General features: G+C 50.4%; 1 protein-coding gene across 1 annotated transcript; it reads left to right on the forward strand.

The window, feature by feature from the left end:
* The first annotated feature begins 32,937 nt into the window (after window positions 1–32,937).
* CDC37 (cell division cycle 37) lies at window positions 32,938–60,203 on the forward strand. The gene is made up of 10 exons (XM_015414963.1): window positions 32,938–33,144; window positions 37,710–37,718; window positions 37,891–37,894; window positions 43,824–44,105; window positions 45,325–45,433; window positions 48,931–49,046; window positions 54,745–54,867; window positions 56,694–56,876; window positions 57,808–57,879; window positions 59,636–60,203. Exons 1-10 carry the CDS (start codon window positions 33,056–33,058, stop codon window positions 59,786–59,788), a joined length of 1,140 nt encoding a protein of 379 aa, XP_015270449.1. The 5' UTR covers window positions 32,938–33,055; the 3' UTR covers window positions 59,789–60,203.
* The last annotated feature ends 6,600 nt before the right edge of the window (window positions 60,204–66,803 follow it).

Here is a 66,803-nt window from a genome sequence, read left to right on the forward strand (position 1 = left end):
CCTGGGGGGCCCAGGCTGGACTGATCTTGTTAGAAATTGGAAGCTAAGCAGCGTCAGCCCTGCTTAGTACTTGGATGGGAGACCACCAAGGAAGTCCAGGGTCGCTACGCAGAGGCAGGCAAGGGCAAACCACCTCTCAATGTCTCTTGAAAACCCTATTGGTTCTCTGTAAGCCAGCTGCAACTTGACTAATGCCAGCTGCAACTTGACTAATGCCCCCTCTAAGGTGCGGAGTCTTGTGAGCAAGAATTCTACTATGTGAGCAACTGGCATTAAAGTTGTGAGCGAGCGATTTGGCTACTGCATAAAGTAGTGTGCTCTGGAGCCACCCTCCCTGAGCCGAGACAAAAATGGGTGAGCCGGAGGCTAAAGAACTGTGAGCTAGCTCACACTAACTCAGCTTAGAGGGAACACTGGTTGCTGGCATCAAAGCGGTGAGCGAGCAATCTGGCTCCCGCACAAATTAGTTTGCTCTGGAGCCCTCCTTCCTGTGCGGAGACAAGAATGGGTGAGCCGGAGGGTAGGAAACTGTGAGCTAGCTCACACTAGCTCAGCTTAGAGGGAACACTGCCTCCACCACCGTTCCCAACTTCCTGTGCACAGAATTCCCTCCCTGACAGTGGTGCTTCTCTCTTCTTTCAGATCCCATAGATTTCATTTCCCCCTAGAGACTGGGCTTCACCCATTAATCCTCATACCCGTTTTTAACTTTTTGCAGCCAGATTTGCTTCCATGCCAAACTCTGCCTCTCTGTCTTCCGCCTTCTTTCGTTTGGATTGTGGGCTCCTTGCCTGCGGGCATTTATCCGTCTCCTGCCAGCAGATCTCTGTAACGTGTTAATGCGCACTGCTGGTGCGATCGGAGACATTCAGTGAGAGACCGCGTGTACTTTTCTACATGCAGAGACTTCTTGGAGGGAAGCATTGAACTATGTCGTTTGGCCCAATTCTGCGGCTTGGAATGGTACAGAACGGGGTGGAAGGGTTTACTGCAGGTCTCCCCAACCTTCTTGAGCCTCAGTTTGGTGTCGTGGTTAAGTGCGCGGACTCTAATCTGGGAGAACCGGGTTTGATTCCCCACTCCTCCACATGCAGCTGCTGGATGACCTTGGGCAAGCTATAGTTCTGTCAGAGCTGTTCTCTCAAGGACAGTTCTGGAAAGAGCTCCCTCAGCCCCACCTACCTTACAGGGTGTCTGCTGTGGGGAGGGGAAGGGAAAAGAGATTGTAAGCCAGTCTGAGATTCCAAGTGAAGGGCGGGGTATAAATCCAATCTCTTCTCTTCTTCTCTCTTCTTCTTTGGAATTCCGGCATGGTGTGGTGTGCGAGGCCCCAAAATGGCTGCTGCAGGAGGTGGAGGCAGCTACATAATACTTGCCCTAGCTTACCTTCAGCCACACAGTGAAGATCTGCACAGCCGATCAAATTCCCAGGGGTCAATCAGAAGCCTTGCTGGGCCCTTGCCCCACCCACTTTCTAAAAACACTTGGCACCCACGGGCACCAGTTTGGTGTAGTGGTGAAGTGGGCAGACTCTAATCTGGGAGAACCGGGTTTGATTCCCCACTCCTCCACTTGCACCTGCTGGATGACCCTGGGCAAGCTGTAGTTCTGACAAGAGCTGTTCTTGAAAAAGAGCCGTTTCTGTCTCTCAGCCCCACCTACCTCACAGGGTGTCTGTTGTGGGGAGGGGAAGGGAAAGGAGTTTGTAAGCCGCCCTGAGACTCCTTTGGGTAGTGAAGGGTGGGGTATAAATCCAATCTCCTCCTCCTCTTCTTCTCTCAGCCCCACCTCCCTCACGGGGTGTCTGTTGTGGGGAGGGGAAGGGAAAGGAGTTTGTAAGCCGCGCTGAGACTCCTTTGGGTAGTGAAGGGCGGGGTATAAATCCAATCTCTTCTCTTCTTCTTCTTCTACCTCACGGGGTGTCTGTTGTGGGGAGGGGAAGGGAAAGGAGTTTGTAAGCCGCTCTGAGACTCCTTTGGGTAGTGAAGGGTGGGGTATAAATCCAATCTCTTCTTCTTCTTCTTTTACCTCACAGGGCTTCTGTTGTGGGGAGGGGAAGGGAGAGGAGTTTGTCAGCCGCTCTGAGACTCCTTTGGGGAGTGAAGGGCGGGGTATAAATCCAATCTCCTCCTCCTCCACGTTGGGGACTCCTGCATTCAGGGGTCATTTCATAGAAAAAGAGCTAGGGGAACTCATTAGCATAACTCATTAGCATATGCCACACCCCCTGACATCAGGGGCCCGGCGGTGGACCTGCAAGGCCAGCGGGAGTGCGAGGAAGCCCCGCGAAGGCCCTCCCTGGCCCCAGGCAGGCAGGGGTGGGGAGAGGGGGGGAGGAAGCAACTTACCCTCCCTCTTCTCCTGCCTCCTCCTGGCTGAATGAGGGCCGGAAGCGGGGCGGCCAGAAGCAGGGGGCGGGGCTTCGTCATGTGCCCCGCCCCCTGCACCTCACCCGGGGGAACTGCGTTCCCCCGCGGTCCCCCCCAAAATGACCTCTGCCTGCATTACCACTTGCCTCCCTGCTGATCGCATAGACTGGTTCCATGGGGCCGATGTAGTTTTAACTTTTTGTGTCCTCCTGTTCCGTCACACAACTTTCGTACCCTCAAGCAGTGAAAATGCAGAGCGTCTGTGAGCTCTCCGGAAGGGAGCAACTGACTCACACAGCCCAGTTGCAATCAGTATTCCCTCTAAGCTGAGCTAGTGTGAGCCAGCTCACAGTTTTTTTAGCCTCTGGCTCACACTTTTTTGTCTCTGCTCAGGAAGGATGTGGCTCCAGAGCAAACTGATTGATGCAGGAGCCAAATCGCTCGCTCACAACTTTAATGCCAGGAGCTCACAAAGCAGACGTTTTGCTCACAAGGCTCCACAGCTTAGAGGGAGCATTGGTTGCAATCAAGGCCTTTTTTGTAGAAAAAGCCCAGCAGGAACTCATTAGCATAACAGGCCACACCCAACAGCAGGAACTCATTAGCATATTAGGCCACACCCCTGACAACACAGCTCATTAGCATACTAGGCCGCACCCCCATGTTACCAGAAGTGTGGTTATCCAGCCACACCCACCTTTTGCTTCTTATTCTGTTGACCTTGTTTGTTGTCAACACCCAGGGCCTTTTTTTGTAGCGGGAACTCCTTTGCATGTTAGGCCACACACCCCTAAAGTAGCCAGTCCTAATGAGTTCCTGCTGTTGAGCGTGGCCTATTATGCTAATGAGTTCCTGCTGGGCGTGGCCAATTTAGGAGCCAGCCGGAACTCCGCTCCTGTGCGTTCCTGCCCAAAAATAGCCCTGGTTGTAATCACTCTTGGGAGAGATGAGGAAACTCAGGGAGCGCACAGTTCTAAATATGGTGCGAAAGGTGGGCTGTCGCTTGCTGGAAAGGATGAGATCTGCAGAATTAGACATGGGTTAGCTGGCAGACCACGGCCACTCGTTAGATTCCCAGGCCAGCCACTGCACACCACGAAGGGCTGACACGTGGTACTCCCTGCCCCAAGATATGGTGATTAGCAGGGCCAGCTCCAGCTTATTTTGCACCCTAGGTGAGGATCCCTTATCCCCCCCCTGTGCGCCCACCAATTTTCAAAAATAAATGCATTTTAGGAAGAATGAAAAACACAATCAAGAAACTCCCAGAGTACGGGACCGGGTGCAGTTTGGTGCCCCTAAGGGCCATCCCGCTCTAGGCGATCGCCTAGTTCGCCTAGTGAGTGAGCCAGCCCTGGTGATTAGAGATGTTCCAGTGCCCATCAGTTTGGCTCACGTCCTGTTCACTGGGCTCAAGCAGGGAGCTCATTTTTCCTTGATTGGTTTGGCCTGTTTGTGGCTGTTCAACAGGTTCCTAGCCGTGAGGCACAGCGTCATCTGTCTTTTGTGCTTAAGAGTGTCGGACTAGTATCTGGGAGGGCCGGGTTTGAATCCCCACTTGCGCCATGAAAGCTCACTGGATGACCTTCAGCCGGTCACACCTTCTCAGCCTAACCTGCCTCACAGGGCTGTTGTGCAGATAAAACGAAGGAGAGGAGCAGGGTGTAAGCCGCTTCAGGTTCCCACTGGGGGAGAAAGGCGGAATACACTCAGCTGGCAATTGTTTCAGTCCGTCAGAAAGCATATAAATAAGTGCCGCGTTTTGATAAAATCCTACCTTTCGTTGTTCCGAAGAGACGGTAACAGCTGCCGACGATCTGTTTGAATCCGGCAGCGTCTTCCCACATTATCAGGTCTGCCAAAACTCTGACGCCAACCTGTTCAGCGGGCATTCGCAGCTGTTTGGCACAAACTGAGTGGGCGCAGCGATCGGCTAACATCTAACCGACATCTTTGAATGCAGTGTTTGGCCACTGAACGCATTCATGACGGAATCTGCAGCTTCCCTAGTGGTGATAACCAGTGTTCCCTCTAAGCCGAGTCAGTGTGAGCTAGCTCACAGTTTTTTAGCCTCCGGCTTACCCATTTTTGTCTCACGGGACTCCACAGCTTAGAGGGAGCATTGGACCACTGGCTGCGGAAGCCATTTCTCAGATCTCGGAAGCTAAGCAGGGCAGGGCCCGGGTAGTATTTGGATGGGCGACCTCCAAGGAATACCAGGGGCGTGACACAGAGGCAGGAAATGGCAAACCGCCTCTGAAACGTCTCTTGCCTGAAAAATAAGTCTAGCTCGCCACCTAGTGGTGCATAACAGTAAAAGAGCTAGAACTTCTGACTGCCAGACAATCTTCGGATCTCCTGGCTATACTACACACCCTGCCATATGATAATTAGTATGTGGCTGGTTTCACCTCCTGCAGCAGCTATTTCGTGGCGGCTATTTGGTGCCCAGGTCCGCCTGTTGTGGTGACCATGGGGGTTAAAAGGCTTATAAATGGATGCTATTGGATTTTGCAAACGATCATGGTTCCAAGGAATAGACCCGTATGTAGGTTGGGGGTTTTTTTGTGCCCCCCATAGGAGATTTTTTAATTTGCATTTTCTATACACTACAGACTATTAAAACCTACAACAAAATTAGGGAAGGGAACTACATACTATGGGAGAAAGTAAAGTATGGTTTTAACACATAATAGGGCAGGAAGGTTACAAGGGATGAGATAAGACATAAAGGGAAGTTCCATCAAGTTTATATAATAGCTCTTGCAGATATTCCGTCTTAATTCTTTGTTTGTTTCCAGATCTCTTTTGTTTCTATATTTACTAAAGTTAGAGACGCTTAATCAGATCGCTAACATCTTCTGTAATGGTTCCTGGGGAAAAGACAGGTTCTTTACAGTTCAGGTTAGAGTTTCTCCAAGTTTATAACCGTTAGTTTCATTATTCCCTATCTCTTTCAGGTGTACAGACGATTGCAGTTTTTTACATTGTTATTTCGGCCCCCAAAGCCCCCTTTCAATATTATGTCTCCCATCACTTGATCTAGAAGAAGAAGAGGAGGAGATTGGATTTATACCCTGCCCTTCACTACCCAAAGGTGTCTCAGAGCGGCTTACAAACTCCTTTCCCTTCCCCTCCCGACAACAGACACCCTGTGAGGTAGGTGGGGCTGAGAGAGATCTAACAGAAACTGCTCTTTTTCAAGAACAGCTCTTATCAGAACTACGGCTTGTCCAAGGTCAACCAGCAGGTGCGAGTGGAGGAGTGGGGAATCAAACCCGGTTCTCCCAGATTGGAGTCCGCGCACTTAACCACTACACCAAACTGGTTCTAAAGGTTTCCGTTCCTTGAAAGCTAGTCGAATCCGACTCTAGGGATGTGGTGCTCATCTCCGTTTCCAAGCCGAAGAGCCAGCGCTGTCCGAAGATGTTTCCGTGGTCATGTGGCCAGTGTGACTAAACCCTGAGGTGCACGGAACGCTGTTACCTTCCCACCGAAGCAGTACCTATTTATCTACTTGCAGTTTCTTGCTTTCGAACTGCTAGATTGGCAGGAGCTGGGGCCAGAGACGGGAGCTCACTCCGTCACACGGCACACTCAGGTCTCGAACTGCCGACCTACAGACCTTCTGGTCTGCAGCTCAGCGTCTTCACCTCTGAGCTACCGTGTCCCTTCATGCGGTCTAAAAAGTAAAGTAAAGGTTCCCTTGCTCGAAAGCCAGTCGAATCCAACTCTTGCGGTGCTCATCTCCGTTTCAAAGCCGAAGAGCCAGCACTTTCCAAAGATGTTTCCGTGCTCATGTGGCCGGCATGACTAAACACCAAGGCGCACGGAACGCTGTTACCTTCCCACCAAAGGGGTACCTATTTATCTACTTGCAATGTCTTGCTTTCGAACTGCTAGGTTGGCAGGAGCTGGAACTAGAGACGGGAGCTCACTCCGTCATGCGGCGCACTTGGGTCTGAAATTGCTGAACTACCGACCTTCCACAGCCTGAAGTTCAGCGTCTTAACCACTTGAGCCACCGCAGTGGTTTAGACCCATGCAAATTCATTTTTGCACCATCATCTCTTTCCTTGGTCTGCATTTTCCCTGCGAAATTTGCGGAAGGGCCTCGGCTTTACATGTGGAAGATCCCAGATTCCATCTGAGCTGGCAATACAGACCTGGACGGACCAAAGGGTCTGATTCAGTACCGGCTGGCTTCATGTGGGCATGCGTCCCAAGAACTGTGGCCTTTCAGATATGGGGAGGGCTTCGTAAGCAAACACATGGGCCTGAATTCTGCCCAGAAGCTAATAGGCAACCAATTAAGACATGACTTTAACAGATGTTTCACATTGAAGAGGCCAGCTCTCAACCGACAACGCAGCTGCAGTTTGCACAGATCAGACAAGAGCTTCCAGACCACGCCTGAGAACGGCCCCACGTAGAATATGCACCAATAACAGGGAACATATGCTCGTCCTGAGCGTGGAGCCCATCCTTATGTTGCCGGAGGGGTGCGATGATCTCTTCCCACTCCTCTCTGGCTGCGTGAGGCTGGCGTGGGAAGTAGCCGTGCCGTCTGCATCTCCCACACGGTACCAACACGCTGCCAGTGTGGTGTGGGAAGCGCCCATTGAGCCACATGCTCCGGGAACGTCACAAGGAACCCGGAATACTCCCAAAGCCGTTCCTGAAGCGCCGCAGAGAAGTTGTCAGGAAGGACGCGTCTTCCAATCTGCACCTCATTCGCTTGCGATTAAACCCGGAGCCGCATGGCTGGAGCGCTGTGCATGGCCCACAGCATGCATTTGATGGAGAACGTCGCAGCCAGGGTTCCCTCTAAGCTGAGAGAGTGTGAGCTAGCTCACCGTTTTTTAGCCTCCGGCTCACACATTTTTGTCTCGGCTCAGGAAGGACAGCTCCAGAGCAAACGAATGTACGCAGCAGCCCAATCGCTCGCTCACAACGTTTAATGCCAGCAGCTCACAAGGTAGGGTTTTTGCTCACAAGACTCCACAGCTTAGAGGGAGCACGGCTGTCCGTGAACACCGGGGACACACCATCACAGAGATGCAGAAACGCCATGGGTCTCTTTCTCCGCAGGTGTCTGCAGTGAACATGCACTTCTGTTAGCAGGTCTATCCAGGGCTTTTTTTGTAGAAAAAGCCCAGCAGGAACTTATTAGCACAATAGGCCACACCCAACAGCAGGAACTCATTAGCATATTAGGCCACACCCCTGACAGCACAGCTCATTGGCATATGAGGCCACACCCCCATGTTACCAGAAGTGTGCTCATCCAGCCACACCCACCTTTTGCTTCTTATTCTGTTTACCCTGTTTGTTGTCAAAACCCAGGGCTTTTTTGTAGCAGGAACCCCTTTGCATGTTAGGCCACACACCCCTAACGTAGCCAATCCTAATGAGTTTATTTATTTTCTAAAACATTCTATAGCAATACCAATAAAATCCTAAGGTTACACGACAATACAATTTATACATGGCGGCGACCATATAGATGCTATAATGGTTAGTCTGGGCCATTAAACGCTTGGCGGAACAGCTCCGTCTTTACCACTCTGCGGAATTGGTGGAGATCCCGGAGAGCGCGAATTTCATGTGGGAGCTGATTCCACCATATTGGTGCAGCCAAAGAGAACGCCCTAGTTCTTGTAGTTTCTGCTGTTGGGTGTGGCCTATTATGCTAATGAGTTCCTGCTGGGTGTGGCCAACTTGGGAGCCAGCCGGAACTCCGTTCCTGTGTGTTCCCACCCAAAAATAGCCCTGGGTCTATCCTTTCTATAGCTGAGAGTTGGGTACGTTCTGGCATTTCCGGATCAAGTGCAATACAACTGGTTGCAGATGGCCAGTCAGTACCGGGGGGGGGGGGGAAGCCTATACTGGCCGAGGCCAGCCGGATCTCATCAGATCTTGGAAGCGAAGCAGGGCTTGTCCTGGTTAGTCCTTGGAGGGGAGACCACCAAGGAAGCCCAGGGTTGCTACGCAGAGGCAGCCAATGACCAACCACCTCTGTTTGTCACTGTTTTGACCTGGATGGCCCAGGCTAGCCTGATTTCCAGATCTCAGAAGCTAAGTAGGGTCAGTCCTGGTAGGTACTTGGATGGGAGACCACCAAGGAAGTCCAGAGTCATGACGCAGAGGCAGGCAAGGGCAAACTCGCCTCTATTCATCTCTTGCCTTTACCTGGATGGCTCAGTCTAGCCTAATGTCGGAAACTAAGCAAGGTCAGCCCTGCTTAGTACTTGGATGGGAGACCACCAAGGAAGTCCAGAGTCATGACGCAGAGGCAGGCAAGGGCAAACTCGCCTCTATTCATCTCTTGCCTTTACCTGGATGGCTCAGTCTAGCCTAATGTCGGAAACTAAGCAAGGTCAGCCCTGCTTAGTACTTGGATGGGAGACCACCAAGGAAGTCCAGGGTTGCTACGCAGAGGCAGGCAAAGGCAGACCACCTCCGTCCGTCTCTTACCCTGAACTGGATGGTCCTGGCATGTCTGATTTCATCAGATCTCGGAAGCGAAGCAGGGGTCAGCTCTGGGAAAGCACAGAGGGATACTAGGGTTTGGGATGCAGAGGCAGGCAGGGACAAACCACCGCTGAACATCTCTTCCCTTGAAAAATCCTATGGAGTCACCAGAAGTCATCCGGGAAAGACAGGACAGGCAGCTCAGCGGATGGGAATGGAGACGGGGAGCTAGAAGGCTTCTCAGGGGCTGAGGACCCAGATTAAAAGGAAAACCATGCCCAACTGGGTTGCTAAAAGACAGGTCAGCCCAGAGTCTCTAGCACGCTTCTGATATGGACGTATGGAAAGTGCCATCAAGTGACAGCCAACTGCTGGTGACCCCTTAGGGTTTTCGAGGCAAGAGACGAACAGAGGTCATTCGCCATGGCCTGCCTCTACAAAGCAAACCCAAGACTTCCTTTGTTATCTCCCATCCAAGTACTATCTAGAGCCGACTCTATTTAGCTTTTGAGATCTGACAAGATCGGGCAAGCCTGGGCTATCCAGGTCAGGGCAAGAGACGAGCAGAGGTGGTTTCCCATTGCCTGCCTCTGCGTAGCAACCCTGGACCTCCTTTGTTATCTCCCATCCAAGTACTATCTAGAGCCGACTCTATTTAGCTTCCACGATCCGATGAGATCAGGCAGGCCTGGGCCATCCAGGTCAAGGCAAGAAATGAACAGAGGTGGTTAGCCCTTGCCTGCCTCTGCATAGCAACCCTGGTGGTCTCCCATCGAAGTACTAACTGCGGCTGACCCTGCTCAGCTTCTGGGATCTGATGAGATCGGGCTTGCCTGGGCTATCCAGGTCAGGACAAGAGACGAACAGAGGTGGTTTGCCATTGCCTGCCTCTGCATAGCAACCCTGGGCTTCCTTGGCGGTCTCCAATCCCAGTCGCGACCAGGGCTGACCCTGCTTAGCTTCCAAGATCTGATGCGATTGGTTGCGTCTGCTAGCCAAGATCTTGACGTTCAGCATACCCGCAAAGAAGAGAGGCCCGCCCTTCGGAAAATCACACCCGGCGATTTAAACCCACTGAGTTCTAGGAATTCAGCTTGATCTCGAAATATGTATTTCCCCAAATGCATAAGTGGGGGTTTACGTCTCTTGCAAGGGGTTTGACCAACGCCGCACTCCCACGGGGCTTGAAACCCGTCGCTTCTAGCTGCAGGCCTCCCGTCCCCCCACCACCACGGCTCTTCTGGACAGACGCTTGCGCTCACAACAGGAGGCTTTGTGGCTGGGAAACATTTAGCCGACTGATCCAAACAGCACCCCCAACCCCCAATCTGCTCTTCGAATCCAAAGAGAAATTTGGCAGAGGATGCTTTTGAGGCAGGGGGAGAAACGATAGCCGGACAAATGGACTGTTCCGTGTGATTGACAAAGTGGGAATCTTCCCAAACGCCCGCCTCTGACTCTGAGCAACTTGGGCTGCAGAGAACAACTCAATCAATCCCCCCACCTCTCCCCACCCCGCCCCGTCCTCAGCCTTTTGCAACGGGGCGAAAGCAATTCTGTGAGCACGAGCGCATCAAAGCGATCCTGTGATTGTGCGCGCATCAAAGCAATGCTGTAAGCGTGTGCACATCCAGCTGCCCATCTGGAGAGATTCAATGTGGGGACCAGTGATGCTCTTTGATCTGGACTGGAAGAAGAAAAGACTTTCATACCTTGCTCTTCTCTGCCTTGCTGGTGGAAAGGGCCGTCAAATCAAAGCTGACTAATCGCAACCCTATAGGGCAGGGGTGTCAAACATGTGGCCCGGGGGCCAGATTCGGCCCCCAGAGAGCTTCTCTCAGGCCCGCAGTGGAACTGGCTGTCTTCTGCTTCTTCTTCCAGTTCTGTGGCTGCTGCGTCGCCATAGGTTTGCAGCTTACAGATACACACCCTAACAGCATACTCAAGACTGCAACAGCACAGACATTTTGATACAGTAATTCAGAGCAAGAGGTGTCAGTCATCGGACACTGTTAAATAAACAGAATACTGCAAGAGTGCTGATGTTTTAAGCATTTTTTTATTTTAAGTAAAAAACCTTTTGTGTTTGTGTCCTTTATAAAGTTTATCTCTCCGCTACCTGGCATTACATTTTGTGACACACCTGGCCCGGCCCGACAAGGTCTCATTTATGTCAGATCCGGCCCTCATAACAAATTAGTTCAACACCCCTGCTACAGGGTTTTCAGAGCAAGAGATACTCAGAGGTAGTTTGCCATTCCCTGCCTCCACATCACGACTCAGGTATTTTTTGGAGGTCTCCCATCCAAGTACTAACCAGGGCCAACACCGCTTAACTTCTGAGATCTGATGAGATCGGTCTAGCCTGGGCCATCCAGGTATGCCCTTTCTCTACCATAAGGAGTCTCATTATTATTATTGTTATCGTTGTTATTGTTGTTGTTGTTTTTGTTGTTGTTACATTTTTAATCATATATCCCCCCAAGGAAAAAATACAGCATTAACATATCGGAAAAGGGGAGAAAAAGGAGAGTCTTACTTATATCTCTCTAAACTCCAGAAAGATTTGTAAAAGGTCTGGACAACAATAAAAAAATAATAATGGGTAACTTTAGAAAAGAGATTTTGAGGTGTGCAACGTCGATGTGAATCATGTCATACCACAATCTATATGCATTTTACAATTGCAGGCACGAAACATTGCAAGTCAAACACAAAAACACAGTTTTCCATAAGGAGTCTCAAAGGGGCTGACCTTTCCCTTCCTCTCCCCACCACAGGCACTTTGTGGGGCAGGTGGGGCTGAGAGAGCTCTGGGAGAACTCTGGCTGGCCCAAAGTCACCTGTGGTGAAACCAGGGGTCATTTCATAGAAAAAGAGGTGCAGGAGCTCATTAGCATAACTCATTAGCATAACTTATTTGCATATGCCACGCCCCCTGATGTCACCGGACGTGTGTCAGAAGGCAACACCCACCGCTCAGGCTCTACTGTACTGTTTTCGGTTGCTAGCTATTGTGGGGTGTGTGTGCAGATCTGTCCTCATAGAGGAGGGAGAGCTTATACCTAAATAAAACTTGATCTTAAAGGTGTCACTGGACTGTTTTGGACCGGGGGGCCGAGGGGGGGAGGCTCTGCAGCTTACCTGGCTGCTTTTTGCTCTGACTGAGGGCTGCTGGGAGCAGGGGGCAGGGCTTGTTGCATGTGCCCGCCCCCTGGGCTCTTTACTGCTGGAGCTCTGCTCCTGTGCGCTCCTGCAGGAAATGACCCCTGGGTGGAACGGTCCTGTTCCACCCTGCCTCTTGGGTTTTCTCAAAACCCGGAGGGACTTTTCTCTCTCTCCGTTCATTCGCTGCCACCACCTGACCAGCGTTTCCTCTAAGATGAGTTGGTGTGAGCTAGCTCACAGTATCTTAGACGCCAGCTCACACATTTTCGTCTTAGCTCAGGCAGGATGGCTCCAGAGCAAACTAATTTATGCAGTAGCCACATCACCTCCTCACAACTTTAATCCCGATAGCTCACAAAGTAGAATTTTTGCTCAAGAGACCCCATAGCTTAGAGGGAGCATTGTACCTGACCTTTGTGGGATTTGCCCACCGGGAGGCTCAAGACTTCCAGTTTGGTGTCATGGTTAAGTGTGCGGACTCTAATCTCGGAGAACCAGGTTTGATTCCCCACTCCTCCACTCGCAGTTGCTGGATGACCTTGGGCAAGCCATAGTTCTGTCAGAGCTGTTCTCTCAAGGACAGTTCTGGAAAGAGCTCTCTCAGCCCCGCCTACCTCCCAGGGTGTCTGTTGTGGGGAGGGGGAGGGAAAGGAATTTGTAAGCTGCTCTGAGACTCCGAGTGAAGGGTAGGGCATAAATCCAATCTCTTCTCTCTCTTCTTCTTCTTCCCTTCCACGTTCTGAGGCCTCACCTCTGTGTCTCCCACTACCCAGTGCCTGGTTACTATGGGGACAGCTTGCTGCCTTGTGCACTTATGGGGGAGTGGCCACTTGCCAAATGACTGCCCTCCCCTTCCTCCTGGCACTTCTTTTAAAACAGTGTGTCCAAGACGGAGGAAGTCTACGTGGCACAGAGAACCACCACCGGCATCAAAAGTTCCAAAGCATTTATTAGAAAGGAAGTGTTCACAAGCAACACTTTTAGCACAGCACCAGACTGAGCAAGGGGTTCACCAGGGTGTTCCAGGTGGGACAAGAGACTCCTTCCGCTCAGCACTTTCCCAAGATCACGTCCTGATATTTCCTTTCTTTCTTCCTCTGCCTTGTGTCAGGCTTTGTGGCCATCAACATTTCCATTTAAAAATAACCGACCCACCCCCTTGGCATCTCCAGTTGAAAGGGCCAGGCAGTAGGTGATGTGAAAGACCTCAGCCGGAGACCCTGGAGAGCGGCTGCCAGTCTGAGCAGACAATCCTGACCTTGATGGACCAAGGGTCTGAGTCAGTAGAAGGCATCGTCATATGTTGAGAAGGGGCTGGGACTCAGTGGCAGAGCCTCCGCTTGACGTGCAGAAGGTCCCAGGTTCAGTCCCCGCCATCTCCAGTTACAAGGACCAGGCAGGAGGGGATGGGAGAGACCTCAGCTGGAGACCCCGGAGAGCTGCAGCCAGTCTGAAGAGGCAATACTGACCTTGATGGACTGATTGTTTGATTCAGTATAAGACAAATTCATACGTAAACAGTGGGGAAGGGCTGTGGCTCAGTGGCAGAGCATCTGCTTGGCATGCCGAAGGTCCCAGGTTCAATCCCCGGCATCTCCAATTAAAGGAACTGGCAGGAGATGATGTGAAAGACCTCAGCCTGAGACCCTGGAGAGCTGTAAAGAGGGGCTGTGGCTCAGTGGCAGAGCATCTGCTTGGCATGCCGAAGGTCCCAGGTTCAATCCCCGGCATCTCCAATTAAAGGAACTGGCAGGAGATGATGTGAAAGACCTCAGCCTGAGACCCTGGAGAGCTGCTGCCAGTCTGAGTAGACCAAACTGGTCCCAAATTCAATTCCCGGCATCTCCAGTTAAAAGGACCAGGCAGGGGGTGATGTGAAAGACCTTGAGCTGTGACCCTGGCTCAGTGGTAGAGCCTCTGCTTGGCATGCAGAAGGTCCCAGGTTCAATCCCTGGCATCTCCGGTTAAAAGGACCAGGCAGGAGGTGAAGAGAAAGACCTTGACCTGAGACCCTGGCTCAGTGGCAGAGCCTCTGCTTGGCATGTGCAAGGCCCCAGGTTCAATCCCTGGCATCTCCGGTTAAAAGGACCAGGCAGTAGATGATGAGAAAGACCTTGATGGGAGACCCTGGATTAGTGGCAAAGCCTCTGCTTGGCATGCAGAAGGTCCCAGGTTTAATCCCCGGCATCTCCAGTTTAAAAACACCAGGCAGTGATTGATGGGAAGGATCTCTGCCGGAGACCCTGGAGAGCTGCTTCCAGTCTGAGTAGACCTTGATGGACCAAGGGTTTGATTCAGTAGAAGGCGGCTGCGGGCTGTGTGGGCTCATGAACCGGCCGACCAGAATTAAAGGCTGTGAAAAGTTGTTGAAAATCTAATATTTAGTGAGAATAAAATTTAGAATGAGACAATATTCAGGCTTTAAGGATGATGTAATTTTAGCATAGATGTTTGTTGACCTGCTAAAGATGTGATCTCTTTTATCATTAATAGATTATCGCTAACATTACGGAAGTTTTCGTTTGTTCTTTGAAAGAGATGATCTATCCCCAAACACTGTAATATTGATGTTTTATTGTTCTATATTTCTATATTTAAAATACGTAAAGAGGTTCAATCCCCGGCATCTCCAGTTAAAAAGGACCAGGCAGGAGGTGATGGGAAAGACCTTGACCTGAGACCCTGGCTCAGTGGCAGAGCCTCTGCTTGGCATGCAGAAGGTCCCAGGTTCAATCTCTGGCATCTCCAGTTAAAAAGGACTAGGCAGGAGGTGATGGGAAAGACCTTGACCTGAGACCCTGGCTCAGTGGCAGGGCCTTCTTCTCTATTTGAAATATGTAATACATCTGATAATACGTTTGATTTTACTTGTTCTATGTAACACATGCAGCCGCTGGGTGACCTTGGGCAAGCCATAGTTCTGTCAGAGCTGTTCTTGAAAAAGAGCAGTTTCTGTCAGAGCTCTCTCAGCCCCACCCACCTCACCGGGTGTCTGTTGTGGGGAGGGGAAGGGAAAGGAGTTTGTAAGCTGCTCTGAGGCTCCTTTGGGTAGTGAAGGGCGGGGTATAAATCCAATCTCTTTTCTCCTCCTCTTCCTCCTTGTTTGGAAAGTTCAGAGGACAGTCAGGTATTGAGAGAAATCTGGCTGCTTCCGATCCAGCAATGGAAAAAAGAAAGCTGACAGTCACCATGGGATCGCCTTGGTTACCTGCATTCTCTGCTGACCTATCTCTCCCTGTCTCTCTCTCCCCCCCTTCCCTTTAAACTAAATCAAGTTGATGCCCAGCAGGTGAAATTCACGGTAATTGCATTTCTGCTCAAGCTCATAAATGGTTTCCTGAATGCAGGAAGGTAAAGCTGGATCCATTTAACAGCCAAAGGAACAACAGACAAAACAAAGGAAATTAAAACGTACCAGGAGGCGGAAAATCCCCTGAGGTGATAAACACCGCACAGACTGGGTGAGGCTGTTGAAGTGCTGCTTTGGCTGATGAGCCCGGGAGATGAATGAAACACTTGGGTGGTCTCAGGTGGGCATGAAGTTGAAACGTAAGTGCATGCAACCGGCATGGATCAGTGGCAGAGCACCTGCTGGGCATGCAGGAAGTCCCAGGTTCAATCCCCGGCATCTCCATTTAAAAGCACCAGGCAGTAGGTGATGGGAAAGACCTTGACCTGAGACCCTGGCTCAGTGGCAGAGCCTCTGCTTGGTATGCAGAAGGTCCCAGGTTCAATCCCCGGCATATCCAGTGAAAAGCACCAGGCGGATGTGAAAGACCTTGACCTGAGACCCTGGCTCAGTGGCAGAACCTCTGCTTGGCATGCAGGATGTCCCAGGTTCAGTCCCCGCCATCTCCAGTTGAAAGAACTAGGCAGGAGGTGATGAGAAAGACCTTGACTTGAGACCCTGGCTCAGGGGCAGAGCCTCTGCTTGGCATGCAGAAGGTCCCAGGTTCAATCCCTGGCATCTCCAGCGAAAAGGACCAGGCAGGAGGTGATGTGAAAGACCTTTATCTGAGACCCTGGCTCGGTGGCAGAGGCTCTACTTGGCATGCACAAGGTCCCAGGTTCAATCCCCAGGATCTCCAGTTAAAAGGGCCAGGCAGGAAGTGATAGGAAAGACCTTGACCTGAGATCCTGGCTCGGTGGCAGAGCCTCTGCTTGGTAGGGGTCATTTAGTAGAAAAAAAGATGCAGGAGTTCATTAGCATAACTCATTAGCATATCTTATTTACATATGCCACACCCCGTGACATCACCGGAAGTGTGTCAGAAGGCAACACTCACCGCTCAGGCTCCACTGGACTGTTTTGGATTGCTAGCTATTGGGGGGGACGTGGACGTGGCAGATCTGTCCTCACAGAGGAGGGAGAGCTTGTACCTGAATAAAACTTGGTCTTAAAGGTGCCACTGGACTGTTTTGGACCGGGGGGCCGGGGGGGGCTCTGCAACTTACCTGGCTGCTTCTTGCTCTGACTGAGGGCTGCTGGGAGCAGGGGGTGGGGCTTATTGCATGTGCCCGCCCCCTGGGCTCTTTACTGCCGGAGCTCCGCTCCTGTGCGATCCTGCAGGAAATGACTCCTGGAGAGGTGTGGGTGCCACATTCACGGTTAAGAGACTAGAGAACCACGGCTCATAATATCCAGAGAACGAGAGAGAAAAAAGGTGTATATATGCACTAATGCAAAATTTACATATGTTAAGATGTGTGTATTTAAGCATACTTTTACACTGTTCTCGATTTTACTGTTAACCTTTTGTCTAAAAACAATAAAAATCTTTAAATAAAAAAAAGAATGCAAAAACGATACTATATTTGTGAATAATTATAACAATACTTTGCAAACTTGTGTGGAGAAAAAATACAAATGGAAGAGAGGTCCAAAACACTGAGTTGACGAAATTTTCCAGACTATCCAGGCGTTTTGGAGGTCTTCATCTGAACTTCATCAGTTGTCTCCTAATTTCCATTCATTGGGTTTTTTAAAAAAGATTTTATTCGTTTTCTACAGAAGAGAGAAAAAAACAATAACTACAGATACAAAGAAACTAACACACAACAAACATGGAGCATGTACTCATTATAACTACTTAAATTTTACATAGATGGAATCATTCTTGTATGAGCTTAAACCAATTTAATCATTTAAAATGTAGAGCTTCTATCTTAATAGCTATGTTGTACATCTTTTAAGATATTCCTCAGTCCATTTATAAAGTCTTGACCAGGTCTTCGCAGAGATTTCTTCTTTTTTATCTTGTAATTGTAGGGTTAATTTGTCCATTTCTGCTGTTTCCAGTAATTTATGAATTATTTCTTCTTTTGACCAAACGTCTTCTTTTTGAATAAGAATAGCAATGTATACAATACAATGCCAGTTTGGTGTAGTGGTTAAGTGCGCAGACTATAATCTGGGAGAACCGGGTTTGGTTCCCCACTCCTCCACTTGCACCTGGCTGGATGACCTTGGGCAAGCCATAGCTCTGATAAGAGCTGTTCTTTAAAAAGAGCAGTTTCTGTCAAGAGCTCTCTCAGCCCCACCTGCCTCACTGGGTGTCTGTTGTGGGGAGGGGAAGGGAGAGGAGTTTGTCAGCCGCTCTGAGACACCTTTGGGTCATGAAGGGCAGGGTATAAATCCAATCTCTTATTATTATTATTGTAGCATAATTCTGCAAGCAATCAGCAGTTTCTGTTTGGAGTTAAGGTTACAATGGAAGACGGGCCATCTTTCCACCTTGATGGCCCGTCTTCAATTGTAACCTTAACTCCAAACATTCACAGGTAAGGAATGCAGGACCTTGGACAGCTCTGAGAGCTCCCGCAGTGGAGAACACATGTGATGTTCCAGCCAAGGTTCCGAGTCCAAATAAGCTTTTATAAAGACCTCTGTTAACCAAACGGTATCCAAGTCCCCTCTGCTCTGGAGAGGCTGGAAGGCATGGAAAGAAGCAATGCTTTGGCCTAGAGCTGTGTGCTCAAGAACCACTGCGTGTCCGATCATTGCGCGGGGATGCCGTAGCCCAGCTGGTCTCGCAGGCTCCAAGTCCAGGTCCAGGTCACGCTGGCAGGAGCAGGTCAAAGGAATGCTCACAGCGCAGTCCAAACAGTCAGTTGTTACTGTCAGAGAGAGTCCAAAAGCAGAGTCAAGCCAGTCCAAGGTTGAGTTCAGACGGGCAGTTGGAAGCAGGAGGGAGTCGTGGCAAAAAAGTTCACACTGCAGCGACTGATGCGGGAGCATACTGGGAGGAGGCGCAAGGGAGCGTCCACACTGTTGGCCTGGAGGCACGGCTGTAAGGCGCAGCGTTCTTTTTTTGTAATCTGGAGATATGCGTTTATGCGCATGAGCGCATGAGCAAAATAAGAAAAATGTGGCTTTTGGAGTTCACACTTTGTTGGTGTGGGATGGACATGGGATAATCACACTTTCCAGGGTTTGCTACCACTTTCACCAGGTATCTTTTAAACTTTGGAGCAAAGCATTACAAGACAGGTTGAGTACGGGTGGGGAACGCGGGACAGATGTGCCTGTGTGAATGGCCCCTTTAATCCGGTTGTGGAACGTTCCCAGGGCTATTTTCGAGCAGGAACGCACAGGAACGGAGTTCTGGCTGGCTCCCAAGTTGGCCACGCCCAGCAGGAACTCATTAGCATAATATGCCACACCCAACAGCACAAACTCATTAGGATTGACTACATTAGGGGTTTGTGGCCTAACATGCAAAGGAGTTTCTGCTACCAAAAAAGGCCCTGGGTTTTGACAACAAACAAGGTAAACAGAATAAGAAGCAAAAGGTGGGTGTGGCTGGATGACCACACTTCTGGCAACTTGTGGGTGTGGCCTAATATGGCAATGAGCTGTGCTGTGCTAATGAGTTTCTGCTGTTGGGTGTGGCCTATTATGCTAATGAGTTCCTGCTGGGCTTTTTCTACAAAAAAAAGCCCTGAACGTTTCTGAAACGCGCGTATATCGGGGCAAACAGCCCGTCTGAACTCGGCCCAAGAGTCACAGGAGTAGAGCAGAGTCGGGAGTTGTGGTCGGAGGATTCGCTGTGAGGTGACGTGTTGCTTCCACAACGGGGCCACAGCTCACCCTCAGCTTTATGTAGCCTTTCCCTGATTAGTCTTATCTGCAGCTGGCAAAGTTAGCAGGGCTCCTGCAATGACTCACCTTGGAGCCGTTGACGGGCCATTCACCTTTTACTCTGTCTGCGTTCCTGCAATTGCCTTCTGAATTTAGCCCTTCTTCTTTCTATGAGCGGAGGGGGGTGTAATCTGGGGGAGTCGTGGGTGCCCCCGGACGTACGTGGTCCCTGACTTCAGCCAGCTCAGTATTCTATGACTGGAATTCCCGAGTGTCCTCTACTCCAAAGTCATCTTTTGCCATGCTGGACCCCGACTCCACTTCTGAGGAGTCTTCGCTCACCCTGGGCTCCAGCTGCTAACTAGACTGGTTGGGCTGCAAGTCAGACTGGTCCTCACCCACGCTGGCCTCAGGCAGGAAGTCAGAGTCGGGCTGCACCTCAGGCGGAGGCTGGTCCACAACAGGGGAACAGCCTCGGCCGTGGCTCTCCAGAGCAGCCGCCTTGAAGCTTTTCGGACCCAGGATCCCCCAGGGCTCATTCCTAACGTTTTACCCGGGATATTAAGCTTCTCCTGAGAAGGGCATAGAGTCACCGAGAAGAGGACATTTTTGCAGGAGTCGCTTGCCGTGCCGAGATCCAGAAGCCACGGCCGCCCCAAATATCATCTTCAGTTTGGTGTAGTGGTTAGGAGCGCGGACTCTAATCTGGGAGAACCGGGTTTCATTTCCCACTCCTCCCCATGTAGCTGCTGGTGCGACCTTGGGTCAGTCACAAGTTCTCTCAGAGCTGTTCTCTCAGGAGCAGTCCTCCAAAGAGCTCTCTCAGCCCCACCTACCCCACAGGCGGTGTCTGTTGTGGGGAGGGGAAGGGAAAGGAGATTGTAAGCCCCTCTGAGACTCCTTTGGGTAGTGAAGGGCAGGGTACAAATCCATAATAAATAAATTATTTGAATACATTTCATTGGTTTATCTCATCTACTGTCAGTAAGGTAAAGGTAAAGGTTTCCTTGCTCGAAAGCCAGTCGAATCTGACTCTAGGGTTGCGGTGCTCATCTCCGTTTCAAAGCCGAAGAGCCAGCGCTCTCCGAAGACCAGTACTTTGTAACATTTGTAATGCATTGTTTTAATTGTCGTGTTTTAATTCTGTACTATTTATGCTTTTATCTTGTACTGTTGTATTGTTGTCGGAAGCCGCCCTGAGCCTGCTTTGCGGGGAGGGCGTGGTATAAATGTGATTATTAATAAATAAAATGAATAAATCTCTTCTGCTGCTGCTGCTACTGTGTTTCTGTTCCATCATGATGTTAAATTAAAAGTAAAAATGTATAAATCCAATCTCCTCCCCCCCCCCAACTGAAAATCTGGCCACTCGTCCTGACTTGGATAGCCCCGGCAAGCCAGATCTCATCAAATCTCAGAAGCTAAGCAGGGTCAACTCTGGCAAATACTTAGATGGGAGACCTCCAAGGAATACCAGCAGTTAGGAGGTGGGGGCAGGCTTTACTCAGCCACGTCCCTGGATATCCCCCGGCCCCCAGTAGGGGTCAGTCACCAGAGGTCACCATGACTTCCAGGTGCGTGCACGCACACACACGCACGCATATATGAAAAATACAAAAAAGTTCCAAAAAGAAAAGACAATCTGGCCTCTCTCCCTCTCTGATTTTTCCCCCATCTGCCTTTCTCCTTCTCTTTAAAAAAAAGGAAACATCAACAAAAAACACAAAACAGTGGGGATGCCAACACCGTGACCCTCCTCTGGCAACAACCCACTTGTGGGTCTCTCGACACACCAGCTGAAGACCAAAGCTATTCAGGGTGGAAGCAATTGCCTCTTGAAAGGCAAGCCGAGAGAACTCTGCATTTATGTGAGCCTCTTGGATTTGGCTACGGTGGCTCGGAGGGTAAGAAGGTCTGTAGCTTGGCAGTTCGAGACCCAAGTGCTGTGTGACGGAGTGAGCGCCCGTCTCTGGTCCCGGCACCTGCCAACCTAGCAGTTCTAAAGCAAAAAATGGCAAGTAGATAAATAGGTACCGCTTCGGTGGTAAGGTAACAGCGTTCTGTGTGCCTTGGCGTTTAGTCATGCCAGCCACGTAACCACGGAAACGTCTTCAGACAGCTCTGGCTCTTCGGCTTGGAAACAGAGATGAGCATCGCCCCCTAGGGTTGGATTTGACTGGCTTTCAAGCAAGTCCTGATGTCACTGTTTCCCTGTCAGCCAGTTGATAGCCAGTTTGGTGTAGTGGTTAAGAGCACGGACTCTAATCTGGGAGAACTGGGTTTGATTCCCCACTCCTCTACATGCAGCTGCTGGATGACCTAGGGCAAGCCATAGTTCTCTCAGAGCTGTCCTCTCAAGTACAGTTCTGGAAAAAGCTCTCTCAGCCCCGCACACCTCACAGGGTGTCTGTTGTGGGGAGGGGATGGGAAGGAGGTTGGAAGCCACTCTGAGACTCCGAGCGAAGGGTGGGGTATAAATCCAGTCTCCTCCTCCTCCTCTTCTTCTTCTTCTCTGCATCTCAGTTTCCTCATTTGTAAACCATCATTACTTACGGTGCAGCCATAACCCTACAGGGCACGTCCCAAGGCTACCGACTCGTTAAGAAGGCCGGTCGCGAGACCCACCGCTCAAGAAAGGGACGCGTAAACCAATGCGGGGGGGGGGGGGGAGCCCTGCGATTGAACAAGTCATCCAAGCGAAGAAATCCAATCTCAGTTCACAGCAAATAAGAGTACTTAATCAAACGGCCTTACTGCCTAAACCAGCGATCGATAGTGCAATTAAGCCAGAACACAGCATTGTTACAGAGGCTCTGGGCAACCTCTGGGAAGCCAAAGGAATGCATCTCTGCAGCCTCTTCGCCAGGGTTATTAAATTCACACACATGTCATGTCCAGCGTAACATCGTTCCCTTCCCTCGTTTACCCCTGCTACAATTTCATAGTGGAGAACAGCTCGATTCAAGGCCGGGAGCACTTTAAGAGACCAAAGAGATTTTCCTTTTAATTTTTTTCTTTTTGCCAATTTTTTTAAATATAAAGACATAACAAACATATAAGAGGGGAAATTATTCTTACAATTCCTTCTTTAACAAACTCATGCCAAGTTTATCATACATTTACACAGGGGTCATTTCGTAGAAAAAGAGCTGCAGGAGCTCATTAGCATAACTTATTAGCATATGCCACACCCCCTGACCTCACCGGAAGTGTGCACCAGCCCCTCTGACAGGCAGAAGCACCTGGGATCCATTCTTTCCCCCCTCTCCCCTCCCTTCGCCTCCAAGTCGGGCGAAGGAAAAGGGGAGGGGGAGGATCTCAGGTGCTTCTGCCTGACAGAGGTGCTGGCGTGCCCACAGCCAGCCTGGGTGAATTATAGAATCATAGACTCATAGAGCAGGAAGGGATCTCCAGGGTCATCTAGTCCAACCCACTGCACAATGCAGGAAATTCACCAATACCCCCCACACACCCCAGTGACCCCTGTTCCACGCCCAGAATATGATTTAAAAACCCTCCAGGATCACTGGGGGCCAAACTGGCCTGGAGAAAAATTGCTTCCTGGCCCCAAAGTGGTGATCAGCATTTCCCTGGGCGTGTAAGAAAGGGCCACAAGAACTAAGCACTGATGCAACCCTTCCTGCTCTACCTCTCGTGATTTGCCTAAGTTCACACAATCAGCATTATGATCCTTTTAAAGTTGAAAGCATGATATAAATGCAAAGGACTATTTGTAAGATTATCTGTAAGACACAAGACCAGGACGCATCTCACTTCTGGCAATCACTTGGAGAGACCCTATCACTCAGCTTCCATAGCCCCACACACCCCCCACACTGGAATAAGAACATAATATCAGGCCATACCACATTGCAATAAAGCCCCTACAACTGTATACAGAAATACTGAGCTTCCCTACCATTTGCCACAACTAGCCCACCACACAACCAGGATCAAGACTCCTAAGTGGACCAACAGACAGGCATACACTCGTTTGAGAAACTGAGTATTACATTACAACACCTCTGGAACATTACAGATCAGTAGAGGCAGCACTGCACAGTGGTCAGAGTTGCAGATTGATGTGGGGAGACCCAGGTTTGTATTCTCACTCTGCTGGCTGAGTGACCCCGGGCCAAATCTCCCCTTCTTACCTCCAGCGCCAGAGACTTGTAGAGGAAGAGTCAAACTTTAGGGACTCACCCGTGCACCAGAGGGCCAAGGCAGCAGGAGGCAAGAAGCCTGGGCAAGCTGGGCTCCGCCATGCCTGGCAGAAGATGAGGTGCAGAGGCAAGAGCAGAGGCGAGAGGTGGGCAAGCAGAAGAGGCACTCAGCCAGCTGCACAAACTGCGTGCAAAGAAACTCCTTCCGCCCCAAGTTTCAGGGCTGCCTCGTTAAAGGCGTGCGGAGGCCAGACTCGCAAATGAGAAAAAGCAAGCTCAGGGTTCGTGGGTCGCATTTTGGGCTGTGGAAGAGGAACTGGCTCCATTCCTGGAGTTCTCTCGAGTTCCTGCGCTTTTGGTTTTGCTTTTTGCCAATCTGCCTCCCAAGACTGCTCCAGGTGCTCCGGCCTGAGGGCTGCTGGGGCTTCCCGCAGTTCGGCCCCATTATATCCTATGGGCCATTGAAGTCAATGGCGAAAACATAGGGTATATTCTGGGGGCTGGAGAGGAAGGGGTTTGAGGGAGAGGCTCCAAAATCGCAGGGTAGCTGCTGGAGCCTCTCCCCAAGATACCTGGTCCAATGTTCTTCAAACTTGGTTGGTATCTTGGCTCCACCCCGGGGCTCAGGGAGGCAGGAGAACGTTTCACCCACCCCCCCGCGCGCGCAGGCATTGCAGCTGCTGCCGAAAACAGCGGCTGCGACCATAACTTTTTAAGGAGCCCCGAAGGAGAGCCAGAATGACCTCTCGCACGAGAGCTGGAATTTGCCGCCGAGAACAGTGGTGGAGGCCATAACCTTTTAAAGAGCCCCAAAGGAGAGCTGGGAGAGCCAGAATGACCTCTCGTGCGAGAGGTGGAATTTGCCCCTACGAGTCCAAGGCCACCACCCCGGGGCTCAGGGAGGCAGGGGAACGTTCCCCCCCATGGTTGCCCAACTGATGGCTGATTGGAGCAGGGGCCGGGGCTTATGTGCCCGCCCCCCGATGTTGGGGTGGGTGTCGTCCTCATCGTCGGACACCTAGAAGAAATAATACTAATACTAATACTAATACTAATAATAATAATAATAATAATAGGATTTATACCCTGCCCTTCACTCAGAGTCAGTGTTCCCTCTAAGCTGAGTTAGTGGGAGCTAGCTCACAGTTTTTTAGCCTCCAGCTCACAGATTTTTGCCTTCGCTCAGGAAGGATGGCCCCAGAGCAAACTGATTTATGCAATAGCCAGATTGCTCGCTCACAACTTTAATGCCAGGAGCTCACAAAGTAGACGTTTTGCTCACAGGACTCCACAGTTTAGAGGGAACATTGCTCAGAGTCCCAGAACGGCTTGCAATCTCCTTCCCTTCCCCACAACAGGGCAAGGCAAATTCTGTGCTATTGTTCCACAATGCTACCTGTTGGATCCAGTCGAGAACTGCCGTTCAAGCTGCGCTTCCCTTTCCCCTAGTCAAAGCTTTCGGTCATGAAATCAAATCTCGCTCTCATTCTCATTCTGACCTGGGACTGCTTCACTTCGCGGCATGTTCTGACAATTTGTAGCCGGAGCTGAAATGAAATTGCCTCCCCCGGAAAGTTCCTCTGTGTGTTTTTAATGTCAGCTGCCCGCTGAGTACTCTGCAGCCGATTTTCCATTTACAAGCTGTACAGAGAGTTACATACACTGAAAGCCCCATGAAATCAAATTGATATGAACATCTAAACTCTGAGGAATGACAGTATGCGGCCGCTGACAATCCCAGCTGTGTGAGACACAATACAGGACTGGATGGACTGCTGGTCTGACCAAGCAGGGCTCTTCTGGTGTCCTTATCAGGGGAAGGCCTCGGCCTCCATACCCTGTTGTTGGCCCTCCAGAGGGACTGGCTGGCCCCTGTGTGAGACGGGAGGCTGGACTAGAGGGACCCTCCCTGGCCTGACCCAGCAGGGCTCTTCTGAGGTTCTTATCAGGGGAAGGCCTCGGCCTCTCTGCCCTGTTGCTGGCCCTCCAGAGGGACTGGCTGGCCCCTGTGTGAGACGGGAGGCTGGACTGGAGGGACCCTCCCTGGTCTGACCCAGCAGGGCTCTTCTGGTGTCCTTCTCAGGGGAAGGCCTCGGCCTCCCTGTCCTGTTGCTGGCCCTCCAGAGGGACTGGCTGACCCCAGTGTGAGATGGGAGGCTGGACTGGAGGGACCCTCCCTGGTCTGGCCCAGCAGGGCTCTTCTGGTGTCCTTCTCAGGGGAAGGCCTCGGCCTCTCTGCCCTGTTGCTGGCCCTCCAGAGGGACTGGCTGGCCCCTGTGTGAGATGGGAGGCTGGACTGGAGGGACCCTCCCTGGTCTGACCCAGCAGGGCTCTTCTGGTGTCCTTCTCAGGGGAAGGCCTTGGCCTCTCTGCCCTGTTGCTGGCCCTCCAGAGGGACTGGCTGGCCCCAGTGTGAGATGGGAGGCTGGACTGGAGGGACCCTCCCTGGTCTGACCCAGCAGGGCTCTTCTGGTGTCCTTCTCAGGGGAAGGCCTCGGCCTCTCTGCCCTGTTGCTGGCCCTCCAGAGGGACTGGCTGGCCCCTGTGTGAGGCGGGAGGCTGGACTAGAGGGACCCTCCCTGGTCTGACCCAGCAGGGCTCTTCTGGTGTCCTTCTCAGGGGAAGGCCTCGGCCTCTCTGCCCTGTTGCTGGCCCTCCAGAGGGACTGGCTGGCCCCTGTGTGAGACGGGAGGCTGGACTGGAGGGACCCTCCCTGGTCTGACCCAGCAGGGCTCTTCTGGTGTCCTTCTCAGGGGAAGGCCTCGGCCTCCCTGCCCTGTTGTTAGCCCTCCAGAGGAACTGATTGGCCCCTGTGTGAGACGGGAGGCTGGACTGGAGGGACCCTCCCTGGTCTGGCCCAGCAGGGCTCTTCTGGTATCCTTCTCAGGGGAAGGCCTCGGCCTCTCTGCCCTGTTGTTGGCTCTCCAGAGGGACTGGCTGGCCCCTGTGTGAGATGGGATGCTGGACTAGAGGGACCCTCACTGGTCTGATCTAGCAGGACTCTTCTGTGTTCTTATGAATGATCATTATGCCAGACGTAGCTGCAAAAGCTTCTCAATCTTCCTCTCTCTTTTAAAGGAGAGTTCAGTGCTGCTCCTGCGACAGCCAAAAGACGAGCCCTTCTGAGGGAAAAGGTCCTTCTTCTCTCTCTTTTCTTTGGAAATCTGACACTGTCGAATGACACAGCCAGTCTTCTGGTGATGCCTCCTTTCAGAGAGCAAAACCAGTCAGGCGAGGATGACCAGCAACCCAAGTGGAAAGCTCGCTCACAACGGGCGGGCTTTGAAACGGATCCGAACACCCTCGGGGTCTCGCTTCAGCGCAGTCACCTTCTTTTCTCAGGTAGCAAATGCCACGGCTTTGCTGTCACGTCTGGGGTTGGGGGGAGGAGTGGCCGCTCGAGCGTTCAGTTCTGAAATACTGGAGGACGGCTTTCTTTTCAGGAAATATTGTTCGGTGCTTCTGAGTAAAATAAGAGAATCGCAGAGTGGGAAGGGGCCAGGCAGGCCATCTAGTCCAACACCCTGCTCAATGCAGATTCAGCCTAGAGCATCCCTGACAAGGGTTTGTCCGGCCGCTCCTTAAAGACTGCCAGTGAGGGGGAGCTCACCACCTCCAGAGGCAGCTGATTCCATTTTCCAAAATGCGGCGGCCAGGCTGTTGATGGGTCTCACTATGCGGGAACACATCCAACCTGTGCTAAAGGCATCGCACTGGCTGCCGATAGTGTTCCTGATGGGATTCTTGTTTAAAGTAAATCGGCAGAGTATTAAAGAGACTGAGTCCATGGTGTGTATTTAAAAGAATATAAAAGTTTACTATAACCTAGCATGGGAAAAGGTACACAGGATATAAAATAACAAAGAGCTAAAAGGTAAAACTGGAATGGCATGGCGTCTTCTTCTCAGTCAGAACAAAGAAACACAAGGACCGAAGAGAAGCCATAAAATGCTAATACTTGGCACCTTGGTTTCCAATCAGAGTAGCAAACTAGCTCCAAAGTTCCCGGGCATCCTATAATCTAAATAGATTGGTTACAAACAAACATGTGACTGAACAAATATCATTAACCCAGTAAATACTGAAGTGTTTTAACTTGTAACACCCAACAGTTCCGGATTCGCTTCAAGGTGCTGGTTTTGACTTTAAAAAGCCCTTTATGGTCAGGGGCCGGCCTACCCGAGGGACCGCCTTTCCCCGCAAGTCCCCCAGAGAGCACTTCAATCAGGACTCCAAAACCGCCTGGCCCTCCCTGGTCCAAATGAAGCCAGATCAACATCGGCTAGGACCAGTGTTCCCTCTAAGCTGAGTCAGTGTGAGCTAGCTCACAGTTTTTTAGCCTCCAGCTCACAGATTTTTGTCTTAACTCAGGAAGGAGGGCTCCAGAGCCGTGTTCCCTCTAAGCTGAGTGAGTGTGAGCCAGCTCACAGTTTTTTAGCCTCCGGCACAGACATTTTTGTCTCAGCTCAGGAAGGAGGGCTCCAGAGCAAACTAATCTATGCAATAGTCAAATGGCTCGCTTACAACTTTAATGCCAGCACCTCACAAAGTAGAATTTTTGCTCACAAGACTCCACAGCTTAGAGGAAGCATTGACTAGGACCAGTGCGTTTTCTTTAGTAACGCCGGCTTAGTGGAACGAGCTCCCTGGTGAGATCAGGGCCCCGCGGGACCTCTCAGGGTTCTGCAGGGCTGTGAAAACTGAGCTTTTCCGGCAGGCCTTCTGATAACCTCTGGGCCGACCTGGAGCTGAAGCTTTCCAGAGCAGTAGTACGGTTGACAGCATGTGAACCCGCTTTACTCAGAGAACCGCCATCGATAATAATGGTTTTAAATGGTATTATTTATTTATTTTTATTTATTTATTGTTAAATTTACACCCCGCCCTCCCCAGATGGGCTCAGAGCAGCTAACAGAAGGACACATATGCCAAAATTCAACAGGTAAAAACAGAATAAAACAAGCACAAAACAATAATTCCTATAAAATTCGTCCACCCAGCGATTCGAAAGCCTCGTCGAGTAGATAAAATGGGAACCACTCCTTAGAGAGGGTGGGCACACCAACTTCCCCTCTGGGAAAGGTGTTAGCTGTCGGTTGGGGACGTCCTGGTCCAGGATCCAGAAGGCGGAAGATCTACTCGGCTATGAAAAATGATTAATAAATCGAAAGCATTATTATTATTATTATTATTATTATTATTAAGCATTAAATACAAGTGCTCTCGATGTCACAAATAACAGATGGGGTCACACATAACAAAGTGGTCCCAGAGCGACACGATAGACTCCAGGTGATACAGCAATCCCTCCTTCCTCCCAGGTCTGTCTCGTTCCCCGATGACACCCACTCCATTGAGTGGTGGTGGTATGGTGATGGTATAGTGATGGTGGCGGCTCCTACTCAAAAGCCTGGCGGAAGAGCTCCGTCTTACAGGCCCTGAGGAACTGCGCCATGCAGTGTTTTTGTACGGAATGTATATTGTTTTACTGGTTTTACGTGAGCCGCCCTGAGCCTGCTTTGGCGGAGATGGCGGGGTATAAAAATCGAAATAATAAATAAATAAATTTCATTACTCATGGTTTGGGGATATCAGATGTTTTTATTTCAAGTCGTTTGCCCCCTCTAAGCCAGGAGTGGCCAAAGTGCAACTCGGGAGCCACTCGGGAGGTGTTAGCTGAAAAAGAGGTGCAGGAACTCATTAGCATAACTCATTAGCATAATGTATTTGCATATGCCACACCCCCTGGCATCACCGGAAGAGTGTAAGAAGCCAACACCCATCGCTCAGGCTCCACTGGACTCTTTTGGATTCCTAGCTATTGGGGGGGGGGGGACGTGCAGATCTGTCCTCGCAGAGGAGGGAGAGCTTGTACCTGGTCTTAAAGGTGCCACTGGACTGTTTTGGATTGCTAGCTATTGGGGGGGAGATGTGCAGATCTGTCCTCGCAGAGGAGGGAGAGCTTGTACCTGAATAAGAACTTGGCCTTAAAGGTGCCACTGGACTGCTTTGGGCCGGGGGTGGGGGGGCTCTGCAACTTACCTGGCAGCTTCTTGCTCTGACTGAGGGCTGCTGGGAGCAGGGGGCGGGGCTTGTTGCATGTGCCCGCCCCCTGGGCTCCTGCAGGAAATGACCCCTGAGGGGAGGCATACTTTCCCCCCCTCCCTTCCCATCTATTTTCTGTCGTTGTTTCTCTCTCTCTCTCTTCCCACCTCTTTCATTCTTTTTTCCCCACCTCTCACTCTCTTTCCGCCTAGATATCTCCCACTATTACAGCTGATCTCCAGTTGTCCAAGATCAGTTCCCCTGGAGAAAACAGCTGGTTTGGAGGGTAGACTTGATGGCTTTGCGCCCTCCTGAAGTCCCTCCCCTCCTCAGACCCCGCCCTCTCCTTGGCTCCACCCACAAAATCTCCAGGTATTTCCCAACCTGGAGGTGACGACCAATGTTCCCTCTAAGCTATGGAGCCCTGTGAGCAAAAATTCTACTTTGTGAGCTATTGGCATTAAAGCTGTGAGGAGGAGATTTGGCTGCTGCATAAATTAGTCTGCTCTGGAGCCCTCCTTCCTCAGCTAAGACAAAAATGTGTGAGCCAGAGGCTAAAAAACTGTGAGCTGGCTCACACTCACTCAGCTTAAAGGGAACACTGGTGGCGACCCTGGCCTGATCTCCCTTGGAGAGCGACTGCCAGAAATCCCAGCCCAGCCAGCTGGTCGGTTTGTAAATTTGGTGGTTTGGCTCCCCCTGCTGAGGGGGAAATGCACAGTCGTTTCTGGTAGGCGGGTATTCTCCCTTTAAGAGCTAACATTTAATTGTTTGGTCAGTTTTAAAGATTCTGCAGGTAAACTGATGTTAGCTGATCCTGCTCTGATATTCACAATGGTTTGCAGCTGTCCATATGGACAACTTTCCCTATAGCACTTGGGGCTCTTTGGCTTGGAGGAACGACGGCTGAGGGGTGACATGATCGAGGTTTATAAGATTATGCGTGGGATAGAGCAGGTCGAGAAAGAAGTCCTTTTCTCCCTTTCTCACAATACAAGAACTTGTGGGCACTCCGTGAAATTGCTGAGCGGTCGGGTTAGAACGGATAAGAGGAAGTCCTTCTTCACCCAAAGAGTGATGAACACATGGAATTCACTGCCACAGGAGGTGGCGGCGGCTACAAGCATGGACGGCTTCAAGAGGGAACTGGATAAACATCTGGATTCTTGGTGCTGAGGGGGAGGAACAGTGGGAGGGCTTCTGGTGTCCGGGCCCCACTGCTAGACCTCCTGGTGGCCCCTGGTATTTTTGTCCACTGTGTCACAGAGTGTTGGACTGTATGGGCTATTGGCCTGATCCAACATTGGCTTCTCTTATGTTCTTAAGATATATTCAGATATTAACTTTTGTTCATTTATGGCTATTGCTTAAAAGCATGCTGGGAGAATAAAAAAATGCTAACATGCTATTATTCTGCTAAGGTTTGTTGCCTTGGATGCCCGGCTGCAACTGCGCATGTTTCTGGTGTCAATGGAGAACAATAGCACCCTGTAACCATATCAGCTATGTGGATACATGTAGAGCTTCACAGCCTAAGAAGAAGAAGCGTCTATTGTTTTGTTGTTGTTCAGTCGCACCGTCGAGTCCGACTCTTCGCGACCCCATGGACCAGCTCCTGCCAGGCCCTCCTGTCTTCCGCCGTCCTCTGAAGTTTGCTCAATTTCATGTTAGTTGCATCTATGACACTGTCTAACCATCTCCTCCTTTGCCGTCCCCGTCTTCTTTGACCTTCAATCTTTCCCAGCATCAGGGTCTTCTTCTCCAGTGAGTGCTCCCTTCTCATTGGGTGGCCAAAGTATTTGAGCTTCAGTTTCATTCTCTGGCCTTCCAGGGAACAGTCAGGGTGGATTTCTTTTAGGATTGACTGATTTGATCTTCTTGCAGTCCAAGGAACTCTCGAGAGTCTTCTCCAGCACCAGAGTTCAAAAGAATCTATTCTTCGGCGCTCGGCCTTCCTTATAGTCCAACTCTCGCAGCCATACATGACTACTGGGAATACCATTGCTTTGACCATGCGGATTTTTGTTGGCAGGGTGATGGCTCTACTTTTTATCAGGCTGTTTAGGTTCGCCATCGCTTTCCTTCCAAGGAGCAGGCGTCATCTGTGCTCTTCCCTTACTAATTAATAATTTTTTTAGTGTTTCTTCTCTACAGGACTGTTCCGTGTGTTTCTCAGATTGGGTTGGGAAAACACAACCAGGGACACAGTGTCTAACAGTTATCAGACACTGTTAAATAAACAAAATATTGCAAGAGTGCTAATGTTTTAAGCACGATTTTAAGTTAAAAAACTCCCTTTGTGTTTGTGCCCTTTATATTAGAGCACCAAAGTTTATTATGTAGGTACATTGTTTTACTGTCTGTACTGTGTACTGTTTTATATTTAAAACTCGGCTTGGCCGTCTGTTAGCCGCCCTGAGCCGCTGGGTAAGGCGGGATACAAGTCCCAAAATAAATAAATAAATATCTCCGCTACCTGGCAATACATTTTATGACACACGTGGCCCGGCCTAACAAGGTCTCATTGATGTCAGTGTGGGCCACGTGATGCACTGTATTCTTGGTGCCTGGGGGGGCAGCAGTGGGAGGGCTTCTAGTGTCCTGGCCCCACTGGTGGACCTCCTGATGGCCCCTGGTATTTTTGGCCACTGTGTGACAGAGTGTTGGACTGGATGGGCCATTGGCCTGATCCAACATTAGCTTCTCTTACGTTCTTACATCTAAGGCAAGTGATGCTCTGTATTCTTGGTGCGGGGGGGGCAGCAGTGGGAGGGCTTCTAGTGTCCTGGCCCCACTGGTGGACCTCCTGTATTTCTGGCCACTGTGTGACACAGAGTGTTGGACTGGATGGGCCACTGGCCTGATCCAGCACTGGTTTCTCTTATGTCTCCTTTGGGTAGCTTACGAGAAACTTTGCTGAAAAAGATGAATTTCTACATCAGATCGAGCTGTCATAACAAAGGAGTTCGAGACCCCTGGCTTAGAGGGAGCATTGGTCACTGGGTGTGTGTGTGTGGGGAGGTATTTGTGATTTTCCTGCATGGTGCAGGGGGTTGGACTAGATGACCCTGGAGGCCCCTTCCAACTCTAGGATTCTATGAGTCTAAGTCCAACCGGGAAAGCCTCCGATGCTCTGCATCTCAACCTGTTGAATTTCCAATTCTCAGGATCCTTTTAAAAAATGTGGGGGGGGGGGGGAGAGAAATAAAGAACGACGTTCTCGCTTTCGCTCGCTTTTCCTAGCGGCAGAATTCCGTCGAGGCCCCCCAACCGAACGGAAAACCCGGACCCGGGGCCGGGCGGCGATGCATCTCTTGCTCCATTTGAACTACTCCCTCCACGTGCAGAATTCAGAAGACTGGGCAGCAGCAGCGACGCATGCGCAGAGCCGGCCAGCGGGGAGGCCGAAGTGGCGCAAACGCAGTCAGCCCGCTGGGAGGCGGCAGTGACGCATGCGCAGAGCCGGCCAGCGGGAGGCCGAAACGACCCAAGCGCAGAGCCGGCCAGCGGGGAGGCAGCAGGGACGCATGCGTAGAGACGGCCAGCGGGAGTACAGGAGCGACACAAACGCACAGCCGGCTAGCAGGCGGAAGGGAGGCGGCAGTGACGCATGCGCACCACCTCTTTCCCCGTTGGCCCCGTCGCGCGTGTGGTACCGGAAGTGGGGCGAAGCGGAAGTGCGTGAGGGGGAAGGCGCCGGCGAAGGCCGCGAGGCGGAGGTCGTGGCGTCGACTGTGGCAGTGGCGGCGGTTGCCATGGTGGACTACAGCATCTGGGACCACATCGAGGTGTCCGACGATGCGCACGACACCCACCCCAACATCGACACGCCCAGTCTCTTCCAGCCACCAGGTGAGCGAGGGACCGAAATCCGCCTCTCCCGACTAAGGGTGCCACCCTCCCGGCGGAGCCTGGAGATCTCCCGGAATTGCAACTGGTCTCCAGGCCACGCGGATGCGCCCCGCCTGGAGAAAATGGCTGCTTTGGAAGGGGGGCTCTCTGACATTGCACCCCACTGGAGGTTCCTCCTTCCCCCAGGCTCCACCCTTCAGATTCCCAGAAATTTCCTGGGCTTCAGGTCCTGCGGGTAGGAGAAGTCCTGTTCTGGTGCTGTCTTTTAAAACCTCCCTGGGAATTTTAAAAAAATCCACCCTGTGGGGCGAGGGAAGGATCTCCCCTTACTTTTTCCCAGGCTTACATAGGGAAGAGGGTTTTTTTTTCTTTCCTTACCTATACCCCCAGAAACTGTTCTTGGCCCTTCCGGGTTCTGGGTTTCCAGTGAATTATTTTGCAATTTTTGTTCTGAACTTTTATTTTATTTTCCCCAATTTATTCTTTATTGTTTTTCACCAATATAGAAAGGATCATAGATACATACAATGATACACATCAGGAACGAATCATAATATCAAAATCACTAAACACATTTTACCCTTATAGATTTGTTATAAAATATAAGATCAACGAATACTTTTATTTTTTGCATCCCCCTAAGGGGAGTTTTTTATTGATTTTTTCACAACACTACAAACTACAACTGAAAAAATAGGAAGGGAAACTACCTCTAAGGAGAGAGAAAATAAACCCACTAATAACTAAAACCCCAAGAGTGGGAGATCAATACATCCGCTTATTTCAATATTAATCTAAGATGCTAGTAATACATTGAACATAGTTGGTTATGCTAAGTTATTTATATTTTAACCACCCAGTTATCTGTTAAATAACTTTAAACCAGACTCAGCGTGATAAGTGTATGTAATTTGTGGTGTCTAAGAGTTGATGCAAGAATCCACAACTAGTCAGTGAGGTGTCTAAACTATAGAGGTATCGCTTATACAAAGCGCGCTTTATGAGTGTAAAAGAGTGAGATAGATTGGATTGGATGGTTGGCATTCTGTTTTTAGAATATTTTCCAAGAATGGGAGCCATTTCTCATTAAAACTTGACTGTTTAGGATATATTTCAGATTGCTGCAATCGGTCAGTGGTCTTCTCCATAATGTAGTGGTCCCAGATTTTATTAAACCAGTTGTTGAACTTTTTGAGGGCATACAGAATTTAAAAAGGGGGAGGGGAAAGAATAAAAGGTAAAATTACCGAAACATAGTATGAAGGTCATTTTTTTGCAAATATAAAGGACAATCCTTGACTCAGGTACTTGAGTCTTTAGGAAAGTTAGATAACGTAATAACTTTAAAATCTACCGTAACAGGGGTGGCCAGACTTGCTTAATGTAACGGCCACACAGATGACTTGCAAGGTCCCTTCCAACTCTAACATTCTGTGATTCTGTGTAGGGCTCTCTTTCGGCTATGCTCCTGCAGAGTGCGGGGGTAGGACTAGATGACCTGCAAGGTCCCTTCCATCTCTAACATTCTATGATTCTGTGTAGGGCTCTCTTTTGGTGATGCTCCTGCAGAGTGCAGGGGGTTGGACTAGATGACCTGCAAGGTCCCTTCCAACTCTTAACATTCTGTGATTCTGTGTAGGGCTCTCTTTTGGCTATGCTCCTGCAGAGTGCGGGGGTTGGACTAGATGACCTGCAAGGTCCCTTCCATCTCTAACATTCTATGATTCTGTGTAGGGCTCTCTTTTGGCTGTGCTCCTGCAGAGTGCAGGGGGTTGGACTAGATGACCTGCAAGGTCCCTTCCAACTCTTAACATTCTGTGATTCTATGAACAAATATTGCACACGCATTTTAAACTGAAAAATATGCACTTTTGCTTTTTATTAACATCAAATTAGAGTGTGTGAAAGAGCCACGTGTGGCTCCCCAGCTGCAGTTTGGCCACCCCTGTACTATAGCAACCGTAACTCAACATTTCTACCATTTTATCCAGGAATTTCCCAACCCAGAGCTGGTGACCCTAGGTAAAAATAAATAAAAGGCTTTTGCCTTCTGGTTCTATGGACATTTGAAAAAAAATGCCACTGAGTTCAGTAACTCCCAAAGACGTATGCGTAGGATGGTGGGCATGGACCTTTCGCTTTGAAGAGCAGAAGGCTGTAGAGCAACTTTGATTCCTTTTCTTGAAGGGATGAGCCAGTCTGGTGTAGTGGTTAAGTGCGCGGACTCTAATCTGGGAGAACCGGGTTTGATTCCCCACTCCCCCACTTGCACCTGCTGGATGACTTTGGGCAAGACGTAGTTCTGATAAGAGCTGTCCTTGAAAAAGAGCCTTTTCTGCCAGAGCTCTCTCAGCCCCACCTACCTCCCAGGGTGTCTGTTGTGGGGAGGGGAAGGGAAAGGAGTTTGTAAGCCGCTCTGAAACACCTTTGGGTAGTGAAGGGCGGGGTATAAATCCAATCTCCTCTTCTTAATGGATTCCAGTTTGGTGTAGTGGTTCAGTGCACGGACTATAATCTGGGAGGGCCGGGTTTGATTCCCCACTCCTCCACTTGCACCTGGCTGGATGACCTTGGGCAAGCCGTACTTCTGACAAGAGCTGTTCTCTCAAGGGCAGTTCTGCAAAGAACTCTCTCTCAGCCCCACCTCCCTCACAGGGTGCCTGTTGTGAGGAGGGGAAGGGAGAGGAGTTTTTCAGCCGCTCTGAGACTCCTTTGGGTAGTGAAGGGCGGGGTATAAATCCAATCTCTTCTCTTCCTAGGCCAAGTCCCCCTGCATGTACACTCCTATTTGCCCTCAAGGTACCCGACAGGGTGGCAACTGGACGGTGGATACGCGAGTTGCAGCTTGCCATGCAAATGCCTCACACACCCAAGATGATCCTCATTCACCTTTGGGTGTGTCCGTTATTCTTCCTGCACTGTATATGTCCCTTCCCCCCCACCCCCCTTAGCACTCTTGCCACCACATGCTTGCAAAAACCATTTCAGATCTGGAAGGGGAGATCTGAAGTAGTGTAGGAGCCTCATGCAACATGGATAGATTGATCTAAGCGGCAGCTTTCCGTTGATAGGTTGTTAAGGCTTTAGGTGGTGAATCTGGAGCGGCCAGTTTGAATTGCTGAGGGTGTGAGTCACTGCAGGGGGCATCAGTACTTTCTGATGCTCCTTTTCTCGTCATGTGTAACTGTCACAGGGGATGCGAAATTCACCATGGCTTTTCTAAAGAAACCTCTGTTTGTGAAATTGTAAGGTATTTCAGAAAGGCATGGAGAGGTTTTGGAAAATATACATTACAAGAGAGGGACTCACCAGGGGTAGGAGCGGGAGAGAGGGAAGCGGCACCTCTCTGCTGGGTCCAACTTCCCTCCCCCAGCTCTGGCTCCAGTTAGCCAGGGCTTTGCCAATTTTAACTGAACTTTTGGGATTCTTAGGGGAGCTCCAGATGAAGCCTCCATGTACTGATTCAGACCCTTAGTCCATCAGGGTCAGTGTTGTCTGCTCGGACTGGCAGACGCTCCCCAGGGTCTCCGGCTGAGGTCTTTCCCATCACCTCCTGCCTGGTCCTTCTAACTGGCGATGCCAGGGATCAAAGCTGGGACCTTCTGCATTCCAAGCAGACGGTCTGCCACTGAGCCAGGGTCTCAGGTCAAGGTCTTTCTCATCACCTCCTGCCTGGTCCTTTTAACTGGAGATGCCAGGGATTGAGCCTGGGACCTTCTTCATCTCCAGTTAAAATGGCCAGACAGGAGGTGATAAGACCTTGACCACAGACCCTGGCTCAGCGGTAGAGCCTCTGCTTGGCATGCAGAAGGTCCCAGGTTCAATCCCCCGGCATCTCCAGTTAAAAGGACCAGGCAGGAGGTGAAGAGAAAGACCTTGACCAGAGACCCTGGTCATTTACATTTATAGAGAAACTAGGAGGGAAGCTCGTTGTAGGGAGAAGACAACGGACGCTAGAAAGACAGGGGGCCCCCGTCCCCCTTCTTACTTTCTTATATAAGTTCTAAATGCATTTTAAAAAACCCTAAAATAATGTATGCTACTAATCTAGAAATGTGCTGTTTTTCATGCTGGGAGCAGACGGACAACCACAAACCTGGAAGCCTTTCAGAAACAGTATGAGAGCCAGTTTGGTTAGTGATTAAGTGTGCGGACTCTGATCTGGGAGAACTGGGTTTGATTCCCCACGCCTCCACTTGCACCTGCTGATGTGACCTTGGGTCAGTCACAAGCTCTGGCACAGCCGTCCTTGAAAAAGAGCCGTTTGTGTCAGAGTTCTCTCAGCCCCACCCACCTCCCAGGGTGTCTGTTGTGGGGAGGGGAAGGGAAAGGAGTTTGTAAGCTGCTCTGAGACTCCAAGTGAAGGGTGGGGTATAAATTCAATCTCTTCTTCTTCATCTATTTTTCCTATCAGAGTTTGCCAAATCTTATCAAATGTCTCATGAGCAACAGCCGCCTCAGAAGACGCTTCCACTGAAATCCTTTCTCTTTTCCCTTTGTGAGCACATCTGGTGTCCAGCCAGACAAGCATCCAGAACCCAGTTCCTGTTACAGTAGATGGCCCCAGTCTAGAAACTGTTTGGCTTCTTCATTAATATTTGCTTTAAAAATGTTGCCTGGGACCAGTGTTCCCCCTAAGCTGAGTTAGTGTGAGCTAGCTCACAGTTTTTTAGCCTATGGCTGACACATCTTTGTCTTCGCTCAGGAAGGCTCCAGAGCAAACTATTTTATGCAGTAGCCAAGTCGCTTGCTCACAACTTTAATTCTGGTTGCTCACCAAGTAGAATTTTTGCTCACAAGACTGCACAGCTTAGAGGGAGCATTGCATGGGACCACTATTGTTTTCCAATGAAAAGCATAATGGTTATTGATTCAGAAGACTGGCAGCCCCGTCCGTCTCAGGATCAGTATGTTGTTGGCCAACGTCTGAGAACCAACGCAGATGAAAAGAGCGAGGGTGGCGATGCCCAGGTTCAGAGGCAACATGATGCTAAACATGCTTAAACCCCGGCTTAAACTATTCATAGCCCATGAGGTAAGAAGAGAGACTCATCTGTTCTGACCTCCTTATACGTAGGCTGGAAATTTTAGCCTGGCAGGATTAAAGCATAAAACATCTCTCTTGCTGGATGCAGGGGTGTCTGCCTGATAAGGACATCAGAAGAGCCCTGCGGGATCAGACCAGAAAGGGTCCATCTAGTCCAGCCTCCTGTCTCAAACAGAGGCCAACCAGTTCCTTTGGAGGGCCAGCAACAGGGCAGAGAGGCCGAGGCCTTCCCCTGGTAAGAACACCAGAAGAGCCCTGCTGGGTCAGACCAGGGAGGGTGCCTCTAGTCCAGCCTCCCGTCTCACACAGGGGCCAGCCAGTTCCTCTGGAGGGCCAGCAACAGGGCAGAGAGGCCGAGGCCTTCCCCTGATAAGAACACCAGAAGAGCCCTGCTGGGTCAGACCAGGGAGGGTCCCTCTAGTCCAGCATCCCGTCTCACACAGGGGCCAACCAGTTCCTCTGGAGGGCCAACAACTGGGCAGAGAGGCTGAGACCTTCCCCTTATATTGCCTCCTGGCACTGGGAATCAGAATTTGACTGCCTCTGAGCGTGGAGGTTCACTTTAGTAACTGTGGCTAATAGCCACTGATAGACCCATCCTCTGCAAATGAATCCCCATTTAAGGATATCTTTGCCTGTGGCCATCACTGCCTCCTCTGGCAGCAAATTCCACTTTTTGTTTGTTTGTTTTTATGCCCCCTGTAAGGGATTTTTTATTGCATTTTCTATAAACCACAACGAAATTAGGGAGGGGATCTACAAACTATAGGAGAAAGTAAAGAAAACCCACTAAAAACCCAAGAGATGGTGGTCATACATACTGTTTAACAAGTTAGCTTTTAACTCAACATTTGATTCCAATTCATTGAATGAGATCATCTGATAATCTATTAATACTTAAGTAAAAATCTAAACACCACCGTATCTGACTTTTAAAGAGTAATAAAAGAAGTACTTATAACAAAACAGTGTAAGAGATTTCAGAGTGCAGTAACATCTCATTTTTTATACTTTTTCTTTCTCAAGTGGTAGCTTGTCTTTGGGGCTGCCGCCCCCCATTTAGAGTCTGAGTTCTCGTCTGAAGATACCGCTGCTCCCTCTTCTTCACTTTCTTCCTCCTCCTCTTCTTCTTTTTCTCCTGCTGGGCAACTACGTCAATGCAGAAATTCACGTGCCTTTTCAACAGAGTGAATTTTTTCTTTCTTGTCCATAAATTTGAAATTCCACATTTTAACCACTGGCTGTGTCAAGAAGTATTCCCTTCTCACCTACTGCCTGTCAGCTTCTCTCAAGCCTCTTCCAAGCTCGTAGACCTGGGCTCAGGGTCAAAAGCGCAGGTTTTGGAAGGCCTGAGAAGAGGTGGTCGAGAGAGGCATCTCCCTGCATCTGCATCTGCTTGACAGTGTCCCTTTGCTTCCCCATTTTGCTTCCATGCTTGGGGGTTCTCTGCCTGCTTCCACTGTTGTTGTTGTTCAGTCACACAGTTGAGTCCGACTCTTTGCGACCCCAAGGACCAGGTCACGCCAGGCCTTCCGGTCTTCCGCTGTCCTCTGAAGTTGGCTCAACTTCATGTTCGTTGCATCGATGACCCTATCTCACCATCTCCTCCTTTGCCGTCCCCGTCTTCTTTGACCTTCAGTCTTTCCCAGCATCAGGGTCTTCTCCAGTGAGTGCTCCCTTCTCATTGGGTGGCCAAAGTATTTGAGCTTCAGTTTCATTATCTGGCCTTCCAGGGAACAGTCAGGGTTGATTTCTTTTAGGATTGACTGATTGGATCTCCTTGCAGTCCAAGGGACTCTCAAGAGTCTTCTCCAGCACCATAGTTCAAAAGAATCTATTCTTCGGCGCTCGGCCTTCCTTATAGTCCAACTCTTGCAGCCATACATGACTACTGGGAATACCATGGCTTTGACCATGCGGACTTTTGTTGGCAGGGTGATGTTTCTACTTCCACTGTAACTGCCTTTAGATTTGTGCAGATGGGACTCCAGGCAATGAATATGAGTGCTGGGGAAACTGGGAGTGCAGGAACCTGTGTTCATTGGGGAGAGAAGCCGGCAGGGATCCCAAATGCTTCAGGGGGGGGGAGAGAGAGAGTTGTTCTAAGCCAAAACTCAATTTATTTTGTTACACACTGTTAAGACAGAAAACACTTTCAATATTCAACATAGACTATTTCAACACAACCCCAATACATAAATAGAGCCAGTTTGGTGTAGTGGTTAAGTGTGCGGACTCAAATCTGGGAGAATTGGGTTTGATTCCCCCACTCCTCCCCATGCAGCCAGCTGGGTGGCCTTGGGTCAGTCACAAGTTCTGTCAGAGCTGTTCTCTCAAGGGCAGCTCTGGAAAGAGCTCTCTCAGCCCCACCTCCCTCACAGGGTGTCTGTTGTGGGGAGAAAGGGAATGTGATTGTAAGCCGCTTTGAGACTCCTTCAGGTAGTGAAGAGCAGGGTATAAAAACCAATCCTTCCTCCGCTCTGCGACTCCTTCGGGTAGTGAAGGGCAGGGTATAAATCCAATCTCTTCTTCTTCTTCACTTGTACTTCTATAAAGGGTATCCTTGGTTGCTCCGTCAAGACCCATAACGGTGGGTGGTTGGCCAGAACAACCACAAGCAAGTACCGTTTTTCTTTCATTGGAGCTAACGTAATTCTCAAGTCAAGTCTGTTGCTAAGCATCTGACGTACACGACACAGCCCTTCCTTTCTGTCTCTGGGGTCAGGAAAGTCACGGGAAAACTAGAGTGACTCAGAGAGTCAAGGAGACTAGTTACAGGTACCCTATTTAGAATTTTATACGGTATAAACGTTCCAAAGGGCCAAAGACATATAAGACAAAAGTCACATACAGGGTTATCGGCAGCAGAAGGCCGCAGCACTTAGCAGAGTTTTGAAGCCTCCTGGGAAACAAAGGAAAAGAAGAAAGGAGATTGGATTTCTACCCCGCCCTTCACTCGGAGTCTCCGAGTGGTTTGCAGTCTCCTTTCCCTTCCTCCCCCCACAACAGACACCCTGTGAGAGGTTGCTGACTGAGAACTGCTCTTAAGAGAACAGCTCTGAAAGAACTTGTGACTTATGCACCGTGCTTGAGTCTAAAAAAACTCTTTACGCCAGTTTGGTGTCGTGGTTAAGTGCGCGGACTCTAATCTGGGAGAACCGGGTTTGATTCCCCCACTCCTCCACTTGCACCTGCTGATGTGACCTTGGGTCAGTCACAAGCTCTGGCACAGCTGTCCTTGAAAAAGAGCCGTTTCTGTCAAGAGCTCTCTCAGCCCCACCCCCACCTCACAGGGTGTCTGTTGTGGGGAGGGGAAGGGAGAGGAGTTTGTGAGCAGCTCTGAGACTCCAAGTTAAGGGCGGGGTATAAATCCAATCTCTTCTTCTCTCTTCTTTATCTGGGAAGACTTTTATGGACTCCAAATAGTAAGTCCCTGATAACATTCCAGAGGTACGCATCCTTCACAGGCATGACTCATTTCTGTCGAACACGTAGCCCCGTAGGCAAGATTTTGGCAGCCAGAGCATTGTTACTCAAAAGAGCGCACTATCAAAAGTCCTGTAGCGTTGTAAAGGCTTTAATAGCTTTATTATGGCCTAAGAAGAAGAGATTGGATTTATACCCCACCCTTCACTCGGAGTCTCAGAGCAGCTTACAAACTCCTTTCCCTTCCCCTCCCCACAACAGGCACCCTGTGAGGTAGGTTGGGCCGAGAGAGCTCTTTCAAGGACTGTCCTTTCAAGGACAGCTCTTATTAGAACTATGGCTTGCCCAAGGTCATCCAGCAGCTGCAAGTGGAGGAGTGGGGAATCAAACCCAGTTCTCCCAGATTAGAGTCTGCGCACTTAACCGCTACACTATGTGAAGCCTGCCATGAGATTGTTGGAAGTGTTGTCCTTGTTCGGTAGAGTTTTATGGGAACAGAGATGGGTAAAAGACAAAGAGGAAAAGATGAATTACACGGAGCAGCAGTAATTCTGGCAAATTTCTGTGCATAGTTCGAACGCATATGTGGTGTCAGGGCAGAGTGACCCTGTCGCAAGAGCCTTAGCTGGCAATGCTGTTAGTTTGGGTCACGTTACTCCTGTAGTGAAACTTTATTTCCCCCCTACAGTCCTGATTACGTCCGCATTGAGTGTAATCCGATTTGTTAGGTTCTCATTCAACAATTCCGTGCTGGGAACTCGCCGCCGAGGTCCTTTTGTGGGAGCACAGCGACTTTCACAGCGGAGTGTTCTGAGAGACTGAAATGTTCTTGTGCTGCTTTCTGAATATCGCGATCAAGAAACCACAGCCACTCTTTAGCGGTACTCCCCCCCCCCCTTTTGTTGCCAAGTTTCCACCGACTTATGGCAACCCCATAGTGTTTTCAAGGCAAGAGACCCAACAGCAGTGGTTTGCCGTTGCCTACCTCCATGTAGCGACCCTGGACTTCCTTGGTGGTCTCCCATCTAGAGATGTAAAATTTCCGGAAATTTTGAAGCTCGGAAAAAAACGGAAATTTTCGGGGAAAATGAAAAAAATGCTACATTAGCATTTCTTTTGTCTTTTCTAGATTGAAAGTCATTCTGTTACTTTAGGAACATAAAATATGACTATGGACATTCTTACTTGGCATGAAATTATCACAAGTAGCATATTAAAAATATAGTGTATCCAAACAATTATTACAAACAGAATACCCACCCACATGCAAAAACAAAATGGAAACCTTTTTCTTTTCTTGTGACAATAGCACCTCCTAAAGGAAGAAATGCGTCTTGTTCTTGCATTGGAGAGTTCCATTTGTAACCTAGGACTTACTTGTCCTCAGTGCACAGAAATTAGATCAATCTGATACCATATATATTGATCTAAATCAGATTGATCTAATTTCTGTGCACTGAGGACAAGCAAGTCCTAGGTTACAAACTGAACTCTTCAATGCAAGAACAAGACGCATTTCTTCCTTTAGGAGGTACTATTGTCAGAAGAAAATAAAAAAGTTTGTTTTGTTTTTGCATGTGGGTGGGTATTCTGTTTGTAATAATTGTTTGGATACACTATATTTTTAATATGCTAGTTGTGATAATTTCATGCCAAGTAAAAATGTCCATAGTCATATTTTGTTCCTAAAGTTCCTAAAAAAGATGACTTTCAATCTAGAAAAGACAAAAGAAATGCTAATGTAGCATTTTTTTCAATTTTCCCGAAAATTTCCGTTTCCCCTCGAAAAAACCCTGAAAAAACCCAGGTTTTTTTCCGAGCTTCAAAATTTCTGGAAATTTTACATACCTACGCCAGATACACTGGCAGAACATCACAACACATCTGATGCCATACGTATTTTTTAGAACACCTTTGTCTTAAAATATTTTATTCGTTATGTTAAAATAAAACGTTCCATAATCAATTTTCTTTTCCTTTTTCCAATTTTTCGGGAAAAAACAAAAAAAGGCTCCAGGGAAAAAATGGGGGGAAACCGGTTTTTCCCCGGGCCGTCACATCTCTAGTGGCAGCTGTTTCGTAGTCAGAATTCCAAAGGCGGTGGCACAATCAAAAAGTTTGGGGACCCCCTAAGGTCGACTGTGCCGATGCAGCAGGGGAAACGGGTGAACACCTGTGTCTCAATGATTGTCTCCCAGGCCCGGGTCGAGCGAATGGAACAGTTCCAGAAGGAGAAAGAGGAGGTGGACAAAGGCTGCCGGGATTGCAAGCGGAAACTAGCCGAGTGCCAGAAGAAGGTGAAAGAGCTGGAGCTGTCGAGCGCGGAGGGCTCCAGGAGCGAGCTGCAGAGGCTGCAGGCGGAAGCCCAGCAGCTCAAGAAAGAGGAGAAGAACTGGGAGGAGAAGGCGGCCGACCTCCGGAAGAAAGAGAAGAGCATGCCCTGGAACGTGGACACCCTCAGCAAAGACGGCTTCAGTAAGGTGAAACCAGGCTTCTCCTCGCGGTGAGCCGGGCCCCCCGTTCTGCCACGAGAGCGAATTACGCGACCAGCATGATCGTAGATCGAGACGAGTAGCCTCGTTTGTCTGTAGCAGTGGAAGAGAGCGAGAGACCTGCAGCACCTTAAAAGACTAACAACATCTGCGTCAGGGTGAGAGATTTCGTGAGTCACTGCTATCTGAAGAAGTGAGTGACGGCTCCCGAAAGCTCGGCCCTCCCCACAGATTTTGTTACTCTTTAAGGTGCTACTGGACTCTTGCTCTTTTCTATAGCATAATTATGTGACTAGCATAGCGTGTGGGTTTTGTAACACAGCTGTGAGATTTGGATTTAGCTCTGTAGCATTTGGATTGGGGGGGGGGGTCATTTATTTATTATTGATTTACTTAAAGCATTTATTAGCCCTTCTTCTTCCTGAATTTTTAAATTATTTTTCAAACAAAACACAACAAATAGACATACATACATATATGACAGTTATACCGGTAATATTTTACCTTTTAACCTATGTCATACATACATACATACATACAAATCTGAATGCCGTGAGCCACGTTTCTTCTGATAGAACCTAAGGCAGCTTTCAATATAAATAAAATACATAAAATAGTTTGGGTAAAAGTAGATAAAAAATAGTTTGGGTAAAAGCAGATGAAGCCCAATTTTAAAATTCACAATTTGGGGCTGCTTCAATCAAATGGAGTCTTAAATAAAACCGTCTTTGGCTCCCTCCTAAAGATCAAAAGTGAAGGTGCCGGACACATTCTCCGGGAAGGCTGTTCCATAATTCTGGGGCTGCCACTTAAAAGGCTCTGCTCGAAGCCCCCATGGACACTTTCCCCATCAAGTAGTTTTAGAAAGTGGGTGGGGCTTTCACCCAGCAAGGTTTCTGATTGGCCGTTGGCGATTTGATTGGCTGTGCCGCTCTTTAAAGAGATCTCTTTGGCAGCATCAGCCGCCACAGCGCAAGGATCTTTGTCGCGTGACTGAAGGTGAGCCACGGCAGCCACGTTGTGTCTGGCTCCGCCTCCCGCAGCAGCCATTTTGTGGCTGTGCCCGCTGCTCCGTGTCAGGATTCCAGAGGTGCGCACCGGCTCAAAAAGATCAGTGGAAGCTAGGGTGGGACTCTGGTCTTAGCAGCCTTTGTCTAGCCAAACAGTCCCAGCCGCGCACTGACCGGACTTCTTGCTGTCGTTCCAGAGCGTCTTCAACGTCAAGGCCGAGTCACCGGAAGAAGAGTCTGAAGAGCAGAAGGAGAAGAAGCATAAAACCTTCGTGGAGAAGTACGAGAAGCAAATCAAACACTTTGGTAAGCTGGAGGCAGAGTTTGCCCATGTCGTCTCCAGTGCTCCCTCTAAGCAGTGGAGTCTCGTGAGCAAAAAATTCTACTTTGTGAACTGCCGGCATGGAAGTTGTGAGCGAGCCATTTGGCTGCTGCATGAATTCGTTTGCTCTGGAGCCCTCCTTCCTGAGCCGAGACAAAAAGGTGTGAGCCGGAGGCTAAAAGAACTGTTAGCTAGCTCTCACTGACTCAGCTTAGAGGGAACACTGGTCGTCGCTGGGTGATCAGTTCTCCTGTTTCAGTTCACGAATCCTTTCCGGATTGCCGTCTCGTGGGACCACTGGCCACATGCGTTAGCTTTTTATCACAGTGAAGGTCAGTGTGGCTCGTTTAGACACAGATCGGTGGTCTGCATGGATATAGACAGTATGACCGGACTGTAAGTCTAACTAAATATTTCGGGGGGGGGGGGATGCTTCATTGCTGGCTGCAGAAAAGGGGGTTTGGGAGGCATGGGAGAGGGGCTTCCTGCAGTGAGACACCTCAAGGAGCCAGTCAGCACCTTTGCTGAGACTTTTGTCACGAGGGCCGGATCTGACATAAACGAGGCCTTTTTGGGCCAGGCCACGTGTGTCATAAAATGTAATACCTGGTAGCGGAGATATAAACTTTATAAAGGACACAAACACAAAGGGTTTCTTTTTTACTTAAAATAAAAACATGCTTAAAACATTAGCACTCTTGCAACATTCTGTTTATTTAACAGTGTCTGATAACGGACACCTCTTGGCTCTGAATTATTGCATCAAAATGTTTATGCTGCTGCAATCTTGAGTATGCTGTTCAGGTGTGTATCTGTAGGCTGCAAACCTAGGATGACGCAGCAGCAGAACTTGAAGAAGAAGCAGAAGACAGCCAGTTCCACTGCGGGCCTGATAGAAGCCCTCCGGGGGGGGGCTTCATCCGGCCCCCGGGCCACATTTTTGACACCCACTACAGAAGAGAGAAGAAGAAGAAGAGATTGGATTTATACCCCGCCTTTCACTTGGAGTCTCAGAGCGGCTTACAAACTCCTTTCCCTCCCCCTCCCCACAACAGACACCCTGTGAGGTGGGTGGGGCTGAGAGAACTCTGACACAAACTGCTCTTTTTCAAGGACAGCTGTGCCAGAGCTTGTGACTGACCCAAGGTCACATCAGCAGGTGCAAGTGGAGGAGTGGGGGAATCAAACTCAATTCTCCCAGATTAGAGTCCGCGCACTTAACCACTACAACACACTGACTTCTCATGAGCATACGTTCCCTCCCCTGGACTGGTTCCCCAGGATCACGGTGGATTTTCCGCTCTGTCCTTGTGAACTGGGTTGTCGAATCCTGCCCTGGCTGAATTCCCGCTTCTAATGTGTTCAAAGTAGCCTTTGCTGTTGAATTCCTTTAGCGGCAAACTCCCCAGATTCCTTTGTGGGTGTTTGTTTTTGGCAGGGGGAGGGTTCCTTTACTCATAGTTGCCTGATCTTGACATTAACAGGTGGGGAAATAGAATGTGGAGACTGCCAGCTTGCAGATCTTACCTGAATACCATCAGCCAGGTGTTCAGGTTGTATCAAGCCCGCTTTCTGAAGTGGGAGCCCTTTTCACTGGCGCTTAGCGGGTAGGGGGTGAGTCTGCAGGCCAGGTCCGCGTGGCCCTTTTGTCTTCTCGTGCTGTGTGTTACGCATCGTCGAGTCGCTGCCAACCCGTGTTCCCTCTAAGCTGAGTTCGTTTGAGCCAGCTCACAGTTTTTTAGCCTCCGGCTCACACATTTTTGTCTTCGCTCAGGAAGGAGGGCTCCGGAGCAAACTTAAGTGATGCGGTAGCCCAATCGCTCGCTCACTTTAATGCCGGTAGCTCAGAAAGTAGAATTTTTGCTCACACGGCTCCACAGCTTAGAGGGAGCCTTGCTTCCAACCTGTGGCAACCCTTGCTCAGGTCTTGCAAACTGGGGGTCGCGGCGTCCCCGGTGGAGTCCATCCATCTCCTGTCGTGTCTTCTTCTTTCCCTGCCTGCCTTCCACTTTTCCTCGCCTTACTGTCTGCTCCCATGACTCTCGATTTCTCAAGATGTGACTGAAGTACAACAGCCCCAGTTCCGTCATTTTAGTTTCTAGGGAGGAATTCAGGGCTTGGCATGATCTAGAACCCATTGATTTGTCTTTTCGATGGCCCCTGGTATCCGTAAAACTCTCCTCCCAATTACTTCATGCTCTGTTTTTAATACTCGAGTTACCTAAAGGATCAAACTTCTTTAAGTTTGTGGGTATCCCCGAGAAACAGTGTCTTCCCCGCTCTTAATCCATCCCAGTTACTTCTGAATGCAAGTCACTTGGGTGTTTACGCACACACTGAATGATCCACTTTCAGCCCCCTTCCAGTGCACTCTAGGGATTGTTGCAAGTGGACTTTCCTATTTCACACAGGGGTTTTCCGCATTCTTATTTTACTCGCTTGTGCTCCTGTTTCTCCAGGGTGTAGTGGTTAGGAGCGCGGACTCTAATCTGGGAGAACCAGGTTTGATTCCCCCACTCCTCCACATGCATCTGCTGGTGTGACCTTGGGTCAGTCACAAGTTCTCTCAGAGCTGTTCTCTCAAGAGCAGTTTCTCTCAGAGCTCTCTCAGCCCCACCTACCTCCCAGGGTGTCTGTTGTGGGGAGGGGAAGGGAAAGGAGATTGTCAGCCGCTCTGAGACTCCTTTGGGTAGTGAAGGGCGGGGTATGAATCCAATCTCTTCTTCTTCTTTTACCTCACAGGGGGTGTCTGTGGTGGGGAGGGGAAGGGAAAGGAGATTGTCAGCCGCTCTGAGACTCCTTTGGGTAGTGAAGGGCAAGGCATAAATCCAATCTCTTCTCTCCCTTCTTCCCTTCCGGTACGTGTTTTGCACTTTCTAGTAGTCGATTTGATATTACATCGCTTTATGTCCAACGTAAAACCTGCTGTTTGAATCTGCAGGTTTTTTTTCTGCCAGACATAAAGCAAAGTAATATTAAATTGACCACTAGAGGGAGGGAAACGCGTGGAAGAGGACAACACCCCCCCTCCCCCCCCGGGAAGCAACAGGATCACACAAGCGAGAAACATGAGACTGCAGGAAAGCCCCCCGGTAAAAGCCACTTGCAGAGTGCGTTATTCGGTACGTGTGAAAATATCACCGGGTGTGTGCAGTTGTAGCCCACCAGCAGTGTTCTCTCTAAGCAGAGTTAGTGTGAGCCAGCTTACAGTTTTTCAGCCTCCGGCTCACACATTTTGGTCTCCGCTCAGGAAGGAGGGCTCCAGAGCCAACTGATTTATGCAGCGGCCAAATCGCTCGCTCACAACTTTAATGCCAGGAGCTCACAAAGTAGAATTTTTGCTCACAAGACTCCACAGCTTAGAGGGAGCATCGCCCGCCAGTGGTTCTTTCTGGGGCCGTCCGTGCTGTGTGAAATTCCTGGTGCCAAAGCCCGCGAGAGCAAAAGCAGGCTTGACGGCTGACCTCTTCCCATTTCACAGGGATGCTGCACCGCTGGGACGACAGCCAGAAGTACTTGTCCGACAACCCGCATCTCGTGTGCGAAGAGACGGCCAATTACTTAGTCATCTGGTGTATCGACCTGGAGGTGGAAGAGGTGAGTGAGAAGCCCGGTGATGCATCAGAGATCCGGCTCGCCGAAAGGTGTGGGAGAGGGGGAGAGAGAGAGCGCGCTTCAGAGAGCGCTAACGCAGGGATGTTATAGCCGGACCCCACCAGGTTTTGTGTTATGTCACTGGTCTGTCGTTTAATCAGCTTCAAGTGTTCATTTATTACGAGTGCACGGATAAAGACAAACATCTCTGTCTCATAATCACGTTCTGAGACAGGCTAAATAATAGATTTCCAATCCACTTTTAATACACTTTGCAGCTGGATTTTACGGTGACAGCGCATTATTTAGCACGTGTGCCTGCGCCCTAAGAGGCATTGCTTGCGCAAGACAAATCCGTAAAAGTCTCTCCCCATATTTATTTCAGTTTCTGGGATCTGGAAACCCATCTTACGACTGAAGGTGCAAATAATGAGATTGATCACTGGGGTGAACATTAAGTGTGTGTGTGTGTGTGTGTGTGTGTGTGTGTACACATATGGATGTGTACAGTGCCGTCAAATCACAGCCGACTTATGGTGACCCTTCATGAGCGTTTCAGGGCAAAGGATGTTCAGAGGTGGTTGGCCATTGCCATCTAGGTCAAAACAAGAGACTTCAGAGGTGATCTGCCGATGCTTGTGTCACCGCTCAGGTGGGGTGTCACCTGACGCTGCCACCACTCTGGATTTAGGTTCCCTTGAGAAGGCCCAGAGCACCCTCCCAAGACCTTCAGACCTCCCTTTAGGCCAAATAACAGGCGTGAGGACCAGGCAGAGTGAAACAAGGAAAAGGTTTATTTTGTAGGAGGTCAAACAACAAGGTGCAGAATAATAACAGTAAGTGGGTGAAAAGAAAAGAAATCAAATGCCCCAACGCGTCTGAATATAGACTGTCCCTCAGCTCACTATCTCAAGTGGCCTTACTCTACTCACCCTTCCCTCAGGATGAGGGTCTCTTCCTGCAGCAGCCTTCCTTCCGGCTCTGCCCTCTGGGAAGAAAGAACAGCGTCTGCTCTGGCACCAGCCCTTTTGTTCCCCAGCCCTCTTCTTCCCTATTGGTCCATTTTGGCTCCAAAACCTCCCAGGGGCTTCTGGGAGTTGTAGGCCCAGCCTCACCTACTGCTAGCCAGGCTCCCTGGGCCTAGTAGGCCTCTGGTGCCACAGCCCAAATCATGACAGGCCTGCTTTTCTAAGGCGTTTGCTGTGTCAAGCAGAGCTCCAAAGCTGTGAACCTGGATGGCTTAAGGAAGATAGTTTGGGGAGGGTGGCAGGAAACAAGAGAAGGGTTTGCCCCACAGGCTTGTTCCCTCACTATCTCAAGTGGCCTTACTCTACTCTCCCTTCCCTCAGGATGAGGGTTTTCCCCCTGCAGCAGCCTCTCTTCTGGCTCTGCCCTCTGGAAGAAAGAACAGCTCTTCCTGCCGCTCCAGAACTTTTATTCCAAGCCCTCCTCTTTTCCCATTGGTCCGTTTTGGCTCCAAAACCTCCCAGGGGCTTCTGGGAGTTGTAGGCCCAGCCTCACCTACTGCTAGCCAGGCTCTCTGGGCCTAGTAGGTCTCTGGTAACACAGCCCAGATCATGACAGCTTGCCTCTGCGTAGCAACCCTGGACTTCCTTGGTGGTCTCCCCTCCAAGCACTAACCAGGGCCGACCCTGCTTAGCTTCTGAGACCTGATGAGATCGGGCCAGCCTGGGCCATCCAGGTCAAGACGAGAAGCAAACAGAGGCGGGTTTGCCCTTGCCTGCCTCTGCATAGCAACCCCGGACTTTTTTGGCTTTCTCCCCATCCCGCTTGGCTTCTGAGATCTGCCGCGATCCATCCAGCCCCGGCAACGTTAGATAACCGATAAAAATCACTAGCAGGTAACTTCCCAGGCAGAGAGGGACTCGCCCTTGCAGCAGTCGCTGTGCAGGTGGGCAGTCCTCATAAATCCTGCACAGAACGAGCTGCCGGCCTCTGCTTCGGAGCTCTGGTTTCCCCCGCCGCGAGAGTTATGTCAGCTGTCGTCGCACGTCTGGTCCTGCCGGGTCAGTCGGTGCTGTCTTGCAGCCAAGCGGCCTGCCTCGAGGGATGGGCCGGCCTCAGAGTCGGAGGGTGGGATCTCTTGACGGGCAGGGCTGGAGCTCAGCTCAGTTTCGGGAGTTGGAGCTGGAAGGGGGGTCGTCGGGGGGCCCAGCAGCAATCAGACCAGCTGCTCTCCTGTGCCCACAGTCTCATAAGAGCATCAGAGAAGCTAATGCTGGATCAGGCCAGTGGCCCATCCAGTCCAACACTCTGTGTCATACAGTGGCTAAAAATACCAGGTGTCCTCAGGAGGTCCAGCAGTGGGGCCAGGACACTAGAAGCCCTCCCACTGTTGCCCCCCCCCAGGCCAATGGCCCATCCAGTCCAACACTCTGTGTCACACCGTGGCCAAATATACTAGGTGCCCTCAGGAGGTCCAGCAGTGGGGCCAGGACCACTAGGAGCCCCCTCCCACTGTTACCCCCCCCCCAACCACCAAGAATACAGAGCATCACTTGCCCCAGACCGAGAGTTCCTATCTATACTTGGTGGCTAATAGCTACTGATGGACCTCTGCTCCATATGCTTATCTAATTCCCTCTTGAAGCTGTCCATGCGTGTAGCTGCCACCCCTTCCTGTGGCAGTGAATTCTATGTGTCAATCACTTTTTGGGCGAAGAAGGACTTCCTTTTATCTGTTCTAACCCAACTGCTCAGCAATTTCATGGAGTGCCCACAAGTTCTTGAATTGTGAGAAAGGGAGAAAAGGACTTCTTTCTCGACCTGCTCTATCCCATGCACAATCTTGTAAACCTCGATCATGTCACCCCTCAGCTGTCGTTTCTGTAAGCTAAAGAGCCCCAAGTGCTTTGACCTTTCTTAAGAGGGAAAGTGTTCCAATCCTTTTATCATTCAGGAAGGAGAAGCTGAGAAGAGAGGCAGAGGCGTAGAATGATTTTAGAGGGTTTTTAGAAATTAGAACCTACGAGAAGCCATGTTGGAACAGGCCAATGGTCCCTCCAGTCCAACACTCTGTGTCACACAGTGGCCAAAACCCAGGGGCCATCAGGAGGTCCACCAGCGGGGCCAGGACTCCAGAAGCCCCCCCACTGTGGCCCCCCAAGCACCAAGAAAACAGGGCATCACTGCCCCAGACATAAGGACATAAGACAAGCCATGTTGGATCAGGCCAGTGGCCCCTCCAGTCCAACTCTCTGTGTCACACAGTGGCCAAAACCCAGGGGCCATCGGGATGTCCACCAGCAGGAACAGAACTGCAAAAGCCTTCCCACTGTTGCCCCCCCCCCAAGTACCAAGAAGACAGAGCATCACTGCCCGAGACGGAGCATTCCATCTATACCTTGTGGCTAACAGCCACTGATGGACCTCTGCTCCAGATGTTTATCCAGTCCCCTCTTGAATCTTGTGCTTTTAGCCGCCATCACTTCTTGCAGCAGTGAATTCCACGTGTGAATGAGTCCTTGGGAGAAGAAGGGCTTCCTTTTATCCGCTCTAATCCTACTGCTCGGCAATTTCTTGGGAGTGCCCACGAGTTCTTGTACTGTAGGAAAAGGAGAAAAGGACTTCTTTCCCCACCTGCTCTATCCCACGCATAATCTTATAAACCTCGATCATGTCACCCCTCAGCCGTCTTTTCTCCAGATTAAATAGCCCTACCATCTTTAACCTTTCTTCAAACTGTGAAGCCTCAGGAGGCAAAAAACAGAATTTCGGGGGGAAAGATGAAACATATTACTTTACTAATCTTATGTTCCTACTCTAATGACATTAAGCCATCATTTATAACTCAGCATGTAATGTTGTCATAGGAGCTGCGGTGGCTCAAGTGGCTAAGATGCTGAACTGCAGGCTGTGGAAGGTTGGTAGTTCAGCAGTTCGAGACCCGAGTGTGCCGCATGATGGAGGGAGGGCTCCCGTCTCTAGTTCCAGCTCCTGCCAACCTAGCAGTTCGAAAGCAAGAAATTGCAAGTAGATAAATAGGCAGCGCTTCGGTGGGAAGGGAACAGCGTTCTGTGTGCCTTGGTGTTTAGTCATGCCGGCCACATGACCACGGAAATGTCTTCGGACAGCGCTGGCTCTTCGGCTTTGAAACGGAGATGAGCACCGCAGCCCTAGAGTCAGATTCGACTGGCTTTCGAGCAAGGGAAACCTTTGCCTTTTTAATGTTGCTGTGTTCGCCATACTTGGATAAATTATTAAGGACTGCGGTCTATCCTATTATGTATACCTTGCTGTAAGTAGGATCCTACTGTGTAATTCTTGCGTCATGTACTGTGTCGTGTTAAGACTTAGGCGTTGCTTCAGTCCTTTTTTTTAGATTTCTGTTTGTATCTACAACCCTAATCTCACCGCACTGTTTATCGAGTGTCCCATCCTGTTGATTATATCGACTCATCCTTTGTAATCCACGTGTGAATTTCAGCGGAAGCCTATATGTAAACAAATGTATTTCCGGAATTTAAAAGGATAAGCATCGTAGTTTCCGCAAGCAAAATTGCAAATATACCTAGTTCTTTTATATAAAAGTTTATTAACTGATTCGACCATAACAAAGCACCAACAACATAACATAACTACATTATATAGACATATACATACACAGACTAAAGCCTAGTTTTGCATTACATATATTAGGAGTAGACCTGAAACAAGATAAGTTCCAGATATTTTGAAGATATTGTACATTCCACAGAGGGGAATGTACAATATCTTCATCTATAAAAGGGTACCACTTTTTCACAAAATTATTTTTACAACCTGGGGTCTCCATCAACAATACTTGTGTAGCTATTTTATCCTGAATAACTCCACACTTTCTGGAGCTCTTCAGAGAGCTGCAAACCTCCACTTACCTTAGCTTGTATATCATAGAATCATAGAATGTCAGAGTTGGAAGGGACCTTGCAAGTCATCTAGTCCAACCCCCTGCACTCTGCAGGAGCATAGCTGAAAGATAGCCCTACAACATACCCGGAAGATGGTCGTCTGGCCTCCGCTTGAAAACGTCCAGCGAAGGAGGACCCACCACCTCCCGAGGCAGTCTGTCCCACTGCTCAACCACTCTTACAGTTAGGAAGTTTCTCCTGATATTTAGCCGGTAATGACTCCCCTGTCATTCCCACCCATTAGATCTAGTCTTGCAATCCGGAGTAAGAGAGACTAGATCTGCTCCATCTTCTACATGACAGCCCTTCAGATACTGAAGGCTGCAATCGTGTCCCCTCTTAAGCCTTCTCTTTCCCAGGCTAAACAGACCCAACTCTTTCAGCCTTTCCTCGTAAGACTTGGATTCCAACCCTCTCACCATCCTGGTTGCCCTCTCCTGAAAAGAGGAGAGTACCAGGACCAGTAGAAAAGAAACCAAAAGTTGAAACGAGAAAACAAAGTCTGCAGTAAGGACTTTTCTCAGTGTTCCCTGAAACCGCCTGTTTTTTCTTCCAGATAGACTGGAGGGGGGATACATACATATAGACGTCTTGTCCCCCCGTCCCGTCCCATCAAGTTTTACAGTTCCCCCTCCCAGGGCCTCACATCTTTAGGGATATATTCACTTGTGAACTGTATCTGCTTCTACGCTAGGCGCAGCCAAACGTGCTGTTGAGGAGGTACGGGGGGGCGGGGCAGTGTTTGCGCCACTCGAACCGCTCACCTGCCTTTTCTGTCTCCCCGTTCTCAGAAACACGGGCTGATGGAGCAGGTGGCCCACCAGACGATTGTGATGCAGTTCATCCTGGAGCTGGCCAAGAGCCTCAAGGTCGATCCCCGCGCTTGTTTCCGGCAGTTCTTCACGAAGATCAAGGTGAGCCCCTTGCCTGGGTTGAGGGAGACGGTCCTCCGTCAAACAGTGGCTGTAGAACCGTCAGGTTGCAGCCGACTTACAACCACAGGGTTTCCAAGGGAAGAGTCGATCAGCGGTGGCTTGCCACCGCCTGCCTCTGCATAGCCTCACCCTAACCCGGGACTTCCTCGGTGGTCTCCCATCCAAGTACTCACCGGGGCCGACCAAGGTTAGCTTCTGGGATCTGAAAAGATCAGCCCAGCCTGGGCCATCCAGGTCAGGGCAAGAGAAAAAGAGGTGGCGTGCCGTTGCCTGCCTCTGCGTAGCGACCCTGGATCTCTTTGGTGGCCTCCCATCCAAGGACTGACCAGGGCTGACCCTGCTTAGCTTCTGAGGTCTGTCGAGATCAGGCTAGCCAGGGACATCCGGGTCAGAGCATAGAGACAAACGGAGGTGGGTTTGCCGTTGCCTGCCTCTGCGTAGCAACCTTGGGACTTCCTTGGTGGTCTCCCATCTGAGTACTAAGCAGCGCCGACCCTGCTTAGCTTCCAAGATCTGATGAGATCAGGCAAGCGTGGCCAATTCAGGTCAAGGCAAGAGACGGACAGAGGTGGTTTGCTACTGCCTGCCTCTGCGTAGCAACCTTGGGACTTCCTTGGTGGTCTCCCATCTGAGTACTAAGCAGCGCCGACCCTGCTTAGCTTCCAAGATCTGATGAGATCAGGCAAGCGTGGCCAATTCAGGTCAAGGCAAGAGACGGACAGAGGTGGTTTGCTACTGCCTGCCTCTGCGTAGCAACCTTGGGACTTCCTTGGTGGTCTCCCATCTGAGTACTAAGCAGGGCCGACCCTGCTTAGCTTCCAAGATCTGATGAGATCAGGCAAGCGTGGCCAATTCAGGTCAAGGCAAGAGACGGACAGAGGTGGTTTGCTACTGCCTGCCTCTGCGTAGCAACCTTGGGACTTCCTTGGTGGTCTCCCATCTGAGTACTAAGCAGGGCCGACCCTGCTTAGCTTCCAAGATCTGATGAGATCAGGCAAGCGTGGCCAATTCAGGTCAAGGCAAGAGACGGACAGAGGTGGTTTGCTACTGCCTGCCTCTGCGTAGCAACCTTGGGACTTCCTTGGTGGTCTCCCATCTGAGTACTAAGCAGGGCCGACCCTGCTTAGCTTCCAAGATCTGATGAGATCAGGCAAGCGTGGCCAATTCAGGTCAAGGCAAGAGACGGACAGAGGTGGTTTGCTACTGAACATTGGCGTCTCTTATGTTCTTATGTTATGTTCTCTTATGCTTAGCTTACGAGATCTGTCAAGATCAGGCTAGCCAGGGACATCCGGGTTAGAGCAAGAAGAGGAAGAGATTGGATTTATACCCCACCCTTCACTACCCGGAGGAGTCTAAGAGTGGCTCACAATCTCCTCCTCCTTCCCCTCCCCACAACAGACACTCTGAGGTGGGTGGGGCCGAGAGAGCTCTCTTGAGGACTGCCCTTGAGACAACAGCTCTGAGAGAACTTGTAACCAGTGTTCCCTCTAAGCTGAGTGAGTGTGAGCTAGTTCACAGTTTCCTAGCCTCCGGCTCACACATTGGCTTCCAGAGCAGACTAATTCATGCAGGAGCCAAATCGCTCACTTGCAGCTTTAATGCCAGTCGCTCACGGAGTAGAATCTTTGCTCGCGAGACTCCGCGGCTTAGAGGGGACATTTCTTGTGACTGGCCCAAGGTCACCCCAGCAGCTGCATCGGGGAGGAGTGGGGAATCAAACCCAGGCTGGCAGGGAGAGGCCTCCTGCAGACCGTAACTCCGGGCGTTGGCTGAACTCCCCTCTCCCCCTCCATTCCCTTCAGACCGCCGACCAGCAGTACATGGAGGGCTTCACCGAGGAGCTGGAGGCCTTCAGGGAGCGGGTGCGGGGCCGAGCCAAGGCCCGCATCGAGAGGGCCATCAAGGAATACGAAGACGAGGAGCAGAAGAAGCGGCTGGGGCCCGGCGGCCTGGACCCCGTGGAAGTGTACGAGTCGCTGCCGCCCGTAAGTTGCCGCCGAGCAGCTGCCCGTCTCGCTTCATCCAGAACACGTTCGTTTCTTGTATTTCCCTCAACAGCCTGCCTTTCGCACTGAGGCTCCAGGTAGATCGTACAGTGTGAGACCTTGCAGTCCAGGAGCACGAGACCTCCAATAAAACAGTGCTGTTTGGCTGGTGGGGGGTGGCGGCGGCGGCCATCAAGTTGCAGCCATTCTGCGGTGACCCCATCGGGTTTTCACGGCAAGAGACAAACAGATGCGGTTTGCCATTGCCAACCTCTGCGTAGCAACCCCAGACTTTCTTGGCGGTCTTCCAACCAAGGACTAACCGGAGCCAACCCAGTTTGGCGACCAAGATCTGATGACATCGGGCTAGCCGGTGCCGTTCAGGTCAAGGCAAGAGGCGTTCAGAGGTGTTCATGCCCTTGCCTGCCTCTGCGTAGCAACCTTAGCAACCCCTGGATTTTCTTGGCGGTCTTCCATTCAAGGACTAACCGGGGCCAACCCCGTTTGGCGACCAAGATCTGATGAGATTGGGCTAGGCCGGGCCATCCTGGTGAAGGCAAGAGGCGTTCAGAGGTGTTAATGCCCTTGCCTGCCTCTCCGTAACAACCCTGGACTTCCTTGGTGGTCTCCCATCCAAGTACTAACCAGGGCCGACCCTGCTTAGCTTCCAAGATCTGACGAGATCGGGCTAGCCTAGGCCATCCAGGTGCAGAAAGAGACTCATCGCAATAAACGAAACTGGAACCGAAGTGCTTGCACAGACACCAGCGCAGTGGACGCATTTGCAACCTCCTGGCAGTGCTCTTGGAATAACTCCGGAGCTCCATGCCTCCGTCGAAACCGAGTAGCGGGTACCGCCGCTGGGGACAGGTTGCTTGTCCTTGCTGGATCACCTCCCCTGCTGACGACAACCATCTCTTTCTCCCCCCAGGAACTCCAGAAGTGCTTCGACGTGAAAGATGTGCAGATGCTTCAGGACAGTATTAGCAAAATGGATCCCGCCGTGAGTCTCCTTGGCCCTGTCTTCTCACTCACTTTGGGACATTCTGCTAGGCGTCGCCTGTGCCCGTAATGGCGCATGGCATTTCTCTGGCCTGCAGACAATTCGCAGGCGCGTCTGTCCTTACTGAGGTCCAGGGGGCCTTTAAATAAGTCAGGGCCCCCCCGCACACCCTCCCCCCCAAGGGAGCGCCTAGGCTGGATGGGAAGTTGAGGGGGCCTTGGTGGTAAGTCAGGGGGCCAGGCCCCGAGATGCCCCGCTGTAAGTACAGGTCTGGTCCCTGAGCCTTTTGAGCCTGCAGGCGCCTTGGGAGTTTAGACAGAGTGTGGCGGGCACAGCCGCAAAACGGCTGCCTCAAAACAACTGCCGTAGGAGGTAAAGCCAGCCGCAAACCGGCCGCCGCGGGTGACCTTCAGTCCCACAGCAAAGATCCTTTTGCTGTGGCGGCAGCCGGCAAAGCAGTGTTTTTCTTCAGGTCTGTAAAACCAAACAAAGGTTAGTGAAAAGGAGGGCCAATATTAAAACCTTCCCATAAAAAAAGGTACATGTATTTATTGATAATAACAAATTTTAAAACATATATAGGGGCCCAATTACAACCAATGTATATAAAACATAACAATATCAAGGGCTTAAAAAGTTGACCTTACGCGTTTCGGCCAACTAGGCCTTCCTCAGAGGTCATACCTATGTGGCAAGATGGTCAATAATTATATTCACAGAAACACAATCAGAAATGTATACAAAGTATAGATTCAATAAGGACCATAAAGTAAATTGTTCAGAAGTAAAATCACCAGGCACAGGATAAATATGCACATAAGACCTTTAAAGTGCAATCACTAGCCCAGTGATTATAAAATAAACTTATGGTCCAAAAATTTCCTTCTTTAATTGTGTTCCCACAGTATTCACAAGTAAAAAGAGCATTGCTGGGCAGAAAACCCCACCTGGCCATGCCCACTTTCTAAGAGTACTTGGGTGCCAGGAAAGGTGTTGGTGGGTGCCCGGGTGCCCACGGGCACCGCATTGGGGACCCCTGAGTCTGCTCTATGGCGGTAGACAGGGAAGGTGTCAGAGAGCACTACGGGCACAGCTGGAATTCACTGCCGCAGGAGGTGGTGGCAGCTGCAAGCATGGATGTCTTCAAGAGGGGATTGGATAAACATCTGGAGCAGTGGTCCATCAGTGGTATAGATAGGAGCTTGGGGGGGGCAACAGTGGGAGGGCTTCTAGTGCCATCTGGCCCCACTGGTGGACCTCCTGGTGGCCCCTGGTATTTTTGGCCATTGTGTGACAGAAAGTGTCAGACTGGATGGGCCATTGGCCGGATCCAACATTGGCTTCTCTTATGGCTTCAAGAGGGGATTGGATAAACATCTGGAGCAGAGGTCCATCAGTGGCTTTTCGCCACAAGGTATAGATAGGATCTTTCAGTCTGGGGCAAGGGATGCTCTTTCTTCTTGGTGCTTGTGGGGGGGGCAACAGCGGGAGGGCTTCTAGTGTCCTGGCCCACTGCTGGACCTCCTGATGGCACCTGGTGTTTTTGGCCACTGTGTGACAGAGTGTTGGACTGGATGGGCCATTGGCCTGAACCAACACTGGCTTCTCTTATGTTCTTGTGTTGGGGACCCCTGCTCAGTGCGATCTAACCCTTTGGTTAGATTACTCTCGAACCCGTCTGAAACGTATTCCAATTCAGGCTTTCCCGAAGTGCGTTCGTTTCTGAAAGAAGCCTGTTCTCTGTGTCCTGTTCCAGGAAGCGAAACATCACATGCAGCGCTGCATCGACTCGGGCCTCTGGGTGCCAAACGCCCGTGGGGCAGAAGGTGCCGAGAAAGGGGAGAAGTTGGAAGGGGCCTACGAAGAACTAAAGAAGGAGGGCAGCGAGGGAGACAAAGGCAGCCCCTGAACGAGCGGCTGGCGGTCTATAAAGCGGCCGGCCCCCTTCAGCCTCTTGTCAACCTCGTGTTGTTGGGTTTTTTTTTCTTTCTTTCGCTCCAAAACCCTTTGGCGATTACGTGCTTGACCAATGTAGACACTTCATGATTTGTGTGAGCTGCTTTCCTGACTGGCTCTCTCGCTCACCACATCACAACATCCCACCACCACCACCTCCAGCCCTCCGACGTTGTTGGGAAGCCCGTGGACGGCCCGGTTTTCATCTGGAGGGGTCACATGGCACAGTGCGGGCTCCCTGGGGGCTTGGCACGGCACCTCTGCCTTCTCTGTCTCGCTGTGGAGACGCCAGTCAGTTGTCATAGCTACCAACGCGCTGTTATTATCTTTTTGTTTGATGACCAGGTCAGGCTGTTGAGCAAATAAAAAGATTGAAATAGCCGAAGAGCAGCATGGGCGCCATTTTGTCTCGTAAAGGATCACCAATCATTTTGCTTCATTCCAACACGAACGATGGGGCGGGTCTGGATGTTGGGGGCGGAGCACACACTTCGCAAGAGTTTCTTATTTGATCCCTTCTGCATGCCAAGCAGAGGCTCTGCTACTGAGACCCTGGCTCAGTGGCAGAGCCTCTGCTTGGCATGCAGAAGGTCCCAGGTTCAATCCCTGGCATATCCAATTAAAAGGACCAGGCAGTAGGGTGAAGAGATAGACCTTGACCTGAGACCCTGGCTCAGTGGCAGAGCCTCTGCTTGGCATGCAGAAGGTCCCAGGTTCAGTCCCCGGCATCTCCAGTTAAAAGGACCAGGCAGGAGGTGATGGGAAAGACCTTGACCCGAGACCCTGGCTCAGTGGCAGAGCCTCTGCTTGGCATGCAGGAGGTCAAAGGTTCAATCCCCGGCATCTACAGTTAAAAGGACCAGGCAGGAGGTGAGGGGAAAGACCTCCGCCTGAGACCCTGGAGAGCTGCTGCCAGTCTGAGTAGGCAATATTGACCTCGATGGACTGATTCAGTTTAAGGCAGCTCCCTGTGTTCCTGGCTTGTGCAGTAAAGGGGTCTCAGATCGCAGGCCAGGAAGAAAGAGCTGAACCAAAGTTTGGACTCTGCATTTCTCGAGTCCTGCTTCGATCAGCGGAGGCTTGGTAGCCACATCAGCCATGTCCACTGTTAGCCCTGCACAACATGGGAGAATCCAGGAGGTCTGATTTGTGTCTCGTACAGCACCTTCTGTCCAAGCCGGGGTGTGTGTGTGTCTGTAACAGTCATAGCCAGCGTATTGTCGTGGTTAGAGCAGCGGTGCCTGGTGCATTGCCGGTGGGTGCCGTGGTGCTCGTTGCCACCTCTCCTGGGGGCCATCAAGCGCCATTATTTTTTATTAAACTTGCTAATCGTCCAGTCTCTCCTACTGCAGGGCTCTGGGCGATGTACAATCATCATAAAGACATCAGAGCGCAGGAGAAGATATAAAACAATACCAGTACAGCAAATCTAAAGGAAACAGACGGTGAATGTCATAGTTCCTTCTCGAATCCGTCTACCTAGTGGGTGGGGTGGCCGGAGCAAGGCAGTGCGGAGAGCAAAGGAGGGTGCCGGCCAGAATGAGAACTGTAGCTGCCCTCGACCAAAAGCCTGGCAGGACACCTCTGCCTTGCAGGGCCCGGTGGTGTTTGGCAGAGAGTTCCACCAGGTCGGGGCCGCGACCGAAAAGACCCTGGCCCTGGTCGAGGACAGCCGGATGTCTTTGGGACCTTCTGCGTGTTCCGCCCACTTTAGTGAGTGGGTGGGGCTTCTGTCCTGAAGTGCTTCTGATTGGCTCTGTAGATTAAAAGGACATCCTGTTAAACAGCTTCTGCCTGAAATGTCAAAGAGGCATTATAGAGTTACTAGGACTAAGGCCCAGAAATACAACTAGCCCTAGAAGGAAGCTCCAGGTGAGAGTCCCGGCTGTGGCTGGTGGGGCGGCAGAGGGAAGGGGAAAATGGAGGGAGGCGAGCCATGTTTATTTCCTTCTGCTTAGCTATAAGGCAGGGCTGTCTCAAGTCATTTTGCTGCCCCAAGTGGGTAGTATGGGAGGACAGCGGGCTCTTTTTGTAGCAGGAACTCCTTTGCATAGTAGGCGACACACCCCTAACGTAGCCAATTCTCCAAGAGCTTACAGAGCTCTTTTTATAGGGGCTACTGTAAGCTCTTGGAGGATTGGCTACATTAGGGATGTGCCGCCTAATATGCAAAGGAGTTCCTGCTACAAAAAGAGCCCTAGCAACAGGTATGGTTCCCTTCACCTATGACTTCTGTTGATTTGGGGTTATGCAGGGGCAGCTAAGGTAGAAAAGCACCTCCTCCTGTTGCCAACTCTGGGTTGGGAAATATGTGGAGATTTTGGGGGGTGGAGCCTGGGGAGGGCGGGGTTTGGGGTGGGGAGGGACTTCAGCAGGGTATAATGCCATAGAGTCCACTGCCCAATGTAGCCATTGTCTCCAGGAGAACTCTTAGTCATCTGTAGAGAGGCAAAGGCCAATCAGGCCGCATATGCAAACGACCTCTGTGTTCCGACTGGCTATGCGGGGGAGAGGAACAGCAAACTCTTTAGAATGTTGGAGGTGGGACTCAGGCAACGCAGCCAGTGGATAGGGACAGCTTCTGAGTGACACATCATGGAGCCAACTGATTTGAGGAGCGTGTGGAATGTTCAGAAAGTGCCATCCCACTACTCAATTATATATAAGGAGAGATATGTAACCTCGTTCCCTGACATTACATGGTTGCGCCCACCACCCCGTGACAGAATTCCATAGGATCTCTCAAAGTCAAAAAAAGAGTTGGGGACCCCTGGGTTAGAGTGTCAGGCTAGGATCTGGGAGACCCGAGTTTGAATCCCCATGTTTGCCATAGAAGGTTGCTGGGTGACCTTGGGCTGGTTACACTCTGCCTGACCTACCTCACAGGGTTGTGTGGATAGAAGAGAGGAGAAAGAAGCCACTGGGGACAAAACGGGTGATCCTGAGCCAGTTACACTCTCAGCCTAGCCTCCCTCACAGGGTTGTTGTGAGGATAAAGTGGAGGAGAAGGATGTAAGCTGCTGGGTTCCCACTGAGGAGAAAGGGATGTGAATGAAGTAAATCGATAAATAGAATTCTGTCTTGCCTGGAACTCCTTGTGACCAGGCGGACTTACTCCTGATGTGGCCTGTAGGTCAAGGCTCAAAAGAGAACGTTTGAAAGAACTTTGAAAGAGTGACTGAGGCTCGCTGATGAATTCTTCATGGTGAAAGCCCCGTGACGTGGGCAGGAAATGTCCCCTCCCTCCCTCCCGTCCGGTTACTGCTGTTCCGTTTGCCACAGTGGTACGGCCCCCTCCTCCCCAAATGCGTCCTAGTCCTCTCAGGTGCTGCTAGATTCAAGTCCGGAGTTCCCTTTGTCAGAGAGCCACCAGAACGACTTTAATGCCAGTCAGTGTTCCCTCTAAGCTGAGTTGGTGTGAGCCAGCTCACCGTTTTTTTTAGCCTCCAGCTCGCACATTTTTTTGCCTGAGCTCAGGAAGGATGGTCCCAGGGCAAACGGATTAATGCAGCAGCCAAATCGATCGCTCGCTCACGACTTTAATGCCAGCCAGTGTTCCCTCTAAGCTGAGTTGGTGTGAGTCAGCTCACAGTTTTTTTAGCCTCCGGCTGTCACATTTTTTTGCCTGAGCTCCGGAAGGATGGCCCCAGGGCAAACGGATTCATGCAGCAGCCAAATCGCTCGCTCACGACTTTAATGCCAGCCAGTGTTCCCTCTAAGCTGAGTTGGTGTGAGTCAGCTCACAGTTTTTTTAGCCTCCGGCTGTCACATTTTTTTGCCTGAGCTCCGGAAGGATGGCCCCAGGGCAAACGGATTCATGCAGCAGCCAAATCGCTCGCTCACGACTTTAATGCCAGCCAGTGTTCCCTCTAAGCTGAGTTGGTGTGAGTCAGCTCACAGTTTTTTTAGCCTCCGGCTGTCACATTTTTTTGCCTGAGCTCCGGAAGGATGGCCCCAGGGCAAACGGATTCATGCAGCAGCCAAATCGCTCGCTCACGACTTTAATGCCAGCCAGTGTTCCCTCTAAGCTGAGTTGGTGTGAGTCAGCTCACAGTTTTTTTAGCCTCCGGCTGTCACATTTTTTTGCCTGAGCTCCGGAAGGATGGCCCCAGGGCAAACGGATTCATGCAGCAGCCAAATCGCTCGCTCACGACTTTAATGCCAGCCAGTGTTCCCTCTAAGCTGAGTTGGTGTGAGTCAGCTCACAGTTTTTTTAGCCTCCGGCTGTCACATTTTTTTGCCTGAGCTCCGGAAGGATGGCCCCAGGGCAAACGGATTCATGCAGCAGCCAAATCGCTCGCTCACAACTTTAATGCCAGCTAGTGTTCCCTCTAAGCTGAGTTGGTGTGAGCTAGCTCACTGTTTTTTAGCATCCGGCTCGCACATTTTTTTGCCTGAGCTCTGGAAGGATGGCCCCAGGCCAAACGGATTTATGCCGCAGCCAAATCGCTGGCTCACAACTTTAATGCCAGGAGCTCACAAAGTAGATTTTTTATTTATTTATTAAATTTTTACCCCGCCCTCCCAGCCAAAGCCGGCTCGGGGCGGCTTACATTCTATCAAATACATCATCTACAATAAAACATCAATCGTTTAAATTAAAACAATACAAAAATCATTTCAACTATACGACGATACGACGTTTCCTCGCAAGACTCCACAGCTTAGAGGGAGCATTGCTTTTGAGCCTCCTTCCCTCTTCTGTAATCATGCCTGCGGGCTTCCCTGCCAAACACTTGCTCTCTTGAGTACGTTCCCAGTGTTCTTCAAAAGGTTCCCACGCAAAATGCTCTCCGTCATAATGTCAGCGCCGCTTCCCCACCCACAGGTATTGTGTAGCTAGAGACTGGGGTGGGTGGGGGGGGAGACAGCCCCGTAGCTAGGGATTTGGGGGGGAGGGGGCCTGGGGGGTCTCAGCTAATTAAATCAAAGTTAATCACATTAATTCAATTTGGGACTGGCCCGGGAAAGAGGGGGCCCACCAGAAATGTTAGGGGGCCAGGCCCCACAGGCCCCGTGTTATCTACGGGCCTGGGGGGAGATGTGACAAATGAGAAGAGAATGAAGAGAAACGACGGGGATGACTGACGATAAAAAAAGCTCTTTTGTGTGCTTTATCGTGGATGGCAGGTTCCTCCGGGAGAGGTAGCAAGAATAACAGAGACCAGAAGAATGCACGTTAAATGTTTATTTAGGCTAGAAAGCTCAGTCATGCTCTGGCAGAGAACTCAACTGGCCTTCTTCCAATGCATCTGTTGGAGCTGGTGGCGGGGGGAAAACTAAGCCTGGCGACTGGGAACAGAACAGCCCTGGATCACATCTTGCTTCTCTCTGGCCTTGAGACCTGGGAGAGAACTCCGGGGCGTTGCAGTCATCTTCTTTGGAATAGCGGAAAAGAGCAAGAGTCCAGGAGCACCTTCACGAGGAACACAGTTTGTGGCAGGGGAGGAGCTTTCATAAGGCACTGCTCGCTTCTCCAGATACTTCTGACGATGTGAGGAGAGACTCATGAAAGCTCATCCCCTGCCACAAATTCCATTAGGCTTTAAGGTGCTACCAGACCCTTGCTCTTGAGATCCAGTTTGACTGTGAAGAAAGCGAATGCAATCTTAGGATGCATTCACAGAAGCCTCGTGTCCAGATCACGGGAGGGGGCCGTTCCGCTCTGTTCTGCTATGGTCAGGCCTCACCTGCAGTCCTGTGTCCAGTTTTGGGCGCCACATTTGAGGAAGGATGCTGACAAGCTCGAGCGTTTCCAGGAGAGGGCAACCAGGATGGTGAGAGGGTTGGAATCCAAGTCTTAGGAGGAAAGGCTGAAAGAGTTGCGTCCAGTATTCCCTCTAAGCTGAGTTAGTGTGAGCTAACTCACAGTTTCTTAGCCTCTGGCTCACTCATTTTTGTCTTCGCTCAGGAAAGATGGCTCCAGAGCAAACTAATTTCTGCAGAAGCCAAATCGCTTGCTCACAACTTTAATGCCAGTAGCTCACATGTTTAACCTGGGAAAGAGAAGGCTTAGAGGGGACACGATTGCAGTCTTCAAGTATTTGAAGGGCTGTCATGTAGAAGATGGAGCAGATCTATTCTCTCTTGCTCAGGATTGCGAGACTAGATCTAATGGGCGGAAATTACAAGGGAGTCATTACTGGCTAAATATCAGGAGAAACTTCCTAACTTGTAAGAGTGGTTGAGCAGTCTGCCTCGGGAGGCGGTGGAGGCTCCTTCGCTGGACGTTTTCAAGCGGAGGCTGGATGACCATCTTTCGGGTATGTTGTAAGTATGTAGGGCTATCTTTCGGCTCTGCTCCTGCAGAGTGCAGGGGGTTGGACTAGATGACCTGCAAGATCCCTTCCAACTCTATGATTCTATGGTGTAGTGGTTAGGACTGTGGACTCTAACCTGGGAGAACGAGGTTTACATCCCCATTCCTCCACACTCAGCTGCCGGTGTGACCTTGGGTCAGTCACAAGTTCTCTCAGAGCTATTCTCTCAAGGGCAGTCCTCGAAAGAGCTCTCTCAGCCCCACCTACCTCACAGGGTGTCTGTTCTGGGGAGAGGGAGGGAAAGGAGATTATAAGCCGCTCTGAGACTCCCTTGCGTAGTGAAGGGCGGGGTATAACTCCAATCTCTTCTTCTTCTTCTTTTACCTCACAGGGTGTCTGTGGTGGGGAGGGGAAGGGAAAGGAGTTTGTGAGCCGCTCTGAGACTCCTTTGGGTAGTGAAGGGCGGGGTATAAATCCAATCTCTTCTTCTTCTTTTACCTCACAGGGTGTCTGTTGTGGGGAGGGTGAGGGAAAGGAGTTTGTGAGCCGCTCTGAGACTCCTTTGGGTAGTGAAGGGCGGGGTATAAATCCAATCTCTTCTTCTTCTTTTACCTCACAGGGTGTCTGTTGTGGGGAGGGTGAGGGAAAGGAGTTTGTGAGCCGCTCTGAGACTCCTTTGGGTAGTGAAGGGCAGGGTATAAATCCAAT

This window comes from Gekko japonicus, unplaced genomic scaffold, assembly GCF_001447785.1.
Source record: "Gekko japonicus isolate JY-2015 unplaced genomic scaffold, Gekko_japonicus_V1.1 scaffold3809, whole genome shotgun sequence".
Classification (NCBI taxonomy): Eukaryota; Metazoa; Chordata; class Lepidosauria; order Squamata; family Gekkonidae; genus Gekko; species Gekko japonicus.

Excerpts from the sequence above, each read along its gene's own strand:
- CDC37 (XM_015414963.1), top strand. The coding sequence starts at position 33,056 with ATGGTGGACTACAGCATCTGGGACCACATCGAGGTGTCCGACGATGCG. Across the intron at positions 54,868-56,693 it reads AGTTCTTCACGAAGATCAAG|ACCGCCGACCAGCAGTACAT; the intron begins GTGAGCCCCTTG and ends CATTCCCTTCAG. Across the intron at positions 56,877-57,807 it reads TGTACGAGTCGCTGCCGCCC|GAACTCCAGAAGTGCTTCGA; the intron begins GTAAGTTGCCGC and ends TTCTCCCCCCAG.